The sequence below is a fragment of the Haemaphysalis longicornis genome, unplaced genomic scaffold, assembly GCF_048455015.1.
Source record: "Haemaphysalis longicornis isolate Haplotype H1 unplaced genomic scaffold, Haemaphysalis longicornis Haplotype H1 scaffold_61, whole genome shotgun sequence".
Lineage (NCBI taxonomy): Eukaryota > Metazoa > Arthropoda > Arachnida > Ixodida > Ixodidae > Haemaphysalis > Haemaphysalis longicornis.
This window is the reverse complement of record NW_027526409.1, coordinates 90,324-162,412: the sequence shown is the minus strand read 5'-3', so window position 1 is coordinate 162,412 and position 72,089 is coordinate 90,324. Positions and strand designations below refer to the sequence as shown.

Genomic DNA, 72,089 nt, shown 5'->3' with positions numbered 1-72,089 from the left:
GACTCAACAGGCGACGTTCCACCGACGTTCCACACGTTCCATCGACGTCATCCCGCCCAGCGTCGAATAGACTGGAACGTGAGCGTGTCCCCGCGTTTTCCCTTCCGCTAGAACTTTGGTTCGGACTTGAGCGTTAGCCATTCCTCCGCGTTGAGCGTGTGCTGCATTTTACTGACATTAGATCCCTAGTTTTCCCCCGAGTGTTTGTGTGTCCTCCAAAGAATATATGTTTTTTTAGTTGTGCTGAACCCATGGCATCACTTGTCGTTGATTCTCCTCCGAGAGCCACACGCCCGCCTGCTTAACACATGGCCTCACAATTTCTGGCGTCGGCGACAGGACTGCGTGCTCTAATTCTATCTTGAGACTAAGGGCAGGTGGGCGTGACAAGCGAGGATGGATCTAGAAAAGTTGATGTGCATCGGGAAAGAGTTGGGACTGTCCGGGCCAGCTCTAAAAGAATGGATCGATGAGGAACACACGAAAGAAAGGGACCGGCGCGCAACTGCACGCGAGGCGGCTAAGGAAGCGGCAATACTAGCCCAGAAGAGAGAGTCCGAAACCAGAGCTCGCATTGACGCTGAACGGGCTCTGATAGAACTTCAGCTGCGGCTTCAAGAAGGGTCGCAGAGTTGTAACGATGTGGGGGGCGACCCCGCGCCTAATGCAGCACAACGCGTCCACAGCACTCACAAGTTCATTCCTGCCTTCAACAAGGTTTGGGATGAGCTTGACGCATACATCCAGCGTTTAGAGAGGGTGGCAACCAGTCAAGGGTGGCCCTGAGACAAGTGGGCGCTGTCTCTACACTTGTGCGTGACTGGTGAAGCGCTCATTCCGTTGATCGCATGTCTTCCGATGATGCCATGAATTACCCTAAACTAAAGCAGACCCTGCTACAGAGGTTCAGATACACCGAGGAGGGATACAGGTGCAAGTTTAGGGAGTCTAAGCCACAGAACTCGGAGACAGGACGTCAATTTGCGGGCCGCCTACTGGGCTACTTCGACAATTGGCAGGAGCTGGCCAAAATGGAGAAGACGTACGTAGCGCTCCGAGACAAAATGAGGGCTGAGCAATTCCTCAATAGCTGTCATGACAAGCTAGCCATTTTTCGCAAAGAGACGGGCTACAAAAACCTGGATCAGCTAGTCGAAACCGCCGACCACTACCTTGAAGCGCAAGGTCTCACCAACTTGGCAAGAAGCCGAGAAGACGATAGGGGCAGGCAGCCTGAAGTCGACCGGCCTTCTGGCCAGAAGTATCCTAAGACGAGGCCTTACTGCTTGTTATGTAATAAGCAGGGCCATCGGCCAGCAGACTGTTGGATGAAGTCGACGTCTCCGGGTTCCAGCCAGCCCAGGGAGAAGAATGCCTTCTGCTTGAGGGGCCGCAACCTCAGACACCAGGCTGAAGCTGGCGCAGACCTGCTCGAGGACGAGGGTCAAGCAGCAAGTTCAATTCCTGGACCCAATTCCTTTCAGATGGAAGCACCGACCAAGTTTCAACGACGCCAGGCTCCGCCAGAGTATGACTGCAAAATCAGACGCAAGGTGTCTCACGAAAGGAAGCCGGTAATAGCCAGCACGCTTCTTGGAGAAGGCAGCGTCCGCGTCCCTGAAGACCTGCGCGGTCGGAACCTGCCGTCGTCTTCGCCAGCTGCAGCAGGGTTGAAGACGCACATGCACACCAACGCGGCAAAAAGCGAGGCTCCCAGAACAATGCCCCAGGTACCTGCCGTTGCTGACAGCCCCTGCACTATCACCTCTGTTGACTTATGTGTGCTACAGCAGCAAGACCCTTCTCTCCGAAAGTTTTTCGGCAAGGTCGGCAGAAAGGTGACATTCAACGCAGCGGTGATCGAGTTCGTGAAGACTGCTGCTATTGTTTATCGACGGCATCAGTTGCCCTCTGGAAAAGGAAGAAAGCAACTCGTCGGCCCTTGGGAACTACGAGGCATCGTCTTTGACAAGGCCCATGAAGGAACCCTCGGAAATCGTAGGGGTATCAAGCGAACCATGGAGCGAGTCTGCAAGGACTTCTACTGGCCTGGGATGCAAGCTGACACTGGACGCTTCGTAAAGTTGTGTCGCATCTGTCAGAGGGCTGCGCCTAAACACCGAGTAGCAACGGGAGACCGTGGCGGAGATCGAGGCATTTCGGCGTGTTGCCATCGATCTGGTCGTCCACCTCTCGCCCAGCGCCTACAAGGGAAACCCCTCCACAGGGTTCAAGATGCCACACGCACCCAACGAGGAATTTGCGGGTGTGTCATTTCCTCCAACTCCTGCACTATTACCGACTGCTCGTGCCGATTAACCTGTACATTTCCCAGCCACTGACAGAGTAGGCACAGAAGAGGGCACCTTTAGTTTAGTCTACAGAGTGGTTTTAAAACAGTGGCAAAGGCTGTTTCTTTTGTTGGTTTCCCTACCATTAGGTTAGAGACTGTTTTGGACTGTTTTGGATAGTACTCTAATCGTGGTGCTAGTGGTGCTAGAATGTCTGACACGACAGAACGTGCTTAAGTGCCATACGTCGCGTCGCGGCCGTGCTAACATTCTGTGCCGAGATTTGTTTACCCCAAACAAACCTCTCGGGCAGGGGGGTGAATGTGATGATTGACATCCCCGGGCCGCGAGAGCGTGCCAACAGACGACGGAAACTAGCCGGTAGTGGAAGGGAAGACGACGACGAGCGGGTCCACGCTGAGCGGGGAGCACGAGAGTGGAGTGTGCCGGCGGAGGCGAGCTACAAGACAGCGCTAAAGGAACGGGCGCAAGGACTCCTCGGGAGGCGGTTCGAGGTCAAGCCAGGAGCGTGCTTGCGCCGTGCTCCGAGCATCGTCCCGGGAGCTGTTCCGGAGCTCCTCTGCTGCAACGCGGGGTGCCTGTTCCCGCTGGCGAGATCCCGAGGCGTGTTCCGGGCGAAGTTTCGGGGCGATGCCTAGAGTTGCCAAGCAAGAACGAGCGCGGGCATCGGCGTTCTGACCTTCGACCACTGAGACTCAACAGGCGACGTTTCACCGACGTTCCACATGTTCCATCGACGTCATCCCGCGCAGCGTCGAATAGACTGGAACGTGAGCGTGTCCCCTCGTTTTCCCTTCCGCTCGAACTTTGGTGCGGACTTGAGTGTTCGTCATTCCTGAGCGTTGCGCGTGTGCTGCTTTTTATTACCATTCGATCCCTAGTTTTTCCCCCGACTGTTTGTGTGTCCTCCAAAGAATATGTTTTTTAGTTGTGCTGAACCTATGGCATCACTTGTCGTTGATTCTCCTCCGCGAGCCACACGCCCGCCTGCGTAACACGTGGCCTCACAATTGGATATATCCAATAGATCGATATAGCCGAACCCATCTATAACTAACTATTGTGTTACGAGTTCGCAATACGCGGACATCGCGTGGCATTCGCACGTAGAGAAAGAAACGCATAAATTATGCCATTACATTACGCAAAAAATTATTTTATTGCATGCAATACAGCTGCTTTCAGCCTTAACTCTCTAGTTCACAAAAGAGCGGTGATTTTTGTTTTCACTTTCGTTTGCGTGGAGACGTCGTTTGCGCCAGTTCAAGGCCGTGTCCTTGAATATTGAAGTAATATTGGCAGAGCGCATCGACTGGCGAAAGCGCTTCACTAACCTTCATTAAAACAGCGAAGACACTGAGGATGTCCCTTGTGACATTTTCAGTCTCTCCGGTACTTTCAGCATCACCAGCTGCTGTGACATACGTGACGCTGTCTGTGCCGGAGGGCCTCACGGTTTACGGAAAAGTCGTCGTTGACACTCAGGAAATCCTCAAAGGACACTCCTTTTGTGACAGCATGTCGCTGATGTCAGCAGCATGTCACTGGCATGTCACAGCTCTTCGTCGCTGATGATGCCGTTTTGTTCCCGACTCGCTCATGGATGTGCTTCGTCGTGAATCCCGTGCGTCGGAAACAGTTAGGGAAGGTGTCAGGCGTCAAGACGCTCGATGCGAGGCTCAACATCTCCATCGTGGGCAATCAGCATCTGAATCGCCGCTCCAAGACCATGCATTTTGGTGGCAATTGTAGGCGCGCCGAGTTCGATATATCCGATGTGAACTTTGTTATAAGAAATTTGCTTCGCATGAATTTTCGAAACGGATTTGCTTTTGTTCGATATATAGCATAATTGGCTCTATCCGGGTTTGTTATAATCGGGTTTGACTGTATACGCATGTGCGTCTGTGCATGTGCATTTGCGCAGGGTAAAATGACGCGCCTAGAAATATTTTTATTTTCCCAGCATGTCGGCCGTGGTCTGGCCTTGGGATATAATATCTATACATTAAAACATTGAATAAATTTAATTTGAGTGCTCAGTGCCGTAAGTGCTAACACCACAATGGATGTAAAGAATTGCGTTGTAGGTGGCCTCAAGTTTTATTATGAGCACTTTCGGATATTTACTGTACACCCAGATCAAAACACGTATTCGAATGCGTGCGGCTCTGTGTGTCCAACGGCTGCTCTGGGCAACTCTCCTAGTCGTTTCGGTATCATCCGGCGTCCGTTGCTGATTATGAAAGCGCTTTCCTAGTTCATGAAATGAAGACGAGACAGATGGCGCAGCTAGCACTAGCTTTGCAAGGCTGGAGAAGCAGCGGAGATAGGGGTCTGCACACATTCTTCTGTTCTTGCGATGTTTCGCTATGCTCTGCTAGGTGTTGTTAGCTTTTTTGATTTTCTTGCTAGGCTAGGCGGTGTCAAGTCGCAAGGCCATTCCCATTTTTTTTCTAATTAGGTTGCTTCTTTGAGTGAGGTGTCCGTTAAAAGTGGGGTAAGTTTCATTCTTACGACGCAATCTTTCGAATGAACGAAACTTGTATTATATCTTCATGGCCTTTTTAAACAGTTAAAAGCTGCTATCTTTCATCTCTGAAGTCAACACAATGCTTGTAACTGACCAATTTTAAAGTTTAAGGTACAACAGTTATAATCAAAATAGTTCTTTAAACCATATTTGGCTGATACCAACACATTTCTGAGGGCTTAATAAATACTGGGAAGCATCCGCTTCAACCAAATACTCCATCACAAGACTTATGAAACGAATAATTTCAGGACATTTCTTCGTTTCTTAAATTTCCGGTGAGTTCTTAGCCGGAGCACAGTCGGCAAACTCTTTTAACCTCGAATGGAACTCTTCATGTTGGCGGTTTTAAATCAACTAGTAGTAGCTGCAGGTAGTAGCTGGTACTAGTCCAATTTCTCACGCTAAGGCCGGCGGCCTATTTTCAGAGGACATCTATTCGAACCAGATAACTACATTGCATACGTCATGCTACCCGTGAACGTAGTCCTCATGTTTGTGCACAAGCTGGAAAGATTGGTAAAAATTCGCTGGCGATTACGACAGTCCGTATTGCGATATTTGGGCGCAGCAACAGTGTACTGAGGCAGCACTCGCGGGTTCTCTCGACGGCAGCTATGACCAGCCTCTGCGTCGGCGGCGGCAAGTCTGTTCTATGAAGGGACGGCGACCCGCTTCTTAGGCAGGGAACGCCCACCGTCGTCACACGCACGCCCCCACCCCCCTCTCGTTTTCGTCAGCGTCGCGCAGAAGAGTGTCCCGTGCGGGTACAGCATACTGCCCCGCCCCTCCCACCACCGCACATTTTCGGAGAGCGCTGGCGCTGCCAAGGCGAACCACCCTCCCTTCACAATTTGACGACACTCTCCTCCTTTGCTTTCTTTCACGATTCAGTTTTCCGACACGACAGCTCCTACTTTGCTTTCTTTCACTTTTCGGCCTTGCCATCGTTCACTTGGCTCCGACGATGACGCGGCTGAGCCGAGGGACGGCCGCGTAAGGGCTGCGCCCTAAAAGCAATGATACAGCAAGTTCTGTGACGCTTCCACCTCTGCAAAAAGAAAGATACCCTGTTTAAGGCACCGGCTTTCCTATAACTTAAAAAACGAGGCAAGAAGGTATTCGGGCAAAAGGGTTTTCTCATTTCCTTTCCAAATTTCCAAATTTCCCATATGAATTAGGAAAATTATGCCGGTAGGTTCGGACGAAGATGAGTGTCCCACTCTAAGAGGCCAAAAAGTGCGTGCTTGATAAACTGTTCCGAGTCATTTGTCACATGCGCGACGGGTATCCTGTGGCCGTGACAAATGTCGTGTCGCAGCTTCGACCGTCCCGTTCGAAACTGCGGCCCGGTGAGCATGGGGATAAAGAAAAGCCAAGCGATAAAATACGCGAGAAACAACATCTTGCAGCCAGGGGTATAGGTGATGGGTTTGTTGAACACCGGCCCGTCACCGTGATGTGCGCAAGGCAACGACGAACCGGTGAGGGCTTGTAACCACGTCAAACCACACGGCTGGCGACACGTCACCGTCGGCTGGTCACATGTCGTCGGGTTTTGCGGCTCTAAATTGGCTTGTCACGGGATGTGGACAAGGGGAAGGGGATGTCGTCGAGTGCACATAGCGACGGGGCTGGGGCCGCCTAACTGGGTTCACGACCCCTCGATGATTGCGCCGATCCCAATGAGGCGCGAAGCTGGGGCCAGGACGGGGATGGACCGTACACTCAACCATGTAAACTGGGGACAGCGCAGAAGACGTGAACAATGCGGAAGGCGAACAATTTATGTACATTGGATATCACGGGACATATAGGCGGGCAATACCACACAGCTCCAATACGAAAGACCCGAGACGACAACGACAAAGAAGGTGCGGGAGTGAACAAGCCAGCTGACGTGTCTCTCAGTATGGTCGCTTGCTTTTAAGATGCCTGGTTGATCGCTGTCCTGATCCAGGTCATCGGCCAACCATCAGGCGGATTAGCGTTTGTTTCTCGTCATTCTTTCAGTCTTTTCTTTTCTTCCAGGTTGCTGGTTTCTGCACCTGTATGTTTTTTGAGTTCCCTGTCCGTAGAATTATCACCTGGGTGGCCTCCATTCGTCGACAGGACGTGCAATTGGAAGCCATAATGCGCAGTGGCGTCAGCAGAATCCCCGTGGTCCTGGTACCAGTGAGTGGCGGATTCGTTCGGCTGAAGGACCCCTGCTCTGTACGGGCGGCACGCCGAGCAGCTACTGAGAGTTTCGAGCACATCACGGAGGTTCGCCCGTTTGGCAAAGGTGGCAACTTGTGCTGATCGTCAGACGAGACCTATGTTGCTGACCGGTTGAAATGCACAATTTTTGCCTCTCTTCAGGTGAGCGTATTTATCCCTTTCACCTTGCTTGCATGAAGGGCATCGTTCCAAGTGTTGATGTCCCGATGACACCTAAGGAGTGACTTGAGCAGTTTTCGGTAGCAGGGAGCCATCTCAGTTTACCGTTGCAGCCATGTTGTAGAGAAAAACAGGGCGCCAACAAAATCTGCAATCGCTAAATTTGCTGGGATCACATGTCCATCTAAGATTAAAGTATGGCCACTCATTTACCGTGTGGAACCTCTCTCTCCCTGGCCCCTTCAGCGCCACAGCTGTTGGCGTTTTGGCCACATATCCAACGCATGCAAATTCTCTCCCCGTTGTGGTGCATTCGCTGAGAGTCATCCCGTTTACTAATGCTCTGCCCAAGATACCAAATGTTTACGTGGAGTGGGACACCCAGCTGACTAGACGAATCGTCCTGCTAGAGCACAAGAAGACCAAGTTGTTGACGTCATGGGTAAGCGTCGCTTCGCGCGGGGATGCTTTTGCCACTGTCAAAGAAATGACACGTGGTTACGCTGGAGTTACGGCCAAATATTCTTCATCACTCGCTCATGCAGCCGTAGTGAGTACCATTTTTGCGGCGGTGGAAAAAGCGGTAGCCAAGCTCCAACAGCCTTCCCTCACTGACCGATCTTTTGCTTCCGTTGTTGCAGCGGCTGTAGAGAAGGATGTCTATCACAGAAATCACTCAGTTAATATCTGGCATAAGTGAGTGCGTATCTCTCACAGCGGTGACTCAGCTGGCGCCATATTTGCAGCCCGCTCAGATTTCGTGTACGTCTGCACCCCAAGTGGTCGTCGCTTCGGTCCGCTGCTGTCAGCAGCAACTATTGCCTCGGATTCTGTTAAGTTTCGCCTGCTCTCACTACTTCTGTGCGTAGATTGGAACGGAACGCCTTACTTGCGCTGAGGCTGGTACCGCGTCTGTTCGTGGTCCTGCGGTCTACACAGAGTATTTGCCTCCCCTCTTCCGCCCTCTTTAGATTCGGACGTGGAACTTCAGGCTTCCCTACAGAGTGTCTTCCTCAGCCTAGTAAACTTTCCGGATCACCTTGTGCTGAAGCCCTGGAAGCGCAGCCAAAAGCAAAATTCAAGAAATGTCAATCTGTTTCAAAGCCCAATGATCAGATATTAGAGGCTGCAGTTGCTGCAGTGGGTCTCTCCGAATCGTAGGGCTTCTAAGCGTTCTTCAGCGGAATAGTCGCTCGGTTTCAGCTAGCTTTGCGGATTTACTTTGTTTGTGCATCCAATTCCCCACCGACGTAGTTTTGCTACGGAAAACCTGGCTGAGTAGTAATCAAGAATTCGGTCTTTATAATTACCGCACATTCAGACTACACAGACCTACCCGAGGTCGCTGTCTGTTAAGTTTGATTTCAAGAAAGTTTGCCCACAACGCGAAAGTGTCCTTCCAAATTTAACGCGCAGACTGTAAAATGTTAGTGCTGGAGTTAAAGCTACCTGGTTGCCACCCCTTCTCATTGGTCAGCGTTTTTTTCTTAGTGGTGTTGTTGATTCCGAACAAATTGATTTGGCTATTGGTTCAGTTGTACTTCCCATTACCTTTGCGGGCGATTATTGTCGTAAGCGCTTGTTGAATTGGATTACAGATAACAACTTCACATGCATAAATTGGGGTTCTGGAACCTACCTCTAAGAACAAACGCAATCTGTTTTGGCTTTAACTATATCTTCTCGAGGCGTTTCAGTGTCTTCTTGTTCGACTGTTGACGGCAGGTCTAGCGCTGACCACACCCCCTTAGTTTTTGACATTGTGTGTCCAATCCGCTTAATTATTAGCAAGAGCTGATCTTCTGTTAACTATAGGATGTTTCAAATCTCTCAGACGGAGTCCCTATCCTCTCTGGTCACACAAAACGAAACTGAATGCGGGACAGGTCTTTGTTCCGCCCTTTCTACTTCAGCTCAGTCGTCAATATTTGAAGACATGTCGAAGAAGTCAGTATCCCCTAGTCCCTGCTGGGACGAAGAATGTTCGCGCAGCTTTAGACGTAGAAAGGCGGCCTGAAAGAAACTTTGCAAGAACCTAACCCCGCTTAACTGGTGCAACTACATATTTTTCAGCGGTATTCAAACGCGCTGTTTCCAATGCTCAACAGACTTATGACACAGATTCGTGTTCGTGTCTCTCTAAGCCTAACAATAGAAATGCGCTTTTTCGATTTCTTCGATCGCGGAAAGCACTACCCTCCCCAGATTATACATACTCTATGGGGCTAACTCCAGGTGAACTCTCAGTGTCTCTAGAGTCGATTTCAGATCCATTGGCTTCAAGCTCCTTTACTCCGCCAGGCGCGGTAGACGACTTCGTAGAGGAGACACTGTCAGAGCTCGCTGACGTCATGACTAAATTGACTGCTGCAGCGCCTGGCCCAGATGACATCACTACTGAAATGATGCCCAGATGACATCACTACTGTATATTTGATGAGGCTCCCAATCACTTATTTAACATGATTGATTATGCTATTAGAAATGCATGGATCCCCGATATGTGGCGTCTCCCGAAAATACTTCCTGTACTTAAAAATGCTGGTCAACGCCTCGTGACTGAAAATGTCAGGCCTATCGCATTGACATCGAGCGTGGTTAAGGTATTAGAGCGTATTTTGCAGAAGCGTATAATGCAACTGGCACCCAGTTCTAGAATATTTACCCTGAGACAAATTGCTTTCCGCCACGGTTGTTCGATTAGGAGTGCGCATATGGACTTTTAATGCGATTTAAGCTAGCCGGTTGCACTAACCAGTTTGCGGATGTTGGGACCCTAGGTGCAGCAAAAGCTTTTGATAGCGTTGAATACCCTGTGTTGTTGTCCCGATCTCAAATTTCCCAAGGTACGTTATAGCTTGGATTTGCGAATTTCTGAGACAGCCAGTTCAGTTGTGCAAAATTTAATATTACTTTCTCATAGCACGCCACCGTCTAGGTGGGTACCGTAAGGGACCGGTATTTGCCCTGTTCTTTTTAACATCCTTAAAAGCGCTATTCCGGTGGTTTCTGGTGTCTATATTTCTATGCGGACGATATTTCGTTTTTTTTGCACCAGCATCTGACATTAAATCACTTTACGCAATAATGCAGTCATATTTGAATAGTATTGCCTCCTTGTTGTAGAGTATTTGTCTTTTTATCAATGTCAACAAATGTTCCTTACTGGTTTTTCCGATGTCAACCCTTCTTAATATTACTCTCAGTTACCGACAGGGCGCAATCCTTTAGGTTGTTTCTTTAAAGTACCTTGGGATAATATACACCAGTGAGCTTGACTAGACCCCACAAGTAGCCCTCACAGAGGCCAAAGGTGCACGTGCTGTTGATATGTTGAGGCGTCTCACTCATAGAAACAAGGGTACGCGCAGAGAGACCCTCCTTATGATATACAGAATGTACGTTCGCCCCATTTTAGAGTTTGGGTGTGTGTTATTCGCAGGGTCCGCGGAGTATAAGCCACATCGTCTGGTATTTGTGTAGCGCCAGGCTCTTGGCTGCTGCTTCGGTTTACCTAAGAATGCAGATAATGCAGTACTTTATTTGAACGCGCGCGTTCCTCCTCTCCCAAATAGTTCTCGGATACTTATTGGGGAAACCCTTCTGAGAGGTTATAGCTGTGGGGTTAACAGGGAGCAACTTATCTTTACTCCTGAACCAGCGGTGTTCTTGGCACACCAATGGCCCAGAACATTATGTGCGCAAAGCACTTTGGTACAAAGCTTTCCTTCTCCATTGGGTGTACCGATAAATCGGGTTATTCCATTACTAGACAGTAGTTCTCATCTTTCTATCAATTTCCGGAACATTTTTCCCAAAAGTGCTAAATTGTTACCAGCCCGACTCCTCAATTGTGTCCTGCAAGATCACTTCGCCTCCATGCAGCGAGGTGCTATAATAATTCAGATGCCTCTGAACAAGAAAGAAAATCCGGGGTAGGTGTATTTTCCTTTTCCTTAAGTGGTCCTTTGCGGTTCGTCTGGTTGACTTTATCCCAATTTTCCACGTGGAATTCCTGGAAATTGTCTCGGCACTAGGAAAGCTGGATGCATCAATTATATCTCCAATCATAATTTCAGATTCTTTATCGGTATGTTAATCCCTTTCCTGCCCCAAATACACTCCCTTTCTGCGGGCGTTTCGGTCACTCCTGCCACCTCATCTCTCTGAAATTCACCTTCTTTGGGTTCCTGGTCACGCTTGGATCGCACTCATTGCGACCGCCGACTATGTGCAAGGATCGCACTCTCTGGGCCTGTTGTAGACGTCGTTGAACGGACACCTCTAATAACCGCTGCTAGGTACCGTAGGTTGTTGAAACTTCAAGAACAGCAAGAATCGGTTATATTGTCTTTAAGAGATTTTATTCATCTAAAATTCTCATATAAATCTCAATGGTGCCTTTAGCGCAACTTAGAGGTGATTATTACAGCCCTACTTTATCGGGTATCCCAGTTAAATAGGTACTTACACAGGTCTCGTCTGGCGCCAACAGCTCTGTGCAGCAATTGTAACGAACACTAGTCTGAAGAACACTACCTCTTGACACGTCAACGTCTTTCACGACTCAGATGTGAGCTCCTGGAGGTGCCGCCTTGCAGTCTGGAGATTTCCCTATCGGTGCCGGGTCAACTATCATTCGGTGCCTCCGAAACGGGGTTCTGCCGCCGGGATGTATTCTTTGCCTTTCTGCGCTTCATTGATAATTCCAATCGATTTAATTTATGATTGCGTTTGGTCACTCTCGCTTTGATTTTTCAGTCTTTTTTCGGTCGTTTATGTAACCAGAACTCCTTCCAACAAGGCTTAAGTTATCCTTTCCAAGCATTTTTTAATAAATAATAATTCTATTTTTTTTTCCTGTCTTCTGTTAACTGGCCGATCCCCTCATTAGCTATGTGCCCGATCTAAAGGCGCAACAACAACAAGTGCCTTGCTCTGGCTATCTGATTCCCACCATGTAAGTAATGTACAGAGATAATTCGCCATCCTCATGGTTCATTTCTTCTGCTCGGTCGCCACGTTACAACATGTTGCCACTCCGGTGTGGACACATATAGGTTAATCTAAACAGGAAATGCTTAAACGCCAGGATGTCAGAGCACAAGTGTTCACTGAATCGGAATCCGCAAAGAAATTTGGCAAAACGCCGATGCCCGCACAGCTGAATACCGGTTTCTGAAGAAGTCACGTTATTCTCAATCCACAGAGATAAAACAACAAGGTAGTTAACGAGACGTAACAAATAATACGATTTTCCGACCGCCGTATCAGTGTGACCTCCGTTGTGCTGTGCTACATGGCAGAGAATACGCCTCTCTGATTGACAGCCCAGCGTACCCACGTGGGAAAATATGTTACGCTATGGCAGAACTATGAGTGATGGTGCTTCGTTGCTGTTGGTTTGTTGTGTGAATTACCGAATCGTTGGCGCCTGATGTGTGTCAATTAGCAGAGTTTCTTAACAAAATAACCTAATTGTGAGTGCACCGCTGTCCTGTCTACTTCACGTTCCTTTTACAGCAAAGCTGTATACCTCAACCTCATTCGCCCAGCACTTTCATCGGCGTTGGCAAAAACGCGAAAAAGCCAAAGTTTAAGACGCTGAGCGCATACGTCACGCTAATTGGAAGCACAGCATACAGCTCAGGATTCGTTTAGGGACACCCCGAAAAAAAACAACGAAACTGCATTATGGACGATAAAACACCTGTAAACAATAAGACCCCCTCCTACCTGCGTTCCTGGTGAAGATTCTCTTCGCCGCTTGCCTTTGAAGCCTAAGCATGACTAGTGTAACTAAAGGGAGAAGTTCTTACCCAAGATGCCGAGCGCATGCGTCAGTCTAAGGACCAGCATTTACCCCAAAAGCCAAGCGTAGTGTCAGTACATAATGCATTAGAGCATTGCTACGAAGCCAAGCAAGTCAGCAACTACGGCCATCTTAGCGTTTAACAGTGTTCGGAGATTTCCGTATCTACGGCTTCGGTGTTAACTTCGACCAGGTCGTTGGACAACAACACTATTGAAGATGTAGCAAAACGAAATCTTTGGACCCTCTTCTACTGCCTAATTGCTCTTACGCGCGTTATCTTTGATTCGCATTCGGAACGACATCAGTGCCGCGCACCCACACAACAGGCAGAACAAGTTAAGCCTACCAGAGATGGCCGACTAAAACGTATAAACCACAAAATGGCGGTGCCTATGGACTGTTGCACTGTAAACAAATGTCACGTAATGAGAACTCACAATGATCATGATAGCGGCGCAGAATAATAGGAGAAAAGACTGCCGATACTCTGTACACTTATCTAGTGGCCCTAGCCGAGCGCAAGCGACAAGCCCGCCAAACAACGAGAAACAATACATACCCTCCTGCATCGCCATTTGTAGTGGTGTACAGCAGCTTTACTGGACATTTACTTTTTCGGGGTGGTATGGCTACCAATTGTTTGTGCCGTGTCTTTCCCGCACTGATCTTTAGTCATGAACCTTCACCAACTCGCCCAAACCACATTTCTATAGAACTATATTTTGCGGTAGACCAATCTATGTCGTCTATCATGTCGTACGTTTCTTGCTGTGTGATTGCGCGAAGGCTGCCCCAGTTACTGTCTGTATTTTTGGTCCTTTTTCGAAGCGCCTGCGCGAACAGTCGCCCTTACATATAGTAATCGCTGCCAAAATGTCTACAGTCTGTGGCCGTGTACGCTCCCCAATATTTATAGTGAAAGTGAGGTCAGCTGTGGTTTCCTTACACACGTGGATTTCGTTATTAGGATCCTGCAGCTCCCTGCACAACACCTTCCACACGCCCGTAACAGTACGCTGGATCCCTGGCCATGGAGGGCATCCAGGTAATGAAAGCGCCCACAGGCTGGCGAGCGAGGCATCTTCGTCGTGCCGCCGTCAGCCCGGGGAGACTGTTGCCAGCGGAGCCCACTTCGATCCTGACGAGGAGCGCCAGCGTCGCCGATATGCCCGGCGCCTTCACCTTTAGTCATCAGTACCCCAGAACCCGCATTCTCTGCATCCGGGCTTATCTCGCGGCGCCCAGGTTTTTCTCGACCTGCCCAATTCCGGCTTCGCCTTAACCGCCGACATCGTCGAACAGTGGTGGGGACGGCACATTCACTTTGAGCCCCCGGGCAACGAATCCCAACAAGGCAACAACATACCGCCGGCAGACTCACCGATGCCAACCTCGGCGGGAAACTCCCCTTCTGTACACCTCACAGGACTTCAACAGACCGGATCTGCTCCCAGATCCTCCCCTTCTCTCTTGGACCCCCATGCGCTCAGCTACGCATGCCATGACACATCGAAACTTGACCTTCCGCACCTCGTCTGTTCTTGCCCGGGCCTTGCCGTACTTCGCGCCGAACACCGCCCGGCGTGGGTTCACTCATACGAACAGTGGATTCAGGCCTCTTGACGCGTCAAGGACACCTTGACTGCAGTTTGGAGCTTCGTCTGTGCGGCCTCGATGGCTGGACATTACTAGCGTCCTTCCTGCCCTCCCCCTTCCCCTGCGGCTTCAGGCCATCCTTTCCTAATAAAGTTTTCTTCCTTACTTTCTTCTGTTACTAGGGTAATCATTCCGGTTGCGTGTCTAATCATAGATTAAGGCCTTTCGTTGTTGAATAATTGTAACCTCAGGCGGGATGAAGTTCGTTAGAGTCCCCGACCCCTATAACTGACTTTCTTTTGGCCCCGCCTAAGGTTTTGCGAAGAGCACTCCCAAAGTGTGCATATTTACGTTTACGGATGCTATATACTTAAGAAACCTACCTCTGGCTTTGTGTTTTTGAGTTGGAATGATTTCTACCCGAACGTGATCAACGTTCGTGATGCCAGTGTTTTGTTGAATGACGGAACGATTTCTTTCAACAAGCGTTGCAACGGGCATTCCCTCCTCTCATATATCGTAGAAAAACTTGTACCCTATAAAATAGCCATTCCGCCTGTTTCTTGTAGAGTGTCACAACCGGAGCCTCCTTCATATCTATGAATTGCCGCAGGTTTCCAGTTTCCGGCAGTATCCTTGGCAAATCATTCGTCAAATTTTGTACTCATTAAGTGGAGGCGTGTTTGGTAATGTAGCTCTCTTCCAATGGTTGATGTCCACCTCGGCGCTCCTGTCATATTGTTTGGCTGTTGCTTTGGTCGGACCAATTGCCGCAGCTGTCGTGTTCCTTGGAGCCCTCCCTAGTACAATTTCTCGACTGTTTCTATCTGCAAGCTGTGCGTGTATGCAAGAGAACAGATGTTGCATTGTGCTAGATAGATCTGGAAAGATTCTTGGGACTTTGTTTTCTATTTGAGCGGATATTGTGCTCTCTATATCCGGCGTCTCTCCAGCTTTTTCTTTTTTGAGGCGGTGCTGTGAATTCTTACGGGGCTTGGAGAGGCTTCTGAAGAGGCTTGAAGAGAGCTTGAAGAGGCTTCTGCGACTTAGCCTGCTTAATCTTTGTGATTTCTTCTTTGAGTTTCTTGTTTCCTTCGTTGTGCTTAGCGTTTTCGCGAGTAGTTTGTTCTGAGTGTTTCATAATCTCGATGTAGCAGTGCCGGAGACGGTGTATGCCCCGCTCACCTTTGATGTGTTGTCTTCGGGCTGAACTCAGTGGCTGAGGAGTTCCGCTGCTGAGCACAAGGTCGCGGGTTTCCGTTCCGGCTGCGGCGGCTGCTTTACTTATGGAGGCGAAAAGCAAAAACGCCCGTGTGTAGGAGATTTAGGCGCACGTTAAAGGTCACCAGGTGGCCAAAACTAATCCGGAGCTCTCCACTACGGCACGCCTAATCGCCTTCGTTGCGTCGGCGCTTTCATCCATACAATCAATCAAATCAATCATGGCGAACGAGGCTCTTCGGCGGGTGGCTGTCGATTATTGCGTCTTTGCTCCTTGAGTCCGAGCGAGATCTAAACGGGGATGGGCACTTTTATGTTGTTTGGGGCCTTGCCTTGAATTCCAGCCGCGACTTGGATTTGGATCTTGATCGGTGTCTTTTCTTATTTAGAGGAGTCTTGCAAGGAGGAGGAGGTGAACCTGATGTTGTGGTTGAGTTTTGACGACCCTTGTTTTTCGGACTTCTCAGCGAATTCTCAGAGTTGAATTTTGTGGATAGTTTTCTAACTCCGCGTTGCTCATGTTTTAGCTTTTTGTTGTAGGCGTTCCAACTGACGTTGCGTTAGTATATACGAAGTCTTGAAATGATCGGGACATTTTTTGTCCCCGTGACGTACCGCTTACCAGAAGAATTAGCACTTCTGTTAACAGTGATGATCTATTGGTGCGCTTTGAGTTCCGCAGCCGCGGCACTTGTCCTTCGGTGTCAAACAGATGTCGGTTTGATGACCCAGGCGCCTGTAGGTGCTGCACGTCTCCTGCATGTTCTGGCAGAGGAGGCACCGATATTAGGTACCTCGGCAGCTGACGTGGTGGGGAACTTTCCTGGCTTCGAAAAATCCCCACCAATTCGGTACGGCCCGTGCGCCACGCTTGAAGGATCGTTGGATTTTGTCTATTCACTGTGCTCTTTTCGATGTCTTGGGGAGCGTCATATTCTGGTATTCCGTAGATGACCCCTTCGGATGTGTCTTCAGGCACGGTAATGTATAGGCGGCTGGGCTGCAGTTTGGCGAACCAAGCTGAATCGCCTGTATCTGACTGTAGCGCAAGGTATTTTTCTTCTTTGTAGTGGCCATAAACACTGTGTTCTCTCTTTGGTTTAGTCGGAGGATGTCTTCCGCTTCTTCCGCAGTATATGCTGCGTCTCTCAGAACACCGTCCTTCCTGTACGCCATGCCCAGCTGCGCCATGTCGAGCCTGCCGCGCGGTCGGGACACGACCTTGTAATTCTCCTCGGGCCGCCAGGCATACCTCGGGAAACTGGGCGCCACTCACACTCACACAAAAAAATATATTTTTCCGCACGCATTCACTCACACTCCCGCTCACTACACGCCCTCCATCACTCGCACCCACTCGCGCTCAGGCTCACGACTCGCCATGACCACTCGCGCTCACTTGCGCTCACGCTCACTGCTCGTTGTCACCACTCCCACTCACTCGCACTTACTTTCACCACTCGCCATAGCCAGTCGCACAAACTCATGCTCACCAGTCGCCCTTACCAACGCACTCGCGCTCGCGCTTATCAACCGTCGTCTTCCCTCGCACGAAAATGTGCAGCAGACCCTCTATGAGTCATGAAACCAAACAGTATTAGTGAATTGCGGCGTCAGGCGTCAATCAAAACCATATTCTTAAATCAACACGCCACCATAGAATTAATTCTAGTGTGCCCCGTAGCAGGAGCTCAGTGACAACATACCCGCCGCGGTGGCTCAGTGGCTAAGGCGTTGGGCTGCTGAGCACAAGGTCGCGGGTTCGATTCCCGGCCGCGGCGGCCGCTTTTCTGATGGAGGCGAAAAGCAAAAACGCCCGTGTGTTCGAGATTTCGGCGCACGTTAAAGGGACACTGAAGTGATTTGTAAACAATGCGGGATTACGAGCACAAACTGTAGTCCGGAGTCCCTGGGCCCTGTTTCGACCACTCTGTGCGCGTTTACGCGAATTTATTTAGTAGAAAAATCAATTCGAAAATGCTGTCCTCCTCTCTACGCTCGCCCATTTTCTGTGGCGTTTTCGTGTGACGTCAGCAGGAGAGGAGCTGACAATTGGCTGCGCTACTGCACGGCTCGCTGACCTTCCGCGACCGAGTCAGACGGCCCACCGTTTAGTCCGCCGGCCGCCAACGGGTCGTCGCAATTCGCTCGATCAATTGAAACTAAGCAACAACACGTTTGGGAATGGAAGAATGCGCCTTTATTTACTTCGTTAGTTTGTACACTGTATCTAGCTCCAAGTCAAGGTCGCTTCACACAAGCGCTGCACAAGCGCACATGCGACGCTTCGCTGACTGGTACGCCAGTAGGAAAATATAAGGCTTCTTGAAGGGGGAGAAGAGTCAGCGAAGTCAATATAGGTACTAAGGAAATAACATCAACTGATATTTTTACCGTACAGCGTAAAACTAGGGTGCGGGAAGCACTTTTTTGCGCTGGGCGAACAAGCAGAGCGGTCAGCGGCACGACTACGTATCTGCGAACGCTTTCCCGTCTACGAAATGCAATTGCTGGACGTGAGCTTTTGTGGAAACTCGGGGGACGCTTACTGCACGAGCGCAATACAACAAATAGTCACCTAAGCTGCTTGAAAAACTAAAACTAAATAAAAGTGTAAACTGGTTATACATTATATACCTTATCTTTTCCATCGCCACCAGCGGCCCTCTGTGGCCTAGACGTCTGGGTTGCTAGGTATGTCATCGCAAGTGTTTTGTCAGTCACAAGTTCGAATCGCCGCGGGTACATTCTTTTTATTTTATGAGTTAACTTTTTTGTTTTTCGCCGATGTTTTCTATACTGAGTTACCTTTTTTTGGGCCGCAACGTTCATTGCTCCACGAACAAGTCCACAGAACTCGCGCAGGCTGGCACTGCCGCGCTAGCGAGTTCTCGTTGGCGTGCTGTTGCCATAAGCACCGACTGCTTGCGGGCAGTGGGCACAGGCCAGAATCAACAGACCCTTGGCCTGGTGCGAACACGCTTTTTACGATACAGGCATGAGCGAGGCAAGCTCCAAATATGGGGGAAACGCGCATGCACTTGAGCGTCTGCGGGGACGCGGAGGGCGTTCATGCACTGCGTAGGCCTCAGATAGTGAATGCTACGATTCCAAGCCGTCCCGGGAGACTTATCCTATGCATTTTACAGCCGACAACATGTCAGAAGCGCGGTACTACGATAACTGGGATATTGAGAATGCCCATCCAACGACGCCATCGAATGTCAAACATGTTGTTTTACAGACCGAAACCGAAACCGAAACTTGTTTGATTGCTAACCTTGGGCATCGTCCAATCACGGTGCCCCCTCCTCCCAACGTCACAGCTTAGTTTGTGCGGCCGCCGCAAACCGCGCATGGTAGTTTTTCTTCTTTCGCGCTTTGTAAAATAATTACCGATTTGTCAACGGGATAAACGATGAAAAGTGTGCTAATTTGAGCCAGTCTACACAGTGCAAGCAAAAACGGGAGCTTGACAAATTCACTTCAGTGTCCCTTTAAAGATCCCCAGGTGGACAAAATTAACCCGGAGCCCTCCACTACGGCGCGTCTCATCGCCTGCGTTGCGTCAGCGCGTTAAAACCACAATCAATCAATCAATCAATCAATCAATCAATCAATCAGTGACAACATACTATTTCTGAAGCTAAAAGTAATCCCGCCATTATTAACCATAACAGCGAGCGCCTCCTGCGAAGAATAGCCAACAGCGCGTACAAGCGCAACAGTGGCGCTCTCTGCGGTAAGCCCCGCAAATGGCGCGGGAAGCGCGAGTGCACTCGCGAGTGTTGGGAAGGGCTCCCCGCGAGTTGCTCTCACACTCGCGAGTGGTGAGTGGGGCTTGCTGGAGTCGCGCTCGCCCTCGCAGGGGGTGAGCGGGGCTCACTGCGCGTGCGGTTCGCACTCACTCGCACTCGCCAGCCCTCACTCATGAGTGGGAAGTGGGGGCCGTGTGAGTGCACTCACCAGTGAGCCTGCTGACCTATCAGGTGGCTGCCACGGCGCCGTTCGCTGGCGCAGACACGTATCTCTGTGCGTCTTCAGGTTCGGTCTGTCTTCGCTGTCCTTCGTTCGCCGTGGCTCGAGCTTTCAGTCACCTGCTTCGAGGCTCATGGGATTCCATCCCACCTGAGTCATTGTATTCTTCTGGGGAAATCGTCTCCCCCTCGACCGTTTATATCGTTACTAAAAAGTGGACAATTCCCGATGTCCCACCGTGGACGACGACGAGGCAGTGGCTGACGCGCAGTCGGTGTGAGCTCGGCGATAGCCACATGTAAATAGTGTAAAATACAACATCCGCATCTCATGGTTCATGTCCTGTGCAACGTAACGTGTTTGGTGGAGTGTGCGGGTTTCTCCCCATCCAGGCCCCGGCATCGCTCCGTCTAGGCACCGGCGCAAACATCGAGGGTACGCGGGCCGTGTCGGGGAGCCCCAGCCCCGCCGCGACCAGCACATGACGATTCCCCCGCCACGTGTCCCGAGCCCGTGAGAAGCCGATCAAGAACCAACACGCGACGAGATGTGACCAGTGAAGACGCGTCGCCTATGCCGTGTCCCCAGCCTTTTCGTCGGGCGTGGATCCCAGAACCCTCATCGGTTCGTCGTGGCCTAGTGGGTGTCGATGTTCGGGACCAGTCGTCATCGTAGAGTGCCATCGTCATTCGCCGTGGAAAGGACGTCACTGTTGATACACATCGCATCTCATCCTCACCGCACCCATCCACTCACGGTGACCGAGCGCGACTGGGACGGTCGTCTTAGGCCGGGGGGTGATATTACTAACAAGCGGACAATTCCCGATGTCCCACGATCGACCACGACGAGGCAGCGGCTGAAGCGCATCCGGTGTGAGCTCGGCGATAGCCCCCATGTAAATAGTGTAATATACATCATCCGCATCTCATGCTCCATGCCCTGTGCCACGTAACAATATTGCGGTCCATATGTTACATCCCGGTTTCAGCTTCAGAGCGGCAGCACGCGTCACACCCGATACGTGAGGGACCAGTCTCTGCTGCGGGGAGCGGCAGAGGGGGTAGTAGTATGCTGGTTCATTCTAGCCGGTTCGCCGGCAAGACTAGGTTAACGGTGTTGTGAAGGTACAATTGATCGCCTACTTGGCAAAATTTCGTTGACCACGGACCTTCCGATGCAGTTTGCGATAGTCCAACAGGACGGGTCTTTTGTTTTTTCGTTATAATCACCGGAAATTTAGAGAACGCAACTGTGACTCGCTCACACAGCTCATTTCCCTAACAGCGATCTCTCCGCGAATGCGATGATGCGGAAGAGGGACCGAGACTCGGTTTCAACCATTGGAAGAGTTTTTTTCTCCAATACCTGCTCGTAGGCTCTTTGATTCCTGGCCCCTTTCCCTCGTACCTATTGTCCTAGCATTCCTCCATCGTCCTTAGACAGCTTTCTTAGGCACAGTGCTGGGCCTAAGATCTAGCAATTAGCTCGTGTCGATACATAATTCAGGTCATTATGTACATACTGTAGGAGACAGCACAATCCTCCGACGGCCAGGAGCTCCAACAATCGCCTGCATTTTTTAACGTATTGTGACTGAACAATCAAGCAAAGTAAGCTGGTGATGACGCACGAGTAATGCCTATAACGGGTATGTGAGGTTAAATATGTTTGCCACAAATAGACGTCGAATTTGCACAGTCTATCGTAGCCACACGATGCATAACTAGTTTCCTACTACAACGTAACGCTCATATAGTCACCCCGAGCGCAGGCGCTTATTCGGCTTGGTAGCTGGAGCTTTTAGCGAATAATATTGCGTGTGGTAGCTCCCAACATCATCGTCAGGAGTAAGACGAGCAGGTAATAGCAATAGCAGGTGGATTGATTGTTGTCCGTCAAAAAGCTGCCATGCAATTCGTATGTGATTTACACTTGATGGATTTGGTGCGGTGAGGGCATTCAACACAAATTCTTTGGTGTCATTGAGGATATGACGTTCTTTGTCTACTTCCAACATATCTTGGATATCCCAAAGACGAAGCGTGATAACTTCGAGTATATACGACGGGTACGTCTCGTCGCGATGCTAACAACGGGCTTCAAGTTTATGCGTGTGAGCCAGGGAAAGATGCGCCAATGATATGACGAGGCTCTTCAGTGAAGTACCAATACCTTTTCTAAACACGTGGTAAATACACCATGTTTTGGGAACACCAGACCACTAGCATACGGCGTCTTGAAGTTTGGAGCTATCGTTCAACCATTTATTGTTACCTACCCTGTTATACGGTTCCAGCCCCACTGTCGAAGTCGTCGCCTTGTAGGCCAACAAATACCGGAAGGTCGCGCTGCTGGCTAGTCACCATCTACCCTCGACGAGGCAGCATTCAGCGGGCTTTCGCACTCATTCGATGGTTTCACGCAGTTACAACGCAGTTGGAATCAAGCTGCAATAGTGCTGTTAGATCCGACACAGGCGGGGTTTTTCTGTCGGATGAAAAAGTTGTCACACTGTGTGTAATTTTGACGTAAAATATGTCATTATATAATATTGTTGAATATTACTGTGGGGTGAGGCTCTCGATGTGGCTATGACGACAAGCATATGCGGGCTGCGGCTATGGCCCCTTAGTGTGGTGACGCCTACACAGAAGCAGCAGCAAGACACACTAGAAAATGACGTGGGCCAATAGGAAGTGGCCACAAGCAATAAGCTGGGGAACCCGGGTTGGAACGGAGGAGAACGCTAAGAAAAGTGAGCGGAGCAGGTTGGAGGAGCGCGACGTCCAGGTGAAAGACTTCATGCTAATCGAGAAGGGTCTACCTGGTGCCTTGTCATCCTGGAGCAGAGGCACGACTCCTGACTAGTGGAGGCCCGAAACGGTGGCAAGCTCCCCCGTTGGACGACCCGCTCTGCCTGCTGCGCTTCGTCGACGGGCAGTGGCTGGTTGCCAACTGCCCGCTGCTACAGGGCGCACGATCGTGAGCGGATGCCGAGCAGACCGCTGTCTACGAGCAAAACAGTGCGTGCTCCCAGTCGACGTTCCGGCGTACGCGACGCCGTCATCGTAACCCCACGACGCCTCGTCTCTTCACCCGAACCAACGACGCCCGGCGGGTAACACCTCATCGCCATGCACAATTGGTGGGGACTTTGTTTTTTTTAAAGTAATATTTCTTTATACTATGTATATTTTCCTGAACTTCGAGGTGTTATGTGCTTGTCGATTGTGTTTTCTTTAGATTATATGTTTTATTGTGTCATCGCCAAGCCCCTCGCCTAGTTATAGGCACTGTGGCAAGTCGCAGTCGCACTGAATACTTCAAAAAAGAATCTGCTGGGGTTTCTTTTTCATCCCAATTACCTTAACTAGGACTGTCATTTTGATTCAGAAGTTTGAATGTTTTTGTAAAATATATTAGTTCAAATTTTTTGATTGAGAGATTTCAGCGGTATACGGACTTGTCATATACCCATTGAAGAAAATTTGTCAATAAATACCGCTGGTGTCTTAGGAAGGACAGAAATCGAACCCCGAGGCGTATTTGACTAACTTGGCCATCTAGCAGTTGCTCAGGAGAATAGAAGGTGCGTTCCAAGTAAAACCGTAGAGGGCGTAATGGGTACGGACTTAGGGGGCCAGTTTCTTCAATCACACAACCCGGAGCCGCAAGGAAATGGGCAAGTACCTTAACCTGTGAAACACCAGTTCCGATTTTCCCGAGTTAGCTTACAATGGCTGTATACGAGAAACACTAACGCAGCTTGCACTAGTGGGGAAACACTGAATAGCAGAGCTGGCGGCCTCTCTCCCCGTCGTTAAAGGTCCAATTGCTGCAACTCACACGGATTTGCGAACTTGCCTCTGAAAGTTCTCTATGACGGGCAGGCACAGATCGTTTTGTCCGCAGAACACCTCTCCCAACGTACACCACGTTAGCACGTGCAAGAAGCCGCGGGAACTGTCTTCGTGAACTGGGCGTCTGTGCTCCCCACTTGTGGCGCTTGCGCACATGAACTGGCGAGTAGAAGAGCATTCGAGAGATTACACCACGAACGCTGGGCATAGCGTCCTCGATGGTTGAGCAGACCGACCCCGAACGCTCCTTACAAGGCGCACGCTTGAGCGCTTGATACTTTTCTGTGTACTTTTTGGCTCCGCACGTGGCGCAAGCGTGTGCGACGCCGCACGCTGCTCACAAGGCGCACGCTGTCGTGCGCTCGGTCTGTTTCTTCGATGTTTTTTTTTCTGGTAACGCTTTACAGCTGATTTAAAAGCCTAAACAACTGTGCTGTTAATATTTGTAATGGACCTCGAGGTCATCCGGCTGCCAAGCCGCCGTGAAAGCAAAGAGCAAACGTCTAGTTAGGATTAGCGTTCTAATCGAACTGGCTGCGGGTGCAGCGCGAGCGCGTGCCACAGCTCGGTCGGTGCTGATGAGACTGATGATGATGCATGTCATCTGCTATAGCGCTGAAGAGAAAGAAGTTCCAACACTCTCCGGCGCCGACAGATGACGTAAGTGGGCATGAGTTGAACGGTGTTTGCTGAGCAGAGGTATTTCTTGACTGAAGACTACGCAGAAAAAGCGTCGTCGAATGTCCGTGTTACTAGTCGACGAGTGGTATCCCGAACCTCTTGTGAACTTGGTTTTTGGTGTCCTCTACTCCTGCATGGAGGACCTGTGCGGGGGCTGGCTGGATCCCGGGTGATGTTAAGTTCTTCCTTTGTTCCCTCTTTCAGCTGCGCTCCAGTCTTTGCGTCATATATTCTCACAGGCTTGACACCTTTTTTCTGTTTTTTTTTGTTAAGCTATTGATCCAAGTCGTCGCAATAGCAAGTGAGTTTGTGTGTTTGAGTATTCATGTTTAAGTGAGAGTTTTCATTAATCTTCATCACACCTTCACCCCCATTTGGTGTAGCAAGTCGGGCGCCCCGCCTGGCTGACCTCACTTGTTCATTAAAGATGTTTCTCTCTCTCTCTCTATCCCCTAGGTCAACGCTTGGTTTCCACGGTACCACAACCTCTTGTCGCTCGTTCGTCGCATCGACGGCCTTTTTAACTCGTGTCATAACCAGTTTGGTGGTTTTCGAGCTTTGTTTGTCCTTGCATTTGACGCCTATGCCTTCAACTTGCTACGAACGGTTCCAAACTTTCGACACTGCCTTGGCTCCCACGCACGCACGGTGCATGAGAACGTTGGCACAGTGCGTAACATTTGCTCCTACTGCCAGCGGGCCCTGTACAGTGCAGCCTAGCAATGTTTTCACTGCTTTGAGCGTCGTGGTCAGTGGTCTTACATTGCCGGTTACTAGATCCCAGTAGTGGTCTGCACCTATCAGGATCGGTATTTTGATTTCAATGAATCGCTGTTCCCTGAGTGCCCTTGTATCCAAGTCCATTTCTCTCATCTTCGTGATGATTGGCCGTCCTGTATGGGAAAATGCTCGTTGCATAGTATGTCAATTTAGAGCGCGCCAATCTGAACCGTCCTCTCTGCCTTTTCGGTAGCGATGAACACACGTACTTTTTGCATGGTTTTCGTCTTCTTTTTACCTCCAAAGACACCAACAGTCAAGGTCTCCTCTTCTAACAATTTGCATCCTAGTCTCTTGGACACATCTGCAGTGATAAAACTGCGTTGGCTTCCGCCGTTGAAAAGAATTAGGTGGCGTCCCAGGGATGCGGCGCCTCCGACTGTCGCGGTCAAAGTTTGAAGCAGTACCGTATGGCCGGTTTGTCAGGAAAGCAGGCTGACTGGTATGGAGGTCAGTGTTGTATATTTGGGCGTGTAACGTGCACATAGTCATTGCGTGATTTGGTGCACACTTGTCGCACCGCAGTTTACATCGGCATTCCTTCGCTAAATGACCTTTCTTGAGACATGTAAAACATTGGCCTGCCCTGACGAGCAGCTGCTTCTTGTTTGTAGGGCTCCATTCTTCGCAGTTGCAGGCCTCTGAACGATGCGCCCTGGCCTCGGAGAACAAGCACCGTTGAGGTTTGGTCGCTGAGTTTTGCTGAGACGACACAGTATGTGCGTTCCGAGGTAGTTGTCTAGGTGGCTCTTCTTGGTAGATACCGACGATCGCAGTTCTTTCTCCTGTATATTGCTCCACGGCTTCTCGGCACTGTACCTGTCGGTCGATGAACTGGAGAAGCTGCTGAAGATCTTGTTCGGGATGTCCGTCCGGTGCTGCGGATCACCTACACCTTGAGTCGTGCCAGGTGATATTGCTGAAGGCGTGGATTGGTACATGCGTTCGCAAAACTTCAACACCATGTCGGGTGCAGCACCCTGAACAGGATCTCCCATAACATGGAGCACTAACTGGTTGGATTAGTGCCAAGTGCATTCAGGCTTCGCACATCCACCTGGATCTTATCGTAAAGTCGTCGAATCTAGTGTACGTTCGCAGATAACGAAAGGAGTTTTAAGTCCAGAAGGCTTCTGAGGTGATCGTAAACGATGAGCCTTTCATCACCGAAGCGCATTCTTAAAATATCGATGGCGTCTTTGTTGCACTCCTCGCTCGCGTGGAGTCCATAGATGGCCGATGCAGCAGCTTCAGTCAGGAGGGTTTTCAAATAGTTAAGTTTGTCTGCAGTGCTCAGGTCATCATTATTGTGCACGGCCGACGCGAACTGCATCCAGAAGCGCTGCCAGTTCTTCTGGTTCCTGTCGAACTTTACAAGGTCAGACTGAGGCAACTTAGCCTTGCTCGTGGTAGGAGTCTGGGAACTCGGCGGTCGTGTAGGTCTTCATGCGAGCGCGTCTTGCAACCGGAAACGCAGAGCCGCGGTCATGTTCGCGACCTTATCCCCACATTTGCCCGAGTCTGAGGTCTAATTGTGAAGCTGGTCGTTTGGCGTCTCATCAAATATTCTGTCGTCAAGAGTCTATCTGCAGGTAAAGCGCCTCGATTCTTTCAAGCAGTACGCTCACCTCGGACGCCGAAAGTCCTGGTTTTCCTTGCAATGCCCCTTCCACTTAGCTTATTATGCCGTCCAGTTGTGAGCGGAGGCCCTGGTGACGTCGGAGTAGCCGTCCCATGGCGGTCAGCTGGCGGCCGGGGATTCTGGGGCCAAGGTCGCAGGTGTCGCGTCGGTTTATAGGCTTACGCGGTGCCGTGCATCGATAAGGTTTACCTTGTTTTGATAACCCGGGTTTCGGCACCATGTTATGGACCTCGAGGTCCTCCGACTGCCCAGCCGTCGTGAAAGCAGAGAAAAAACGTCTAGTTAAGACGAGCGTTTTAATCGAACTGGCTGCGGGTGCAGCGCTATCGCGTGCCACCGCTCGCTCGGTGCTGATGAGACTGAAGATGATGACTGTCATCTGCTACGGCGCAGAAGAGAAAAAAGTTGCAACAATAATAATATGCTTTCTTTCGGAAGTGCGTTACTGTTAAACCGCGTGCGCCCTGTTTGTTCTTTTAAGCTACCAAGAGCGATTTCTTAGCTTCTTAGTAGGAAGTTCCGAATCGTTTTATGAACTGCACGTAGGCAGTATAGAAAATTCGGCAATGACGATGGTCACTGCCCCTAAAATCTCACAACTGATTTCCGCATTCCAATAGTGCTTTCACAATAAATCCACGTAAGCACTTATGTGTCCACCCAAAAAATATTTTGATATCCCTATCGACCAGTTAATAGTTCTAGTTAATAGTTCTAGTTAATAATGCACAATCGCCATGTCTCTTACTGGGGCTTACACGTGCAGATGGGGCCAACTTGTAAATAACTTTAACTGTAGTCCGCTTTGTCAGGTGTTTCTGTTTCCTTTGCCTGTTTCTTTTTCCCTTCCCTTTTGTTTATTTGGCAGAAGATTATACCTTCCTTCATCAGAAGTAAATGTACATATCAACACAGTCACCCCAAATCTATTGGACCTGATTTTCTGTAGAAAGCGATGCAGTCACCAGCCATGGTGCTTACTTCTCGGAACAATGTCGGGCCCGGAGCTTGCTTGTTGCTGTGGCCCGTATTGTGTATAAATACCTGCGCCACTCCTTTTGGTCGCGTTCAGTAACGGGGAGGGGGGTTCGACAGGGATGAGGTGTTGCTGCAGCAAATCAAGCAGCCAATCCACCGAACTCTTCGGACGTAGCCTGCGGAAGACCCAAGTTCGGAGGCAGAGGAGTTGGAGAGCTGTTGTTCGGCGTTCGAGACATCAATACAGTACCCGTCGTGGACTAGGCCCGACGGCCGTCACCGACGCTGCCATCCGAACCACCACCCTCCTGTCAACGAGAAACGGCAATCCGTCGCTGTATAGGGCGGAGGAGTGTCTCCGACGCGGCCAGGAGAAACCGGTGCGCCTTACCAGCGAGCCATGTTACGGTGGCGTAGGATGCATGACAGCGAGGCCTCTCAGCCGTGCAGACCTAAGCTCTCCCCTCCCGCCGCTAGTGTTGGTCTACCACCACGTTCCCGGCCAGCAAGACAACCCTTCTCACCTCAGAGAACCTTTCTGTTCAGAGAGAAGCTCATCTGTAATTCGACCCTTCCGGGCCGTCTCGTATCTGCGATCATCAAAAACAATCGTATGGCTCGTCATTTCCAACTTCGTCCGCTCTCCTCTATTCCTGAGGGTGTTTAAGCATCTGGTTAGTTGTGTGCTGAAGCGTTCCTTCCCGCTTTGGACATCTGTCTGGGTAATATATTTGGTACATGTGTGTTTTCGCGAATGTAGTTCTGGTTCGTGACTGTCTACGCGGTCCGACCAAACTTCCATTAAACCAGCTACGCTATGCCGCGCACACAGTTTAGATTTCTGGTTATGCCTGTTTACCTATCTTGCTTTACCACCGGGGGTTATCATACAAACTTTGGTCGTAGTTGGTGTCGCAAGTTGCGACAAGTTTTAGTCTTGGAAAGGTACTCTATAGATAGACTTAGGGACCGAAGGCCTTTTAGTAGGCAGCACCGCAGCAGCGGGAACACCCGAAGATGTGCCCCGTGTTCGCTAATGAGTGCTCTTAGAAGCGCCAGTTTTTTTCTAACCCTCTAAAACTTTCGGGTGACGCCACGTCACGGTTTTAACCACATCCGTCAGTGTCGCCACGACTCAATGGCATTTCTCCCTTACTCTGTCTGGAGTGGGCTGAAGTTTACCTCTACGATAATGATTGATTTTGGGGTCTAACGCGCCGAAACTACATAGGTTGTGAGGCACGCTGAAGAGACGGCTTCGGAATATTTTTGTTCACCTCGAGGGGTCTTTTATGTTCGCCGTAATCTGAAACACACTGGCGTTTTTCCTTTCTGCCTCCGTCAGAAAAGCGGGCGCCGCGGCCGGAAATCGAGCCCGCCTTTTTGGGCTTACCATATGATAAAGACTAATTAAAGCTAATGATATGCGTTCATCACTGATGTCAATCTCCACGCTACAGGCCAAGCAGCGCCCTTCTATTTCAAATCTATTTCCGATGAACGTTCAGAGTACTGGTACCACAGTCCCAAAGGGCCAGAATATTTATATATTTTGTCACCAATAGTATCGGCAAAATTCATAATTTGCATTTCATTACTCGGCGAGAAAATGTAAGAGTTCTGAACACTCCTTCCCCTCAGTCTGTATACACATCTCTAAAAGGCCGTGAAATGCTTTTCTATCTTTGAAAATCTGAAAGGCTTCGAGAACAAAATGAGCCCAAGGTTGTCGGTTCGATTCTCAGCCATGCACGCAGAAAGCAAAAAAAATTCACGGATCTCCACGAAGGGAATCATGACGAGTGGGCGAAGCACTGGGGATCGTTCTTATCGTAAATCACCCGTGGAAGTTCTTACTGCTGCTAAAACATTTTCCAATCCAATCCAATACACTTGAATTCAATTTATTCCCATCCAATTCATTTCAATCCAATCCGATGCTCGTCACTCATGCGCAGCACGGCTCTCAAGTAGCACACTCTCTCTCTCTCTCTCTCTCTCTCTCTCTAACGCCTTATGAACCTTTTGTTCACAGACATTTCGATTTATATAGTGCTGTGCGTCTGTCTCTCTCCCTCTCTCTCTCTCTATCAAAAATTTTGTGAACCTTTTTTTGGTTCTTGTTAAGCTTTTGTGAACCTTTTGTTCACAAATGTTTCGATTTACATGGTACATGGTTCGATTTACATGGTTTTGATTAACATAGCACGTATACCGTACACCGAACAAGCCTCGTCCTTAACGTCCTTCCCCCTAAAATACCAGTGTGTCGAGATTTTGGCGCCCGTTAAACATCCTATGGTTGTCTAATTATTCCGGAGATTTCCACTACGGCAGTCCTCGTAGCCGGAATCACCATGTAATTGCGGTGCATGAATAACCGGAAGTTTATATTTTCCGGTCTTCTGGTGGGAACACATTTTAATATGATGGCGTCAGTGGAGGCCACGGCCAACCACCAAGTCTGCCGACCATTTTGCCACCGACTGGGCGTAGAACAAACTTCACAGTGCAGGCGCGGCACCTGCTGAAAATGCGTGTCGTTTCTTTCGTATCGGCTGTGGTATTATTGTCCTCGTTTCCATACTTCAGTTACCTCTGCTTGTTCGAGATTCAGGCCAGCCCTTCAATCTTGATGCCTCAGTCGTAGCTTCGGGGGGGGGGCAGCGATCGCGCATTTCCGTCGACGCCTGATGAACACGGCTGATAGCCGAGGGATAGGAGTCACGGGGAAATGAATATAGAGCCTAATTACGCTATCGTGGCAAAACATACTGGTTAATTGAAACCACTTTGTAATCGCTACATATTGGTGCTCTTCATCCATTACTAGTGCTGAAATGGTGGGTTGTAACACGATAGCATTATTAGGATCATTTTTCGATTCTTCTTCCACCGCATTTCTTTGACAAGAACGGGCATGAAGGAGGACAGCCTCGTAAGACTCGTCCAGTCGATCGTCATCAGCCACATTACGTACGTGGCCGCGTAACATAACAGGAGGGTCATAGAACGGGCCAAGATCAATACACTTATACGTAAGGCTTACAAATCGGCACTGGGCCTTACGGAAACCGTGACCATAGCATGTGTGCTACAGCTAGGAGTGCACAATATACTTCAAGAACTCGTAGAGGCGTAGTTGGCGGCAAAGCTGGAACGTCTCTCAATGACAAGGACAGGACACCAAATCCTCGAGAACCTTGGCTACAACGCACACACACCGGACCGGCAACAACGACACATCAATGAGGAGGCGATGGCGCACATATGCGTTGACCCAATACCTAGGAACGTGTACACGGAACACAGCAAGGGGAGACGTGCCGCGCGTGCCAAAGCCCTCATCGAGATGTACGCCCAAGATGGGCACGTGCGTTGCATCGACGCAGCAGAGTACTAGCATGAACGATACGTCGTGGTCGCCGTTAAGGCCTCCACGGGCACCAAGACCACAACTGCAAGTGTATGGTGCACCGACGCCACAGACGTCGAGGACGTCGCCATCGCCCTGGCCATCTCCGACGGTGGGTGCCGCACAGTGCTCTGTGACTCGAGAATGGCCGTACGTAGCTACACTAAAGGTCACGTTTGCGCCAAGGAGGCGACCGCCGTCATCGGCGAGGCCAGGCTCCAGCCAGAGAATTTCGTGACGAAGTGGTTTCCGGCGCACATGGGCGAGTGCGCAACTGCAGCCACAACGAGACGGCACACTCGCAGGCGCCAGCACTTGCCATCCACTCCTTCGAGACCAACCCTGCGTGCTCGTTCACGAGCAAAGATCGCTCCGTGCGCTACAACAAAATCACCGCGGCCTACCACCTGGCTCGACAAATCATGCCACCGCACCACCAGGGCCTAAGTCGGGAGGTGGCAGTTCTACTACGGCAGCTCAAGACCGGGTCCATCGTCGCTCCGGCTACACTGCATAGGTGTCATCTAGAACTTTATTCGACGGGTATGGGCCAAGTGTTTGGTGTGGTTCTGGCAGACCAGTGGTACATTTTCTGTGACTGTGCCCGATTTACAAACGAAGCTCAATCAAGGACTTATCCGCAGCAGCTGCAGAACGCTGCACGCAGTAACGACACGGATACTCAAGCTTGGGCCGTACAGCAAATCCGGGGTGCGCTCAAAAAGCACAGACCAGGCGACCCAACAAAGCGAAGCGTTGGCGCTGCGCGTAGTAACGCCGAACCCTAGAACGACGCCGAGCCCGCGTCGCGGCAATTAAAAACCATCATTTTGCAGGTACAAATAAACGTTTTCCTAATCCTAATTTTAGACAACCTTAAGATGTTTACCGTGCGCCGAAATCTCGACACACTGGTGTTTTTGCTTCCTGCTTCCATGGCCGGGAATCCAACCCTCAACCTTGGGCTCAGTAGCGCGACGCCTTACCGACTGAGCTACTCCGGAGTATTGCCCACCGGAACCGGAACTACGGCCAACGCGGACATTGAATAAAGAAACGAAAACAGGTAGCAATAGATTAGCGCCACTCTCCCAGAATTCAAGGAAACCATGAATTATACACATAAAGAAATCAACATAAAAACCACTGTATGGCCTCTAATCATATCTTTTCAGAACACTATTCAATATTTCACGGTTCTGTCTCCGCAGAAAGCTCGGTTTGCGAACGATAGAAGGCGCCCCACGGCCCACTTAAAGATCTCCCTAAAAAGGTGTACGCATGTTCTCTCACAGAACAATCATGCAAAAATATTACGCGTGGCTCTAGAGACAAGCGGTGGCGCCAAACTCACAAAAAACATATTTAACAAATTTCCCACAAAATATACAGCAAACCAATAAAAAGGCTGGAAAGAGAGAGTAAGAAATGATAAGACATATGAAGCCACCCATCATGAGCCAAGTATTTCAGAGCTCATCGTACCACAAATTTAGCCGACCGAAGAAAGTAAAGGAACACCATCACCAGGACAGCATATACGATAGTTCTCAACTTCGCAAGTTTAAGCGTGAGAGAAGCTAACAATGGGTGTAACACCAAGGCAACAGAATGGACATGCCGAGACGGGTGTTGAAGAAGAGAAGGCCATTAAGCCGATGGAAAAATGAATTAACAATATTAGGAGCAAAGAATGGACTCGGTAAACGCAGAACAGAAGTGGGTTGAGGTCAATGGAATAAGCCTTCAACGTGCAGTCGTCCTAAACGGGATGTTGGTTATAATGACGATGGATATGTCCTCAACAGGTGTGTTCTTAACACGTTTCAGGAAAGCAGAAAACCACTATCCCAGCACTAAGGGTGAGGTGGAAGTACAATATTGGGAGGGGCCATCGTATAAAAGACCGGCACACTCTTTCGTAAGGAACTACTGCACGCCATGAATAACACGGCACCGATCCAACTACATCTGTAACAAACTTATGGACACAATAATGCACAAGAAGAGGCGACTTGGCAGGATAACGATCATTCGATGAAACTTACGAAATCATGCGACCATCGTATACACCGACTCCGGTATGCACGACAGAAGGAGGCCGCAATTGTAGTAGTTGACTACTCCTGCAATATTTCCCACTGCACGCCCCTCCTACCAACAGAAACAGTGGAGCAGAAGTTAGAGACATCCTCTTGAGAATTCGACTAGCGAAAGTATCAGTGAGAAGCGTAAACATCATTACAAGTATACTAAAATTGCTATATACTGTTTTCTGCAGGAAGAATATTTAAGCGTTTCGGTAGGCTATTCCCATAATACAAAAGTTCACAACGTCACCTAGACATCCGGACACAATTGTCTGGAAGAGAACCAGGCACTGTCCAAGAGGCACATTAACTCACACACCGAGATTTTTCCGACCATGGCTACCACGGTGTCCTGATCGTAAAACCTTAGGAACAAACTTTGATCCTATTCCCAGGAACCCGATCTTTCACCTTGCTACAAATAGGGCTCAGTGCCGAAGAATCACAATCTCTGTGGAGGACAAAGCAACGCAAGTACTTGCAAATCTGCGTGCGTTTAAAGTGTTCGGTGCGAACATCAGATACTACCTTAAAGCGCTTCTAAATTTTGGGAAACATCCACCCTATTTCACGCAACATTGCCATGACCAGAGTACTTTTAAGGGAGAACAACTGCAACATTAAATATTCCACATCTTCGAGACATGGCAGGCACTTTGGAGCAGCATGTTACATCAAAACCAGTGCGATCTCATTGAGAGTGCAAGAGAAGTAGCGGCTGGATCTGGTGCCCTACACTTCAATCTCAACCCATTCTTCTAAACATGAGCTATTTTTTTTCCAAAACAAAGACCTTCTATACCTCTTTTTATCTTTCCCTCTGTGTCTGAAACAGCAAAAGTTTTCAGCCCGGCCTAGACGTCACCCAATAAACATGCCAAAACACTGACACTGACAGCTCGTCCTTAAAACTGACCGACACCTTGGATTTGCAGCCTTTCACGCTCACGTTTGAAGCTACAGAAGCGCTGAGAGCTGTTGTCTTTCGTGGGCAATGGAGATAATAAACAGTCCTTGCTGATCTTTAGTGCTCGTGAAGCATACATCAGAGATGCAGCAACTGCTCCAAAAATGCTCCATGGCAGTAGAAGTATCGCTATCGCGCCTTACGTCTTGGAATACAAAAGTAGATCACTCTTCAACTTTTTTTTGTCCTGTGCTTCTCAAATGAAGTTCTCGCGGGTTTTGAAAAATATATTGTAGCCTTAGCTGGCTACTGCGTTCTTTGCCATCAAATTGCTGACCTGAATGATTTCGCGAACTGCAAGCCGAAATTATAAAGCTTCTTTATAGTGAAACAAGTGGTACATGAAATTTAACTGAGCAAATGTTAGCGCATGATCACACCACAGGGTACAAGAATTAGTTTTATATAGAAAGAAATATTTTAGAATAAAATCTCGACAAAACGTTCTCGACCACACATGTCAATTATTATTTCATCAATGACACACGCATGGTAAGCTAATTTTGTAGAATGTGCCAATGTGCGGCTTCTTTGGGGAAACTAATTGCAGAAACATTAGCTCTGCCGAAACAAGAATACGCATAGGCGAATAGGGACCCTGCTAACATCACACTCCCCAACAGCATTGAAACCATTCCAAATCGTGCAGCGCGCTTCCTTTTGTTCAACTGCTCCCGGTACGCTAGCCTTACTTTAGTGGAAATTACCCTTTCGTCTAGCGTTTTTTTCACAAAAGCTACCACCAATAACCATTTCAAGGAACGGCTTTTCGGGCAACCGTTTTTTATATGTTGTAGTGACCACAGTTCCGAAGTTGGTGTAACTTATTCGCTTATTACCCTTGTAGCACTGCAATAGCCTTACACAAGCAAAAACTGAATCCACCTTCCCTCCATCATCGCAGCTTTCCTGGATACCAAACATATCAAAACCGCCATTGGTAAAACGCTATGTTGAATATGTCAATGCATGTCGCAGAATGTTGTATTACGCCACTCACCTCCTTACTGTCTGCAAGATATTAAATGCTGGTAAACGAATCAATCAACACATATAGTTGTCTAAGTGTAGGTCATAGATTCATAGGTTATTTAAAAACCTATAGGGGTGCAGCTTGCACTTACAACCATCTTCCTAACATATGGTGCCAATCTCTATTACCCATGGTACCGATCTTTCTGGTACCATCAATAAATATTTACATGCAAGGTTGACGTGATGGCTTGTTTTGTCGCTACCTTCGGCGGATTAACCAGTTGTGTCGTCTTAAATATAGAGTGTGTGTTTATTAGTGTAGTAATGAGCTAGAACATAGGCAATAAGTTCGAATTTTTTCGAAAAGCAGGTATAGCGGGTAGTATGAATATTGTCGCTTCACACTACATGTGTATTTGCTGCTCAAAAGCTCATCCAATTTCGAGCACGTGCTATCAGCCACACTCGCAGTGAAAAATCGCATTTATCCTTATTCTATCATCCTTGAGCACACCACGGCTATTCCACAGCAGTTCGGATATGGACCATCTCCTGGGAACGACTGCTGACACCTTTTGTCGTTCGCTCGGAAGCACCTGCATAAAAACAGAAAATTGCATAGCCTTCAATACAAGGCAAAGTAGTTTTCAATAATAAAAATATTTTTCCTATAACAAGTAGCTTTCTGCCGTCCCTTCTCGATTTAGGTTTTTAATCTTCTACTACATCTAAAACCGAATACCTTTGCGAAAAGCAATCCTCGTATTCAAAACAACAGGAATACAAAGCATATATACACTAGAGCCCTCCAAACAAGTGATACAACACGGCTTTCTAATTCCAATAAAGAACTTTCTTTCTCTCGCTCTCTTTTATTGCATGGTTCACAACTGTACACGTGTTTTAGCTCAAATAAAGCTTAGGCGTATTAGAAACGAAACGCTTGAGTGCAACTGAGAATACCAGCGTTCATCTCATTTACAGTACACGTGCGACTACCTTTTACAAAAGCTAATTGAAAAGCTGATTCAATACGGTGTCGTAACGAGGCAAAATAAAAGTCTAACAACAGAACACTACAAATCAGAAAAGATACCGTCGGGATGTCACCAACAACCACTTGCGGTGGTTTAAACCACACCGAGTCGCAATGAGCACAAAGATGACGGGTACGTTCAGACTCCTGGATCATCGTTCCTGTGGCCATCTCAGCAATCCGCGACCCGACTTTCTTTCAATGGACCATGCATGTGAAAATACTAAAAAATTGGTCCAGGATTGGCATGAAAGTCCTGAGTCAGTGACTAGTATGTGCGAGTGTATACATTGCGTTATGTAGGATGGGCGAAAAGAAAACGGAGACCTGTAACGGAAACAGGCGAGAAGCTGTGATGAAATCTAGAAGTGTTGAAGGTGGCAAAAGGCTAACAGAAAAACACTCGCAAAAACTAGTAGAGACATCTACGTTTAGATCCTACGATGCAAGGCGCGATAGCAATACTTCTACTCCCATGGACCGTTTTTGCAGCGGTTGCTGCATTTCCGATCGATGCTTCACGAGCAGTAAAGGTTACCAAGGAGGTTTATTATCACCGTGAACCAGGAAAGACAACGGCTCTCAGCGCTTCTGTGGCTCAAACGTGAGCATGAAAGGTTCATTATCAAAGGTATTGGTTAGTTTAAACGACGAGGTGTCAGTACTAGTGTTTCAAGATGTTTACTCGGTGATGTCTAGGCCGGGCTGAATAATTTTGCTTTTTGAGAGACACAGAGAGAAAGCGAAAGAGAGAGAGAGAGAAGATCTTTGTTTGGGAAAAATAGTTCGGGTTTAGGAACATGGAGTTAAAAGATTAGTGTTTAGGGCACCAGGTGCAGCAGCTTGTTCTCTTGCACTCTAAATCAGCTAACGTGCTGCTGGTAACGTTCTGTAACGTGATGCTCAAAGCTTCTTCACATGTCTAGAAGAAGTGGGATGTGTAATGTTTCAATTGTTCTCCCCATAACGCAACCTACACCCGGAAGGTTTTGTGCACGACGGTGGATATTTCCCAGAATTTAGAAGCGCTTTAAAATAACATCTGCTGTTTTCACCTAAAACCTAAAACGGACGCAGATTTGCAAGTACTTGGGTTGTTTTCTCTTCCACAGATTTTGTAATTCTTCGGCATTGACACCTCTTTGTAGAACGTTGAAATATAGTGTTCCATGGCATAGCATGACGATTCTTTCTTAAGGTTTTTCTAGGAGGGCGGTGTGGTAGTCGTGTTCGCAAAAAGCTGAGTCTGTGAGTTAGTGTGCCTCTTGGTCAGTGCCTTGTTCTCTTATACACAATTCTGTCCGGGTGTCCAGTCCAGGTGTCGTTGTCAACTTTGGAACTGCGGATGGGAATATCTCTCCCGAACGCTTAAGTATTCGGCATGCAGAAAAAAGTATAATGCGTTTTCAGTATGCATGTATAACGTTTACGCTACTCTTTGTTACTTTCACTAGAAGGATTGTCAGAAGGATGTCTCCAACTTCTGCTTCTTTGTTTCTGTATGAAGGAGGGACGTGCAGTGACAAAGATTGCTGGAATAGTCAACTACGACAATTGTCGCCTCGTGCTGTCGTACATGTCGAAGTCAGTGTATACTGTGGTTGCATGATTTTGTAACTTTCGTCCAATGAACGGGATCCTGCCAGGTCGCCTCTTGTTGTGTATTGTTGTGTCCATGAGTTTGTTAGATAAGTAGTTGGATCGGTGCTGTGTTCATCATGGCGTGCATTAGCTCCTTCCAAAAAGGGAGGGCGGCGGTGTGCCGGTCTTTTATACGATGGCCCCTCCAAATATTGTTCTTCCTGCCGCACTCTTAGTGCTAGGAGAGTGGTTCTCCGATTTCCTGAAAGGCGTATGAAGACACAAGTTGAGAACATATCCATCGTCATTATAAACAACATCTTATTTATGACGACTGCAGGGTGAAACCTTATCCTATTGACGTTATCCCACTTCTGTTCTGCGTTTCCCGATTCCATTCTTTGCTCCTGATATTGTTAATTCATTCTTCCATCGGGTCAATGGCCTTCTCTTCTTCAACACCCGTCTCGGCATGTCCATTCTGTTGCCTCGGTGTCACACCCATTGTTAGCTTCTCTCACGGTTAAACTTGCGAAGTTGAGAACTATTTTCTATGCTGTCCTGGTGATGGTGTTTTTTTTACTTTCTTTGGTGCAGCTAAATTTGTGGTACGGCAACCTCTGCAATACTCGGTATATGTTGCGCGGCTGCATGAGTCTTAACGTTTCTTCCTCTATTTTCCTGCCCTTCTATTGGCCTGTGGTACGGTTTGTGGGCAATTGGTTAAAGATTAGTTTTTGGCGATTGTGCGTTTGGCACCCCCGCTTGTGTATTGATCAATGCTGAACACTTTTACGTGATTGTTCCATGGGAGGACATTCGTATACATCTTTAACTGGCCCGTGTGGCGCTATCGGTAGTTCGCCAAACCGATCTTGCGGCGGAGACAGAACGCTGGGAATATTGAAAAGCATTTTGAAAACGTGTGGTAGGAGGCCATACAGTGGTCTTTATTTTAGTTATATAATGCTGGTAATCTACGCTTCACTTGAATTCGGAAGACAAGCATTAATTCATTGCCACCTGTTTTGGTTCCGTCACCCGATGTTCGTGCCGGCATTAGTTCTTGTGGGCAATACAACGGGGTTCCTCAGTTAGTAAGGCGTGGCGCTACTGATCCCAAGGTTGTGGGTTCGATTCCTGCCAATACAAGCGGAAAGCAATAAATTGGCTCCAATCCCCGCTTTCAACGTGGTTGGAAAGCAAAGCTTTGAATGACGCCCACAACAATTACACATGTGGCGTCACTTCAATTCGCACACGTGGCTCTAGAAAGAGTGAAACAAGAGATTCTGCCAGCCGTTATTTGGGATTCCTGGCGGCGCTGTCCCGAACGGAGCAATGTCGGCCACGGCCAGGCTGCGTATTCCCAAACCGTATCCCGTAGGGGCCCAGGCCGACCACCCTCCCTTCAAATGGCGACGTCACAGCGTGACGTCACTTGATCTTCCTGCGCGACTTCATGCGACGTGTTGTTTTTTTCTCTTTTTGGGTGGCGGCCGATGGTTTCGCTCCGTGCGCGAGGCTGGGGTTGCGGCGCTGGGGAGCTGACGCACATTTAGTAGAAGTTAAAGGCCCAACCACATGCAGCGTACTTTCCGCGTTTTCTCGCTTGGCGACGCGAGCTGACGCGCGAGCAACGCCGATCTATACGCTCGCCAGATATCGGCGTCGACGCAGCTCGAGAGCAGGGGAAAGCTGGCAGGAGCGGTCGGGTTTCGCGTCCTTCTCGTGCTTTGGCGTCGTTCCTTTAAGCAGAAGAGAATCAATTTCTTTTTAACTTGTGGTTATCGGCTGCCTTGATACAAATTGCAAGCTGTTTCTGTTCAAAAGCGCTAATTCATTTGTGGCTTTTTGTTTGGTTTTCATCGGGAAGATCGGGTATTTGCGATTGCTTTTTGTGAGTTGAATAAGGGAGCTCTAGCTACGTCGCTTGTAGTATTAGCATGATGGGGCTTGGCTGCAAGATTGGTGCGTGGTGACCAAGCCTTATCAACGCCAGAATGCTAGCCGCGCATGCCATTTCATTCGTTGCTACTGTGGCTTGCGTAGGGAAGACCGAGGTTTTGCGATAGCTTTTCTTGACTCAAGTAAGGGGGTTGTGGTTACATCGCTTTTAGTAATGGCAGAACAGCCCTCGGATACAGGATGTGTGCGTAAGAAACAAGCGTTACCACGGCTCAAATCTCAAACATGACCAAAGCAAATCACTCTACAATATTCGTTGGCAGCCTCTGTTAGGGTACCTAATTCTTGGCACCAACGTCTTCTCCCGTCGTGGTCGAGCGGTTGCGCGCTTGTGTGCTGGCGTTTTGTTTTGAAAGTCTATGGTTCGAATCTTGGCAAAACCTCGTTTTTTTGCAATGAGGGTTTCACCGGCTTTTCTTTTTTTCATGGCAAAAAAAGGGGCCCAGAGTGCCTTGCCGTTTAATTTACAAGATACCAAAGTTTACAAGTTACCCAATTTTAACCTACAAGTTTACCCAGGAGGCGCTGTCGAACAATTTAACCAAGCCGTGCTAAGTAAGCGCACAATCGACGCGAAGCTGCGGCAGGTCAGGCAGGTCATCGCTGCTAAAGCAGACCACAAAGCCGACAAAAGGATGCCGCCGACTCTCCCGCCGGGGTGAGCACGGGGAACGCTGGGTGATTGCGCCCTATCACAGCGTTATCTACACTGTGCTCGGTGAGTGAAAAGCGCCCTCTGCCTCCTCAGACGGGTCGGGGTTTCTTGTCCAGCCCACCACGAAAGAGCAGTTGTCTGGTAGAGGTAGAGAGCTTTGCTTTAAAACACCAGTGTGTCGTGATTTAGGCGCACGTTAAACGTCTTAAGGTGGTCTAGTTATTCCGGAGACTTCACTACGGCACACCCCACGTGTAGCTATAACGAATGAATTACCAGAAATTTATATTTTTCGGTCTTATGGTGGGAACACATTTTGATGTGGTGGCGTAAGTTGCGTGCATGGCCGCAGACATTGTTGCCACCGACTTGGCGTAGAACAAACTTCACCACGAAAGCGCAGCACCTGCTGAAAACACGTGTCCTTTCTCTCGTCTCTGCTGTGGTATCATTGGCCTCCTTTCCATACTTCAGTTGCCTCTGCTTATTCCAAATTCAGGCCAGCCCTTCAATCTTTATGCCTCAGTCATAGCTTCCCTGTGGCAGCGATGACGCGTTTCTGTCGACGCCTGATGAGCACGGCTGATAGCGGATGGCTAGGAGCCACGGGGAAATAGAAAAATGAGCCTAATAACGCTATCACATTAAAATGTTGCTGAAGGAAAGGGCCTGTAATACTGATGTAAAATTAAGTGTTTGAAGGATATGTGGATATGTTCTCATGAAGAGACAAGTTCAGAACATTTAAAAATAAAAGACATTGCGTAAGTGCTATGTACTTGTGTAATTGTTGAAACCTAATGCGTGTGGATTACTCTGTGTGTACACTTTGATCCCACTGTGCATTTGCCTACCTATATTTTGTATAATACATAGGAAATATATTATTGACTGTTCTTTTCTGCCAATGTGCAAATAAGAGTGTGCTGTTATGTTTAAATTTGTTTACTTCGTCAACATCACATTTCTTGCTCGCATTGAATCGGGTGGTTGAGGCCTCTGTCAGGCCACATGCGCGTTTAGTCTCAGCCCCCCCCCCCTTGGTTTCGCCAAGAAATAAAAAATCAGATGAAATTAAATTTACTTTATTGCAAAGAATAAACAATAAGAAAACTAAAACGCGATAACAAACCAACGTCTTTCGCTACTCATTACCAGATCGAGCTGCAAATAACTCCCTATGTTTATAAGCAGAGTAAGAATGCTATGCATTAGTAGACAAATCTCTAAATTACAGGTGTTTTTTAATTAAAAGAACACAGCAAATACCAGTTGTACTGTAATTATTCGTCAATAATATGACTTATGTTGTCCTTTTTCTCAATAACGTTGACAACTATGAACTTTTTCCAGATTTACTGGATCACAAAGGTTGTGCCTGTATAAACTTCTCATTCAAGAATTCTTGCACGTTTTGGCCCAATGGCTCAATTGAGGGACAACGAAAATACAGACCGTCCAGAATATGTGGGTTTACGTAGCCTAACAAAGACTATCACGTGTTTAAATATCACGGGTCTTGAAAAAATACCGAGCTTGCTGAGGCTCGAAGCCACGGCGTTCCGTACAAAACCTATTATTCTACTGGTAGGCTATAAGGCTGAAAATGGAGCTGTGTTTAGCGTTGCATAAAGAAACGGGAGGAGTGTTCTAAGCGAATTCATAGATAGAGCTGGGTGCCCACAAGAAATGCCGGGGTCGAACCCACAGTGGAACGGAACCTCTCAGCAGACGCTCATTGTGCCCTGCTGAATTTTAACCGGTGAATTGTGACCCGGTGAATTGTGGGCTTGTGCGGAAGGCGCCATATGCCGGGCGAAACCCCAAACGAAGCACTGGGTCCAGCATTTTGATGGAAGGTTTACTTGCTGACCCATAGGAAACGCTACAATAGTCCAATTTTGAACATACGAAGCTAGTAAAACCAAAAAAAATCTTTGTCAGCACCGTATAATGTGTGTAAGAGAACTTTTAATATTTGCATTGCCTTTAGGCAATTCTGTAAAAGTTTTTTTTTGCATTCGGGATCAATTTGTGTTTTCTGTAAAAGCCTACACCTAGAAATGTGTGTGGGGTTTTTAGTGGAATTGAGACACCATTGAGGTTGATGTCTCGATACGCCCGAATGCAACGCCTCTTGGAAAACAACACATACGTACACTTTCCTGGATTAAGCTTAAAACCGTTTCTACCTGCCCAGCCAGCTAGCTCGTTAACAGCAAGCTTGACTAGGTTCTCGAAGATATAGCGGTTACAAGGATTAAAGGATACTTGTACGTTATCTACATATGTTGAACATGAAATTTATGATGAATTCTTAGTGAATTCATCTTCACAATAAATAGAATGCAACTCAAAGCGCCACTCTGCAGCACGCCCTTTTCCTGCGCATGGACCCTAGAGACTGCACTTCGAACTCTTACACGAAAGGTATTTTCAGACATGTAACTGCTAAACGTGTTTATCATGTTACCTGATATGCCAGAGGGCTTCAGGTTGCTGAGGATGCCGTACCACCACGCGGTATCGCACGCTTTTTCAATACCAAAGAATACCATCATACAATACCGCTTACGCAGGAAAGCGTCATTGTTATAAGACTCTAATGCAACGAGATGATAGCTGGTTGATCGCACAGCCATCAAGCCTGCGTGGCAGCTCTCCCGCCAGGAGTCGAACCCGGGCTTTTGCAGTGGCATGAACTGCATGTCGCCGCTTTTGTACTTCGGGAATTGACATCGCGTTGCCGTCATACACATTTCATCCTCTTTAGCGCTTACTTGGCCTTCACTCTCGTCACATCACAGTTCACGCTGGGACATCGGGCGTGTGACGTGGTGAGGAGACGCAGTCATGCGCTCTCGAGCGCACTTGGCCTTCAGCTGCGCGAACGCTGCGGCGCCGAAGCCAACCTGGCTTGGCGTCACATATCTCCGCAAACGACAGGTCGTCCTGCCTCTTGTTTTGCTACTTCGTGCTATGAAATGCTACACTTTAGCCACTGAAATATCACAGAGGGTTGATGAGAGGCATGGTTAAGGCAGCTGCTAATGGTTGGCCAATTTCTTTTGGTAGAAAGCAATGCCTCTGCACTTAAAACCGAAATACTGTACCAACTGAAAGCGCGTGTCCCCGATGAACGAAGTAATATAACCTAGATACCTGCGGGGAAACAACATATCCCGTACATTCAGAATATAAAAAGTTGCTGTGCTGATGTAAAATAGAGGATTCTAAAATTGATTATATACGTGGATTACATTGACGTCACTGTAGTTGTGATGTTTGTGATGCACGCGTGCGTGATATATTTCTGTGAACTTATTTGTCGCTGTTATACCGAACACTGCTGGGAAGTCTGAGAGCAGTGTAAACACGGTTGTGGTTACATTATGTGCAAGCCATGCATAAATTCTAATAAATTAGCTATTCAAAATACCGTACTTGTTGGTTGTTTTGGTCCCATTCTTGCACTTCCTTCTCACACATGGTATTTTAAGGTTTTCAGTATCTCCATCCTTTAGAAACATGCCATCTTTGAAGCGACAATCCACTGCAAGAGGCAAGACACACAGGTGACGGAGCGTTTTTGCACAAACATGACGATATGCAGAGCATCACAGTTTCCAGATAAAATGACTCGGTTTGGAAAATTGTTTAGGGCACTGGAAATTAAACGTCTAACAACTGACATGTATTTTCATTCGGTGCATTGGGCTGGTTCGTCAAGCAGTAGCCAAGCTTCGGAGCTGCACCCACGAGAAAAAATGTTGCAATCCTGCTTTTACATCGAAGTATTTAAACCTAGCATTACTCACGACAGACACGCAAGTGTTGAGTTCACTGTTGAAGTCACTTTCTGGTCAATAGCTGTTGAAAAATTGTGTTCCTTAGCGAATAGAAGGCCCAAATATTGAACGTGAATCAACTGCGGGTTTCTGTAGAATTTGTATACAGTTTACCCACCAGCATTTTTCCGCCACTAATACAGTGTACATGGCAACAATGCAGTCTAACGCGCTTTTAAAAACCGTAGTTTGAAAAGAGAAGCAGGCTTTCAGCACGTTTTCACTCACTGTTTTGAACAAAGACCGGTAACGCTACAAAACTGAAAGTTTCAGCGCATTCAACAAGGTGTGCCATACCACTACTCACGAGACATCTTTATTTTATATCCACAATAAATACTGCTACACCAGCAACATTGCCCTTATAACTCTATGCGCCACTGTTGCGGCTCAAGCTGACAAACATAACTTGGGGTCCTGCAGTCACAACTAATGCCTATGGTCTCACATGCGCCCTTTGTGTCCCTTCATGCGAATAAGCTATGATTCGGTGTGTCTGAATGTACTGCTGCCACTAGTTAACCGATGTTGAAGCTTCGAAACTTCCAACAGCCAGGTGTCAAGCCATTACTAGAATGTAGTTGCGTTTGTGTCATTCAATCACTGATACAATGAAAACAACCTGGGAGTATTGAGGTATGTAGCTTTTAGTGGGGAAAAACGTAGGTTTTTCTTTACGTAGGAGTGCAAGAGCTGCCACATTGCTCATAGCTTCGGGTGCTCACATGTTACTGTCCCGAACGAGCACGAGCGAGGCACCGCACCCCCAAGAGCTAACGATCCATATCGGCGTCCTTCTCGGACAGCTCGAGACCTCCTTCTCCTCCCCCACTAAACGTCCTCTATCCTGGCTGGATGTCTTTCTCACCTAGCACTTCCGCTTCCCTCAGAAGACGTGACTCCTTGTAACGCCAAGCGAGACGGCTGCGCGTGCGAATAGCCGACGAAAAACACCCCAGGGATACTGCAGCCATTCTGGTAGTACATGCTGCGGAAGGCCGCGACCGCTACCCAGTAAGTAAATCTAGTTGCCGTTGCCAGCATGAGCCGTGAGCACCGCGCACAGGATCTGTGCATGATCACTACCCCCCACTGCGCCAAACTCGTAGAGCACAGATTTGTTTTTTTATCTCCTTTAAATCGAGCACACTATCCTTGCCTACAACTTTTACAAGGGAAGAAGAAAGCTTTGGCACTAGCCAAGTCACGTTCAGGGACTCCGACGACTTGCAGGTTCGCTAAGAGTCCTTTAAGCGCGCACCACATCAAGAATCACGCAGGCTATAGCATTAGTCTTTTGATGCTGCCAGAGTTTGATCACTGAGGCGCTACCCACCGCTGCGAAAACTGCGCTATGCATATGACGGTACAAGCGCACCCTGCGCCGATGCAAACCGCCTCGTCGGCCAACAAGGCAGAAAAAACATCTTATACACTCCTCCAACTGGTATCTGGCAACCAAATAATTGGCTTTCACTGGCGGCCGAAGTATTTTTTAAGGGGCCCATCGGGATACACAATCGCGTACTGCATTGCTGCTTTACAGCAACGCCAGCGGCAGGCACGCGCACTGCGACAGAATGTTTTAGCTGACGGTTTTCGAAAGCCAGCTGTTGCATACGGGAAGGCGCACCCGAGGTGAGCTCCGACGGCTCCTTCATGCGGGAGGTAGCGTGGTGAAGCGAGCGGCCAGCCAATGTCGCTGCCTTGAAGAAGAGCAGAAGCCTAAGGCAAACTTAACTTGCTTACTGCATGGCGAGAGATTAGCCGAAGCCAGGCAAGAACAATGCCCCGTGGGGCGAGGTAACAGTACATGACTACAGCAGAGTGACAGCATTGATTTACTGCTGAAACAGGAATGAACTATAGCGCTTGGGGGGTCTTATTTATACCCAAAGCGCTAACGGTCAAACAAGCGTTCCCGTGGGGCGAGGTAACAGTACATGACTACAGCAGAGTGACAGCATTGATTTACTGCTGAAACAGGAATGAACTATAGCGCTTGGGGGGTCTTATTTATACCCAAAGCGCTAACGGTCAAACAAGCGTTCCCTCTAGATTGTGCACACGAAACGAACGGTACAGACACACGCAACAATCTTTTCAGAGTTCGTGTGCGGTCGGTAGTAGCGGCGCACGCTGCTTCCCAGAGAGGGGAGAGAGGAGGTCTCCGCAAAGGCTTCCACGTCCTTAGGACAAGTCTCTGCATGTCTCGTCTTCCACCGCCGGAGTTCGAATCACGCAGAGAGAGAGGCGACATCGATCCCGACTTTCCCAGAGATCTAGCGGCGTGTTTGGATCCGTCGGCTGCAACCGTGAGTCACCGACAGGGAGGCCTGCTTGAAAGGCGAACGTAGTGGAAGCTTCGCCACACAACAAAGCACTGCAGCCTGCTGATTCGTAACACCGCTCTGTTACCGGCGGCACGCTCAGCGCTACTGGAGCCAAAGGCGTTCGCGCCCAAGCGCGGCACGCACGCCCATTGGCGATCTCGCTTGCTATCGGAGCGGAGCGTATCGCCAAAACGGTTAGCTAAAATTCGCTAATATCCAGGTTGGATACTCCGCACCCGGAAAAGAAGTTAGCGAGACAATTTTCTGCATTTCAAATTTCAAAAATGAACTGCCTTTTCATTAGGTACTACCGTCGCGAAACCGGAGACATGTGAACTGGTTGAGCCCAACGGACCCATCTAGTAGAATTTAGGCATCGAATAGACTTTAGCCCTACTGGAGAAGAGGAAGAAGTCGGTTCGACTGCTGGTTGCTGTAGCTGCTCTGCAATTTCTTCACTTTTCCTGCTTCCCTGTGTTCAGCACCTGTTCACCGCCGCGCTGCCTCCACCTCATCAATGGCGACGCCCCGGAGAAGAAAACCCCGGGTAAAATGCCTTGCTGAGACCTGCGAGCGCACCCTGCTGCTCGGCAGGGTGCCGCGGTTGCCTGCGCTCTATGCCGCCGTGATGGACTCTCTAGGCCAGATCACGGTCGCTCCCCCGACCGAACGAGCCACCTTCAGCCGTGTCGTGCGACGCACCTGCTTCAGCAACAACCGTGCGATCGACCCAACTCCAGATGATGCTGATGCTCCTGATGCCAACGTGGAGGAAATGGATCAGGCCTCCCTCTTGTATCGTATCAGAAGAAGCGACCCACGGGAATTCCGGTCGTGATCCAACCAGCAGAAGCAGGATGCAGTCTCTGGAGAGCCAACCCTAACGTCGTCGCAGCGGAGGTTGTGGCCGCGGCACAGGAAAAACTTCTGACTCATCGGTTGAACAAGAATGGCAGCCTTGTTGTCAACGTGCCTTCTCTCTCTGCGGCCAATCGTCTCCTCCAGGTGTCAACCCTTGCTGGGATTGCGGTTGGCGCTCGGGTTCCCCAATCCTACATGGCTACCTACGGAAGGATTCAAGCGCTCCCGCTAGAATACACGGATGAGGAACTTGGGAACTACATACGTGACCAAGGTGTCCTTTCTGCTCGCAGGCAAGTCTCTTACTCGCGTAACGAGAACAGTGTCGTTGCTGAAACCCGCCGGCGATCCGTCATCCTAGAATTCAAGGCGGGCACCCCACTTCCTGCACGAGTATTTCTTGGCTTCTGTAGCTTTCCCGTTACAGAATACATGGGTGCAGCCACGCAGTGCTTCAAATGCCAGAGGCATGGCCATATCGCTAAAAATTACAGAGTGCCAATACGATGTAAAGTTTGCTCTGGGTCTCACTCATACAAACACTGCACCTCATGTGCTCAACCACGATGCGCCAAGTGTGGCGGCCCACATCCTGCGTCTTTTGAAGCTTGCCCAAAGAAAAAAGCCGAAACTCTTGCTCGCAATGTAGAACAAATTCAGGGCAAAGTTACTAGTCGACGCGAACCATCGCCAAACCCAGACCTTTTCTTTACAACTGCGTTGCAATCGTCGCATGATCCACCAGCTCAGAGTATCGCGCCTACGAACAAGTCTTATGCAGGAGTAGTCTTAGAACAGTCATCGAAAAAAAATTGAAAAGTTCCTTCTGATGCTCGTTCTAAAGACGCATCCTCCCCCTCAAAACGGCGCTCTCACAAAGATCATGATGAAACAGCAAATCAGACCGGCGAGACAGATATTGTGAATATGCTTATTCCGATGCTATCTGCGGCCATCAAGGTACTGCTACGTGCCAACTCCTCCTCTCAGCGCTTCCCCGAAGTCGAGGCTGTTCTAGCTTTAGAGCCCCTCATAGCATCTACCTTCACGGCGCAACGACATGCCGGCCGATCACAACAATGACGACTCAACCACTATTGACTTCTCCGAAAGTGTATTTAAACGCCTATCTAAGGGACTGTATCATTTTTCAATGGAACGCCCGTGGCTTGCGTTCGAAACTTGCAGACTTCCGTGAATTTGTACATTTATATCAGTTCCCATTCATAGTGATATCTGAATCACGTGTTGGGGATCTCTTTGGTTTAAAAAACTATCACAGCTATCATTCGGAACGTTTAAACGGCGTAAGCCGGCGGTTTATATGTTTCCGCAACGACGTCTCGGCTGCAATAGTGGCCGTGCCGCCTCATCACACAGAAGAATACGTCTGCGCAAAGGCCCCTATTGGAACACAACCATTTACACTCATTGGTGCTTACCTGGAGCCAGGGACTGCTATTGATGCTTCCAGACTCGAAAGTATCATCGTCAGCACACCAGCGCCCCACATAATCTGCGGGGATTTTAACGCGCACAACGAACTTTGGGGGAGTGCTTCTACGAATTCTCGCGGGGCAAGACTCGCCGAGCTGATGGTAAAACATTCTATTGAACCGCTCAATGACGGCAGTGTGACGTTCCTAAAAACCCAAAAATCACCAGCTGCATTGATGTTTCGTTCATGTCAACTGATTTCATCCGAAATTTTGCTTGGTGCACACACTTCGGAACAAGAAGGAGTGATCACTACCCCATTCTTATATCCTCTTCCAGTGCAGATATGTTTCGACGTGAAATGTGGGTCAAATGCACAGACTGGGAAGGCTACAGGGCGTCTGCAGACATCCGAATCACAGCAGCAACTCCGGACGAAGACCTCATACCAACTTTAACCAACTGCCTTCAGGAATCCTCCCGAACCATGACCACACGTCTCAGTGTGAAGACCGACCAAGACTACGAAAGATTAAGAGCCATTCGCCGACGGGCTGAACGAAAGGCACAAAGCACTAATGCATTAGAAGACGTACGAGAGGCGCGAAGAGCACAGAGGCCGGTGAGACGTCACTTGAAAAAGTTCAGGAGGCAGCGGTGGCGGAATTTCTGCTCAAACCAAGACATCCGCAAACCTCTGTCGCGCATGTGGCGCGTTGTTAAGGGAATGCGCAACAATGTTCGGCAACTATACCCATTCAGAGCGCTATCGTTGCACGCCGGTATTTCCCTCAAAGGGGCAGCTGAAGAGTAGCGTATGCTCCTGTCCACAAGATCAGTCCCTCCGACATGCCCTACAAGTGGCTCCTCCGAAGTACCGCCAGCTGCTTGCACCACCATGGACCTCCCCTTCTCCGTGCAAGAACTCAACGCAGCCATTTTCCGCGCCAATAAACGTTCTGCGCCTGGTCAAGACGAAATCACCTATGAGGCCATTTCGCACCTGTCCCCCCACTCTCGATTAAGTCTGCTAGAATACTACAATTCAATTTGGCTAACTGGCACCGTACCTTCTGAATAGAAACTTGCAAACCTCGTGGCCATCCTGAAGCCTGGAAAATCACCCACGAGGTATGATTCCTTTCGACCGGTAGCTTTGCTAAGCTGTGTCGGTAAAATTATGGAAAAAATGATATTCAGAAGAATTACCTGGTACCTTCAAAGCAAAAAACTTTATCCACAACAGATGAACGGTTTTCGCGAGAATAGAGCAGCCCTCGACAACGTAATTTCGCTGGTTTCGTCTCTAGAAGACGAATTGCATAACGGAAACATCCCTACTGCAATATTCTTGGACATCAAATCGGCATTCGATTCAGTTTTCCATGATGCAATCCTGGCAGCCCTTACTGCTCTTGGTTTCGGGGGGAAACTTTACTCGTGGATATCAAGCTACCTACAGGGGCGAGAACTGTTCATGTGCACTCCGGAAGGCCCAACGTCCTACTACGCCATACAAAAAGGGGTGCCTCAAGGGGCCGTCTTGAGCCCTCTCCTGTTCAACCTGACGCTCATCCACCTAAAGCGAGTGCTCCCGCATGGCGTACATTTCACACTCCATGCGGACGACATCTGCATTTGGAGTGCAGCGAGGTCACGTCGCACCACACAACAAAGTAGGCGAACATATCAGCCTACCTTTCACTCATAGGACTGCATCTATTCCCCGAAAAAAGTGTTTCGATGGCTTTTACTCGCAAGAACATGAAACACTATCCATTAGCCCTCGGAGGCCGTACCCTACGGTATGTACCTACTCAAAGATTCCTCGGAATCTTAATAGACCGCAATCTTTCTTGGGCTCCGGAGGTTAAAAGGCAGTGTACGCGAGCTTCGGCGATGTCAAAGATCGTCGGGTATCTTGCCTGTAGTCGCTGAGGCAGTGACTGTCCCTCCATGATACTGCTCAGTAAAGCCTATATCGACGGCGTACTATGCTACAGTCTCCCTGTCCTCCAAAATCTGTCACTCACAAGCAGAAAACAGCTAGATGCAGCAAGAAACAATGGCCTTAGCATCTGCCTCGGACTGTCCAGAGGGTCGTCGTGCTTGGGTACTGTCGCGGAAGCTGCCTGTCTGCCCTTGGACGTGATTAGCCTCCAAGAAACCGTACGGATACATCTGCGACATCGGATGCACGCCAAAACCGATACAACAGCGCGCATGATAAAAAATGGCAACTCAAGCTTTGGTCGAACATTGAACACATTGCATCTCTCTATTCCCTCCCAGGCATCAAATGCAATGACGTCTTATTTCCCACCCTGGACCCTTTCGCCATTGCATATTAGATGCACCATCCCAGGAATTGGCTCTAAAAAGAATATGCCTCAAACCGGCTTGTTGCAGTTAGCACTCGGCCACATTAGCCGGCTATACTGAGGCACAAACCAAATTTTTACAGACGGCTCATGTACGCTTGATCGCCGTTCCTCTGGGATCTTTAGGTCGTCCACTGGACAGATGTTCTCTCATCGCCTTGAGCGGGCAACATCATCAATGTCAGCCGAGCTTCACGCCATCAAGGAAGCCATCCGGTACATTCTCCGCCAACCGCCGGAGAACTGGACCATCTTCACCGATTCTAAGGCAGCCCTCCAAAGTCTACTGCGCAACGACTGCTTCAGCATTCACGAACACGCCTCTCGTGAAATAACCTACTTGCACCACCTAGCCAAAGACATTGAGCACCAAGTGACATTTCAGTGGATTCCAGGTCACTGTGGTGTTCCAGGGAACGAGAAGGCAGATGAAGCAGCTCGCAGGCGCCTTGAAATGCATAACAAGAGGAAGGTCTTCTTCATCAAGCATGATGCCTCAGCTCGCCAACTCACCCACATCAAGCTTTTGTTACTAGCTATGACGAAGACACTTGTCTTAATGGAGCGGAACCGTCTCTGGTCTCTTCCAGAGTACCATTATGCCTTCTTGCACTACGTAGACCCCAAGCTCAGGATTAAGCTGCCAGAGCGACTTCCGCGCCGACAAGAAACTTTATACCACTGATGACGCCTCAATGCAGCGCTCACGAAAACATACCTGTTTCGACTCGGTGCAACCTCGAATCCGTACGGTGATGACTGCGGATCGCCGGAAACTGTAGAACACCTGCTGTTAGAGTGCCCCGCTTACATAGCCGCAAGGTTCCGTTTGGAGCAGGAGATCGAGCACCTACGCCCTGAACCGCTCAGCTTAAAAGTACTCCTCGGTCCATGGCCCTCCCCTTCGGCTCAACGCAAAGCACTAGTGGCGTTATTTGAATACCTAGACGAGATCAGTATCCCTGAACTGATTTGACATACTACGCAGATTATGGCGTTCATCGAACTGGTCCCACAAACTCCACAATGTGTGCTTTTTTTTCTTACTTCTTTCATACTACGGAGATTGTGACATTCATCGAACTGTTCCCACAAACTCCAGAAAGTGTGGTTCTTTTTTTTTCTTGCTTCTTTTCCCCTCGTTCTTCCGCCCTGTTATCTATAGGGCATTTTCTACCATCCCCTACCCATTCCTCCGCCGAGCAGCATGTCAGTGCAGAGATTCTGGCAAACCTTTCGGATTTATTCTTTAATAAAGAGCTTTCTCTCTCTCTCTCTCTCTTTAGGCCTACTGAATATCTGGAATTGAGACAGTGATAAGAAAGACCACACCAGCGCTTGCAATCATGTCTACGCTTTATTTACTAAGAAAGCAGACATATATACAGCCAAGTTTTCCAATCGTCGGTCAAGACGTTGACGACTCAGAACACCAGAAGGAAAAAGACACATCCCGAACTCGCAACTACTGGTTTAATGAAAAGATACAAATGCACATTGAACAGGCCTCACGAGATATGTTCTTCTCGCCCAAGATATAACCATAAAAGAAATTTTTAAGTTGAATGCAGAGAGTCAAAGCCACTTCCAACAAACAGAAGGAGATGTGCGTTTAAAAAACTCAAAACACCATAACACCTCGAAAATCCCTAAACTACATCTACAACGTGTGGGACATATATAACTATCCTTTGTCTGTTATGATAATGAAGAGGGTTTGCACAACGACCTACATAAAAAGGTTCACCGATGTTTGTGTTACCGCCCATTCTATTATCGGGTTGCGACACATAATAAAACCCAGTCCATCTCCACTAATGGGAGACCTGAGGAAGAGCGAAGCATGCAATGCACACGTGTATTCTTGGCGCCCTGGCGTTTTGGCCCCTGGAGATGAAACCACTGGCAGGTAGAGGTATACAGCTTTGCTGTAAATGTCTCGTGTCTTTGAAGCGCAAAACTTTATAGTGCGAGGCGTTGGAAAACGAGTGTTCCGGTGTGTACTTTAGTGCACGTTTTTGCCCACGGAGATGAAACGTTTTAGCGCGAGACATCGGAAAATGAGTGTACCAGTGTCTAATTACCACGACCACATGAGACGACGACGACAGCAGAGGCTGACAGCCCGAGCCCCTAAGGGGCTTCGCCCCTAAAAATATTCAGTGCCATTCCACTCTTTGAGGAATGATGACCACCGGAGCTTTGCGTACTCCAAATTGTGCACGAAATAGAGCTTGTTAGCCATTGGCAATCTAGCACGCTTCCTCGCCCATTAGCTAAATTAAAGCTGGGAAGGCAAGAGTTTTATTCTAGGGGGCGTACAGCGGGCTGCTAGTTGACCGCCTCCGCCACCAACGCCGTGCAGGCACGGCCGGCAGCCGTTGGCGTACCCGTGCTTACAATGAAAAGGGCCGCCCTAAATTTCACTCACAAAGGCCTTGAAAATCAACGAGAAACCACCCTCCGAAACGTCACACCGCGAGCTCTTAAAGGAGCACTGACACAAAATTATGAACGAACGCGAGATAGTTGGGAGGTACATTGATGTGAACATAATACATCATCTGCGAAGCATCACCAGCAAATACAGCCTAGAGAATATTTAAAACCAATTTTAAAGTGTGCCTAACGCAACCGAGACGCAAGCGGAGGGCCTCGAGAGATGAACATCTACATGTATGGGGGGTAAATAAACGACATCCAAACACGTAACGAGTTTGTGTTGGCCGCTTCCGCACGGCCGGCATTTCTCGCCTGCTCTCCACTCGCCCCTCGGATCGGAGGCAGGTGCTCTTGGTCTGGAGCTACAAACGATCCGATCGTTGGCGACAGAGGGGTCGGGATTTCGTTGGCTCATCGGTCAGCTGGCCGCCAGCGAAGTCCTACAGTATTTCCAGGCACTCTATTTCCTTTGCTTTTTGTTACACTGCATGCGAAAACTCACCGGGTACACATCAGGTGCACTGAGGGAGCTCCGTAACCAGCAGGACGATCGCTCGGCAGCGGCCGCGGCCGCGAACTGGCGCAGGTAGGCGCAGATAGCTCGAGCGACAGCTTGTTACCGCTGTCGTATATGTGACTCAAGCCTCAAAGCAGTGTTGTACACGTTCCTCTAAAATAGGAACAAAAGTTTGTACCTCGTTCCTTTCTATTTTTAAAACGAGTTCCCTTTACAAGTTCCTATATTGAGAAAAGAACGCGTTCCAGTTACACTTCGAACGTTGTAACGTGTCGTTACATTAACGTTACATTTCATTTTTTTAATTGAAATCAGGTGTCAGATCATTTGATGCGAAATGTAGTCAGCAATTTAACACCCACATCCAACTATGTATGTTATGCGAATATGTACACCACCGGCAGCCGGCTATCCGGAGATAAAAAGAATTCAACGAAACGCTCCCACACGAATTGTTTCATGGAGCACTGGACATATTGCAGGCATGTTCAACTGCAAGTGTCGCGCTCGTCTATTACAAGTGCAATACATACGGAGCTTTCACTTGGACTACATATGCGCAGTCAGGATACTGCGCTTCAGATGTGCAAAAAGAAAACTACGCACCTGCCCAAACATAAGTGCATTGCCCAAGAAACCGCATCGAAAGGAACAATACATATGCGTTTTATGAATGCTGATTCAATATTACAGCACGAGTGAAAAAAGAATGTGCACAATACATACTCAGAACTTAGTAGAGTCCCATATCTGAAATCAGCAACAGTTGCATCTCGATGGTGGTGTCATACAGGCGAACCCGTTTCTTTCGTCAACACTTTGTTGGAAATGTTGAAGAGCCGCACCACCAAAGCTCTTAAGGGTACTACCCTGTTATGCTTGACGATAATTTCGCACAGTCCCTCAGGCTCAGGAGACTGCCTCCGCATGCGCTCATAAGCATATGCTAGGAACAATCCGTGCTCGCCATGGACAGCGCTTGTTTTGGGCATGTTTTGATTGACGGCCGTTGAAACACTGTATGGTGCCGTGTGCATAACTTTGGCAATTCTGGATTGCTGCCTACATTCTGTCACGCACGAAAATCGGATCCACAACGTCAAAAACATAGCTTCAGAGTGTTACTCAGCCGGATTGAAAGTTCATTGTCAACTTTTTGCCGCAGCCTTGTCTGCTGTAACTTTGTGCTACAGTTTTTAAGTTTGGACTCCGGCTTCTTGTTGTCGGAACGGAGGAACTCTGCGCACGACAGCGGCCACCAGCTTAGGTTGCAAACTCTTCAATGAAGGAAGTCGGTCTTTTTTATGGCGGTGTCTTCTAGAAGAATTCATTGTTCCTTTATGGTTGCGGCCTCCTAATGTGGTACTTCATCTGGCAACAGGTGGGTCACAATAATTGCTCTTGCTAGAGAATGTACTCGTAATTGTTGTTGCGCTTCACGCGGAAGTTTACCTTTACCTGACAAGTGTGGACCTTTACCGGACAAGTGTGAAAACTTTGTCGACAAGTTCGTGCTAACTGTGTTCCGGAGTGTGACGCGCCTTGTTGAGCGTGCTTTGAATCTTAAATAAGGTTCTAAGTGAGCGATCCGTAACGAAGCTAGGACATATAGCTGTCTGGACAGGGACGTTATGGAACTCGGGACGTTCTATGAAGAGTCGGGACAGTCCCGCAAAATCCGGGACGGTTAGTAACCCTACTTGAATATATACTACTCGGCTGGCCATCGGTGCCCGGCTGAAGCACTGGTCGGAACCGGTCCGTAACCATACACCACAGTCGTCGCCCTGCTATGATGTGAAGGAAAGGTGGCGCAACATTTCCCAGTGAAATTCCAAAACGAATCGCAATATTGAACCGGGCAGTGGGCACAGCACAAAATCGATGGTCGTCTCGGTACTTGAAAAAGTTTGCGGGGGCGCGTTCGAGTGACATGGCCATGTCGTAGGGCAGTAGAACGTCTTAGGTCAGATTCGGTTTCCAGCTCTGAGGAATGGTTGCTGTTTCGCATAAGATAAGATGGCTCTCGCATCGCTTTGGATGGCCGCCGCAATATTTCAAGAATGTGAGGCTTAGAACTGGACGCCTTGTTTTCACACTCGGTTAGAGCAACGACGGTGACCCTGACGTCCATTTACCGACAGGAGACAAGTATCGTACGGCCCCTCGGCTGGAACGGCTGCCGTTACTACAGATAACTCGTTTTCTATGAACACGGTACAGTCCCGTCTTCTTCTGCTCGGCTTTCGCGTTCCACTATTATGCACAAAAAAAGAGGTCGAGGCAGAAGACGAATCAAAGGGGCGCCGAAGCCCCTGTCTTATGCGGATGTGCAGCCGGCGTAGCGACAAGGCCGTGCGCACCCGGTGCAGCCTGACCTACAGGCTGCGGTGGTGCTGCGTGGTTATTCTGCCTTTCTCCTTCAAGGAACAACGTTCTGCGGTAGGAAGGGCAAATTGGGCAGCTTGGGCAAATTGGGCAAATTGGGCAAATGACCACTACGCTACCGGCGTGACTGTTCTCCCGTCCCCTTTCTCGGTTACTTATGTTAAGGTATTTGTTTCCTGCACTTGGTTGGGATAGCCAGCTCCACTCGGGCTACTCGGGACGGAGGGGCCTTCTTTTTACGCCCCCGGGGCAGTGACTCGAGCGTCTACGACATGTCGAGAGCGGTCGACCAAAGTTGAACCCTCTTAAGCTACCCATGGCCCCATAACTGCGAGAACATGGACCTTCGCTATGCATGTAGCGAATGAGAATGGGAAAGCAGGGGCTCGCTAAATTGAGACAATAATAAGGGTTGACGATCAAAAATGCCAAGTAAAGCACACGGGAGAATGCGGTAGGTAATTGAAAAGATGAACAATTTGGAAAGACAGAAGTAGAGAAAAATGCCGGCCGGGTGAGATGCGAACCCACGACCTCCAGAATACGCGTCTGATACGATGACCACTGCACTACCCACGGGTCTGTTTCCCGTCCACTTGCTCGGGTGTTTATGTTAACGTATTTATTTCCGGTGCTTGGGTGCGGTATTCAGCGCCACTCGAACTACTCGGGGGGAAGGGGAGCTTCTTTTTACCCCCCGAGCCGTGACTCGAGCGTCTACGACATGTCGTGAGTGGTCGACCAGAGTTGAACCCTCTGACAGAAATAAGGGTTGGCAGTCAAGAATGCCAAAGAAAGAGAAAGGGAGAATGCGGTAGGTTATTGACACAGATAAAGATTTTTGAAAAACAGTAGTAGAGAAAGAATTCCGGCCGGGTGAGATGCAAACCCATGACTTCCAGAATACGCATTGAAACGATGACCACTCCGCTACCGCCGTGGCTGTTTGCCGTCCACTTTCTCGGGTGCTTATGTTAAGCTATTTGTTTCCTGCACTTGGGGGTGGTAGCCAGTGCCACTCAGACATCTCGGGGTGAAGGGGACCTTCTTTTTAACTCTGGGGCCGTGACTCGAGTGTCTACGTCGTGCCGAGAGTGGTCGACCAGCGTTTAACCCTCTTAAGCTCCCTACGGCTAGGTTTTGGTATTTGGAAGGTCAGTCTTTCGGAGAATGGGGCTCGCTGTGATAGACACCCACCCTTTTCTGTACTTCCTGTATGCTGTGTCGGAGTCCGTGATGATGGTCTTGTAGCCGGGTTGAGTAAGGGCTATCGCTATGGCGACTTCCTCGAACTCTTCGGGGGAGGGCGTGACGAGGGAAACGCAGCAGATGGGCTGGTCAATTGTCTTGACGGCTATCGTTGCCGATGTAGAGCCGATGGGGAGTGAGGCGTCTGTGTAGAAGATTCCGTCAGTTTTAGGGGCGAAGCTCCTCTTACTCGGGCCCTGTCCCTTCCCTCGTTGCTGCTGTACACGGCACCACGGTGATGATTGTGGCAGGATCCCCCTAGGGATTGGCCAACCAAAGATTGGCTGGAGAGGTCAAAACGTTCAACGTGTTCGTTGGTACCCAACAAGGAGGACAGGAAAAAGAAGAGGTTGTCGTTCGTCACCTACGAGCTCAAGACACGTACCGGGGGTACGCGACACAAGAAGCTCTGCAGAAGGCGACGGCCAAGGTGGCTAAAATGTCACACACCGAATTCGCCAACTTATCCATGGAGATTCTCATCGTCCCAAACAAACCCTCCATAATCACCACAAACATCGACGTCGTCGACGGGCTTGTCAACCGAGCGGTGGGAAGTCTCAAGCTTTGCGAGCGAGGAGTGGTGGTCTTGACGCGGGGGCGCCCGGTTTCGATCCCACGATTCTCTGGCCGCGACTGGAGGTACGTGGCGCCATTCCCACTGCGCTACAAACCGAGACGCGAGCATGGCTACGAACGCGCCTGATGTCCTCCACTCATTCAGATGGTGTGCGCCGTGAAGAAGACCTATAACAATGTTTCACGGTTTCACCGATAAGCATTTAACTTCGCCCCTCTCATTATCATTCACTTTGTGAAGATGGCGGGATTTTTTTGTCCAGGCGTTTGGCTAGGGCTTTCACTCTGGCCTTTCGGCGACCTTTGCTGCGATTGGAGTTCATGTATTTGGGGATTGGTTTACTTTCTATGATGGTAGTCCAGATAGTGGGTATGGGTCCTATGTCTTGGTGGTAGGCTACCTGCCATCCCATTTTGGCTTGTACGGCTTGTCCCGCTGGGGTCTGGCTGAGTCTGATTCATTGGTTTGAGAGATGGGCCTCTGTTAGTTCGGTGACGGTGTTGTGCCTGGCTATGCTCAGGAGGCGTTCGCTGGAGGAGTGGACGGGGATGCCAAGGGAGAGTTTGGTAGCTTTTCTTATTATTGCATCGAGTTGGTCGATATCTTTTTTGAGGAGTTGGAGTTATGGGGCGGAGTATACTATTCGGGATATTACAAAGGCTTGAACCAGCCGAAGTGCGTCTTCCTCCTTGAGTCCCCTTTGACGATTGGTCACTCGCCGAATCATGTGGATGATCTGATCCGATGTCCTTTTGAGTTTGGCGATCACCGCCCCGGCCTTGTCGTTTTCTTGAGTGAGTAAACCTAGGATCCGCACTTGATTTGTAGGTTTGATGTCGGTTCCGTCGAAGGTAGGTGTTATAGAAGGTCTTTCGCTCTTTTTCTGCTTGGTGTTATATCGAGGAGTTCAGATTTTTGGGGAGAGAAGCTGAGGCCACATGATTGTGCGTATTCTTGGACAGTGATGGCTGCGTGTTGGAGGGCCTGTACCATCCATCCATCCGATCTCGCCTTGGAGGTCCATATGGTGGCGTCATCTGCGTAGAGAGCGTGGTCTATTCCTTTTGTAGTGCCGAGGATGGCCGGAAATGGGAGGAGGGTCAAGTTAAAGAGCATGGGCAAAAGGACGGACCCTTGTGGGGTGCCCCTGTCACCCAGCTGGATCGGCTGCGACGTTTCCTCTCTGATCTTGATGACTGCTCTGCGGTTGCTGAGGAAGTCTTTGGTGTATTTGTATATTTTCTCGCCGCATCCCGTCTTGTTGAGGTTGCGGAGTATGCTGGCGTGAGTGACATTGTAAAAAGCCCATTTAAGATCGAGGGCCCTGATTGCTCTTGGCGTTTGGTTTTCACTCTCTTGATGACAATTTCGTGAAGTTGTAGCATGACGTCGTGGGTACTGAGATGTTCGCGGAAACCGTACATGGTTATCGGCATCTGTCCAGTGGAGTCCAAGTGTTGTTGGAGGCGACTGAGAACCATTCGTTCTACGACCTTTCCCACGCAGGAGGTGAGTGAGATAGGTCGCAGGTTGTCGATGTGTGGTGTTTTCCCCGTTTGGGTATGAACCGGACCTCGGCTTATTTCCACTCTTTGGGTAGTACCCCTTGTTCCGAGGCGATGTTGATGTTGTCTAGGAGCTCTAGGCAGTTCTTGTCACTGAGGTTGCTGAATAACCGGTAGGTGATGGTGTCTGTGCCGGGTTCGCTGCCTTGGTTGGATTTGTCAATTGCAGCAATGAGCTCTTGGTCTGAAAACGGGAGGTCGAGGTCTTGGTTGGCTGTTCCCTTGTAGTCGGGAAAGGCGTGTTGGTCTTTTCTGTTTCTGCAAACGTTTTTGAGGTGATGGATCAGTTGGTCATTACCCCCCGTGTAGTTGTTGAGCGTGCGGGTGAAGTTACGGTGGCTTGCACGTTTTCCATTTAGTGGATCGATCATATGCCAGAGGAGGTTTCATGTTTTTCTGGTTGATAGGGTTCCTTGTAAGCCGTCGCAGAGCTTCATCCAGTTCTCCCTGCAGAGTTGGGAGGCATATTCCATTGCCTGCCTGTTGAGGTTGTGGATGCGTCTGCGGAGCTTCTTATTGTGTCTTTGTCTCTTCAATCATTTGGTCAGCGCGCGTCGAGCCTCCGATATGTGTGCGAGTTTAGTGTCAACGTAAGGGGTTAAGATACTGGGGGCTATCTTTTGGGTATGTTTGTCGACCAACTCGAGGTGCTCCTTGTCCCAGGCTTGATAGGTCCGTGGTACCGTTTCGGATGTTGGCTCGGGATTCTCGTCGTCCGTAGTGTTTTTGCGGAGCCAGACCCAGTCTGTTATTCGGGCCTGACACACCTGTTCTGTGAAGTTTGGCCCCCTAATCATTAGGCTGATGATGTCATGATCAGACCCGAGGTTTGTGCCTTTGTTCTGCCATGTCACGTCTAGGTGCCCTTTTGGCAGGGAGAGATCCGGGGTGCTGTCCCTTGACGTAGTCGTGCCCTGGCGGGTGGGGGTGCCCGGTTCGTAGATGATTGTAAGGACCTGTTGTTCTAGTGCTTAAGTTAGTTGTTTGCCTCTCTTGGATTGGTAGCGGTATCCCGATTGTGTGGGGGGCGTTAAAATCGCCTAAGATTAATATTGGTCTCGTCGTCGCCGCTTGTAGGCAGTCATAGGAGGTGTTCTCGAAATCGAGATTCTTTTTCGATGGGCGGCAGTAGGCGTTGAGGAAGAAAATGTTTTGCTGGCTGCCTATGCTTGGGCTTCGCTGAGAACGTGTTCATAACCACGTAGGGGAGTGTCCTTTTGTGTCGCAGCAATATTGCTGCGGACTAAGAGTGATGTATTCTTTTTGGTGGAGTCTGTGTACGTAATCTACCCGGAAAACTTGGGTCTGCCGCTAGTTTCCTGAAGGGCAATGACGGAAGGTTTTGGGTCAAGGTTGTCGATGTGGAGGTGAAGCTCTCCGAGTTCGTTTTTGATTCCTCTGCAGTTCCATTCGTAAATAAGAGTTGTACACTTTTTCGTTTGGTTAGTCGTGGTTGGGGAAGGCTCATTGTGGGGAAGTCGCTCACCTTGGCGGCGCTTGGCCGGGCCCATCGGAGTTCTTTTGCCCGCTGTTTCCTTGTCCGGCGTTGATCCCTGCCCTGTCGCGGGCCTTCCGGCGCGTCTCGTTGGTCCTTCCTGGGGAGCTGGCTGGTGGTCCTCTGTTACGGGACCCTTTGGGGGAGGGGATGGTATGTGTGCCGTCGGGTCCACGCTCGGAGAAGGGTCTTCCAGAGGTTGTTTCTGTTGTTCCCGGGCTGGCTGCTCCTTGCCACCGCTGTCCTCTCCCTCCCAGACTTTGCTGGTTTCCTCTACTGCGGGAGAGGGAGGTTGTTTCTGTTGTTCCCGGGCTGGCTGCTCCTCCTTGCCACCGTTGTCCTTTCTCTCCCGGGCTTTGCTGGTTTCTTCTACTGCGGGAGGTGGAGGATGTTTCTGTTGTTCCCGGGCTGGCTGCTCCTTCTTGCCACCGCTGTCCTCTCCCTCTCGGACTTTGCTGGTTTCCTCAACGGCGGGAGGGGGAGGTTGTTTCTGTTGTTCCCGGGCTGGCTGCTCCTCCTTGCCACCGCTGTCCTCTCCCTCTCGGACTTTGCTGGTTTCCTCAACTGCGGGAGGGGGAGGTTGTTTCTGTTGTTCCCGGGCTGGCTGCTCCTTCTTGCCACCGCTGTCCTCTCCCTCCCGGGCTTTGCTGGTTTCCTCTACTGCGGGAGGGGGAGGTTGTTCCTGTTGTTCCCGGGCTGGCTGCTCCTTCTTGCCACCGCTGTCCTCTCCTTCCCGGGCTTTGCTGGTTTCCTCTACTGCGGGAGGGAGTGGTTGTTTGTTGTTCCCGGGCTGGCTGCTCCTCCTTGCTACCGCTGTCCTCTCCCTCCGGGGCTTTGCTGGTTTCCTCTACTGCGGGAGGTGGAGGATGTTTCTGTTGTTCCCGGGCTGGCTGCTCCTTCTTGCCACCGCTGTCCTCTCCCTCTCGGACTTTGCTGGTTTCCTCAACTGCGAGAGGGGGAGGTTGTTTCTGTTGTTCCCGGGCTGGCTGCTCCTTCTTGCCACCGCTGTCCTCTCCCTCTCGGACTTTGCTGGTTTCCTCAACTGCGGGAGGGGGAGGTTGTTTCTGTTGTTCCCGGGCTGGCTGCTCCTCCTTGCCACCGCTGTCCTCTCCCTCTCGGACTTTGCTGGTTTCCTCAACTGCGGGAGGGGGAGGTTGTTTCTGTTGTTCCCGGGCTGGCTGCTCCTTCTTGCCACCGCTGTCCTCTCCCTCCCGGGCTTTGCTGGTTTCCTCTACTGCGGGAGGGGGAGGTTGTTCCTGTTGTTCCCGGGCTGGCTGCTCCTTCTTGCCACCGCTGTCCTCTCCTTCCCGGGCTTTGCTGGTTTCCTCTACTGCGGGAGGGAGTGGTTGTTTGTTGTTCCCGGGCTGGCTGCTCCTCCTTGCTACCGCTGTCCTCTCCCTCCGGGGCTTTGCTGGTTTCCTCTACTGCGGGAGGTGGAGGATGTTTCTGTTGTTCCCGGGCTGGCTGCTCCTTCTTGCCACCGCTGTCCTCTCCCTCTCGGACTTTGCTGGTTTCCTCAACTGCGGGAGGGGGAGGTTGTTTCTGTTGTTCCCGGGCTGGCTGCTCCTCCTTGCCACCGCTGTCCTCTCCCTCTCGGACTTTGCTGGTTTCCTCAACTGCGGGAGGGGGAGGTTGTTTCTGTTGTTCCCGGGCTGGCTGCTCCTTCTTGCCACCGCTGTCCTCTCCCTCCCGGGCTTTGCTGGTTTCCTCTACTGCGGGAGGGGGAGGTTGTTCCTGTTGTTCCCGGGCTGGCTGCTCCTTCTTGCCACCGCTGTCCTCTCCTTCCCGGGCTTTGCTGGTTTCCTCTACTGCGGGAGGGGGAGGTTGTTCCTGTTGTTCCCGGGCTGGCTGCTCCTTCTTGCCACCGATGTCCTCTCCTTCCCGGGCTTTGCTGGTTTCCTCTACTGCGGGAGGGAGTGGTTGTTTGTTGTTCCCGGGCTGGCTGCTCCTCCTTGCTACCGCTGTCCTCTCCCTCCGGGGCTTTGCTGGTTTCTTCTACTGCGGGAGGTGGAGGATGTTTCTGTTGTTCCCGGGCTGGCTGCTCCTTCTTGCCACCGCTGTCCTCTCCCTCTCGGACTTTGCTGGTTTCCTCAACTGCGGGAGGGGGAGGTTGTTTCTGTTGTTCCCGGGCTGGCTGCTCCTCCTTGCCACCGCTGTCCTCTCCCTCTAGGACTTTGCTGGTTTCCTCAACTGCGGGAGGGGGAGGTTGTTTCTGTTGTTCCCGGGCTGGCTGCTCCTTCTTGCCACCGCTGTCCTCTCCCTCCCGGGCTTTGCTGGTTTCCTCTACTGCGGGAGGGGGAGGTTGTTCCTGTTGTTCCCGGGCTGGCTGCTCCTTCTTGCCACCGCTGTCCTCTCCTTCCCGGGCTTTGCTGGTTTCCTCTACTGCGGGAGGGAGTGGTTGTTTGTTGTTCCCGGGCTGGCTGCTCCTCCTTGCTACCGCTGTCCTCTCCCTCCGGGGCTTTGCTGGTTTCCTCTACTGCGGGAGGTGGAGGATGTTTCTGTTGTTCCCGGGCTGGCTGCTCCTTCTTGCCCCCGCTGTCCTCTCCCTCTCGGACTTTGCTGGTTTCCTCAACTGCGGGAGGGGGAGGTTGTTTCTGTTGTTCCCGGGCTGGCTGCTCCTCCTTGCCACCGCTGTCCTTTCCCTCCCGGGCTTTGCTGGTTTCCTCTACTGCGGGAGGGGGAGGTTGTTTCTGTTGTTCCTGGGCTGGCTGCTCCTTCTTGCCACCGCTGTCCTCTCCCTCCCGGGCTTTGCTGGTTTCCTCTACTGCGGGAGCGGGAGGTTGTTTCTGTTGTTCGCAGGCTGGCTGCTCCTCCTTGCTACCGCTGTCCTCTCCCTCCCTGGATTTGCTGGTTTTCTCTACTGCGGGAGGGGCAGGTTGTTTCGGTTGTTCCCGGGCTGGCTGCTTCCCCGTGCCACCGCTTTCCTCTCTCTCCTGGGCTTTGCTGGTTTCCTCTACTGCGGGAGGGGGAGGTTGTTTCTGTTGTTCCCGGGCTGGTTGCTCCTCCTTGCCACCACTTTCCTCTCCCTCCCGGGCTCTGCTGGTTTCCTCTACTGCGGGAGGGAGAGGTTGTTTGTTGTTCCCGGGCTGGCTGCTCCTCCTTGTCACCGCTGTCCTCTCCCTCCAGGGCTTTGGTGGTTTTCTCTACTGTGGGAGGTGGTGGGAGAGGACAAGGTCCGGGTGGACTGGGTGGGTTAGATGAAGGTTCATGGTGAAAAACAGCTGGATTAGATGACCTTTCAGCTGATTTGCTTTCCTCCGGATCCGTACGGCTCATCATGGCCGCCATGTCGTCCGCGTCCATAAATTCCTCCAGCTGGGGCCGCGCGGGTGGTCGCTGCTTCGCCCTGGTCGCGTATGTCATCGTGCACTCGGTCTGCTCGTGTCCGAAGCAGCATCCACCGCGGCATCAGGCCGTTGTGCAGCTCCTGCTGTAGTGCCCGGTGTTGTAGCACCGCAGGCAAAGTGCCACCCGCCCGCCACCTCGATGAGTATCGGGCATCCTTAAACTGTGGCCTAGTGGGGAACGCCTTCCAGTGCTGTTGGGATTTTCGGGATCACATGGTAAACCCTGCTTGTTCCGGTCGTATGCGACAACCCCAGCTTTCGCCAGCCGTCACGTACCATACGTTGCACTTTGCCGAAGCGTTCCAGCTGTCGTACGATCACTTCGTCTTGAACATTTGGAGCAAGCCAGTGTACTTTGACTGCGACCTCGCGTTGGTTTGGGTTTATGACCAAGCAACGTTTCCCTTTCACAGTTATCTCCGTCCGGGCAGCCAGTGCGTCCATGTCGTTCTTCGAAGAAAAATTCACCATCCAGACATGGTTGTACTGAAATGGTCCGACGAATTCGATCGTTCTCAGGTCGGTTATTTTCTCCAAGGCTGAAGCGAAGTCTTCTACGCAATACGGTCGCGCTGAGCGGTCTTCGTGGAGAAAAACGGAGCTTTCACAAAGTTTGCCTCTGGGAAGCGTGGGTATAAGGGCCCTGTAGGCAGCCGTGGCGGACGGTGCGGGCGGGTTGCGGGAAAATCGGTCCGGCTCGGCTGCGCCGGTCGCCTGCGAGGAGCTCTCCCTCGACATGACCGGCTCCAACGAGAGCTGGGGAGGCGAGCCGATGACAGCGGCGCCAGGACTAATGCCAGAAGTCGGCCGGACAAGTTATGCTCCCCCGACGGCGACCGTTGAAGAGAGCAGGCAATGACCCCCGAAGTAAGCAGCGGCGCCGTCGCCAATACCCGTCTTCCACAAAGGCGCACTGTCGTCAAGACGGCGGCAGACGGGAGAGAAAGGAAAAGCCCCGTCTCGCGGGCGCCGCTTGCGCTGGGGTGCCGAGCGGCTTCCGCTACACTAAATAAAGGTCACTGATTTTGTTCATTTCCGGGGATAACTTCATAATAAGTCTTCATAGGCGGAGGACACCAGCATTTTTCTCTATTCCTGCGACACACAAGATTTACTGCTAGCGCTAATGAACTTTGGTGCTTGCTGTGACTATGTTCATCCGCAAACGCGCTAATAAATAAAAAGACAACACCTGCATGTTTTCACCGAAAATGAAAACCTGTCGCCCATTAATATGGTTGCTCTTGACTGATTCAGTGACTGGACATTCGGAAGCTTCGACCTATCCTGAAAGTTTCTTTTTAATACTTCGGACGCCAAGGATAACCAAGCATTGCGGAAACTCTCCCGAATTATGGGCACCGTTTCGCGCGAAAAGAATGTTGTACCCGTGAATGCTGAAGTGACCCTATATTATACGTTTTTATATTATTACACGTGCTGCTGCTTTCTTGTTTGAGGCAACACGATATGGCAAAACATAAAAACAGCTTTCAAAATCATAAACAATATTGCGCCGTAATGAGCGTTTGCTTTGACTAATCTTGAAAGCATATTTGTCTTCCAATTAAGAAATTTATCTGCCCCCCCTCAAATATTTCAATAAAGGCGCGGATGCTTTTATAAAAAAATGACAACAACAAGTGGCAAATTTCTTTCGCATATTGTGCCGCTATCACATTGTAGCAAACGCTAAACAGTTAGAAAGCTCGATGAGTTTTAGCTGCCCCGGTGGAGGACGAATTACGGTTCGCAATGGTAAGATACATACATTTCTCAGTTATAATACTGCTCATTTTTGTCCTGAACTATGCACTACGTCATTTTCTGCCATACAGGACGATTTCGTTTTACTGCCTGTTAAGGTTAGAATGACGCCATCGCCTTCGTGAAATTTCGTTTTATTGTAAATGCTATATCTTGCATAAAACCTTGTATCTTCTTGTCGGCGAACCACTTCCGACATGTACGGTTGGTGAGGCCAGTTAAGCGGTTGTATAAGTAAGCTTTTCTCTCGCCACCGTCAATTTTTATGCGAACAAAGCTGGCGTGAAAACATTAATCCATGAAATATTTTATGGTTCACTGGTTGACTAATTTATGCATTGATTGATTGATTGATTGATTGATTGATTGATTGATTGATTGATTGATTGATTGATTGATTGATTGATTGATTGGTTGATTGATTGATTGATTGATTGATTGATTGATTGATTGATTGATTGATTGATTGATTGATTGATTGATTGATTGATTGATTGATTGATTGATTGATTGATTGATTGATTGAATTCCGATCCCTTACATAAGGGTCAGTGCAGGAATGAATATAAAACAAAAAGATATAGACAAACAAGAAAGACATTTGGTGTCATGCTACCGGTAATGCAATTTAGGGAGGCCTGAAACGTTTTAACATTGGAAGTACCAACCGCACGCGCTCTGCAACTCTTCCGTGCTGTAAGGGAACAAGAATGCTTCAACCAATCTAGACGGCCCGACTGGTCACTATGGTCCCACCGAGGTCGCCGTTTTGGGACCGGGTGTACATATTTGCTTCTTTGTTTATTTTTATTTATCCCCTTATAATTTGAAACAGTAGTTTCAACCTCTGCTTTATATTGACGTTCATCATCAGTTCTACGTTGCATGATTTTGACATATTTCTAACAGATTCTGTCCCGTGGTAGTGAGCAAATGAAGTACACAGTTTTCATCGATGTTCTTTTTTCCACTTTATCCCTCACTGACTATTATGGGTTACACCACGAAGCTCACTATTATGGGTTACACCACGAAGCTGACTCCTATGTAGGGCACGCTACAGTCTTGTTTGCATGTTGTTTAACATTTCTAAGGGCATGTTTGCAGGTCTGTAGGAACAACTTTTTATAGACTTTTGAACACGCAACCTGAACCTGGGTGTGCTACCCCAAATCCGAAATAATAGTCCGTCTCACGTACGTAAAACTGTGTGCTCTAGCCGGAAGATATTTCCAGTTTTATACTGATATAAAGTGCAGTTTTCTTTTGGTTACAATAGTAAACGCCCTCTTTAACCATGTTAATTTCCTTTTCCGCTGTGACAAGCAATCATGCAGGGCCTGCCGGAATTGATAAATTTTGATTGGTTCATTTTCATTAGTTATAGAGGCATATCATCAACATAAGTTTGATCTTAACAGGGCTTTCAACTACTGTGGAAATACCATTTATAAAAGTCGTAAACAACAAAGACCCCAGAACAGATCACTGTGGACACACGAAAATATTTTTAATGAATTAGATCTGCAATCCCCACTACGTACTTTCTTTTGATGGTCTCCTGAATACGCGCCTATCCAATTTAGTTTTTCGAGCTAATGTATACTGCTTGAGGGTAAAAACAAATTTTTCGGGTATCTTAGCCAAATGATTCCACAGGATCTACACAGATGGCGTGAATTTGTTGTCCAGCTTCAAGAGTTAAATAAAAATCGGGTGCTTTTTCTATTTTTCTATCTTCTGAGTAACAGTTAAGAATGCCTTCCTGAATCCATGACGATGCGGGGAAAAACATTTTCGGTTCAAGAAAAATAAAAAGGTGGCAGCAGGTGCCTTGCTATTAGATGTTCTGTGGCTGCAACACTCAAAGGTAAGCGAAACCTGACGACAGTTGTTAAAATGCATCCGATTGTACGCTGTAAATATTGGCCTTGCATTCTCGGTGAGCTAGCCTGCGTTAATGAGGATGTTTCCGGAAATTTTTTGAAAATCTTCAATAAAAGGACACCCATTCAGCATACCTTCGTAACCGTTCACTACGGTTTCGTCCTGGTGTTCTTGCCTTTTCTTATAAAAAACTAGCAGCTTCTAGCTTAGTATCTCAAACTACTAGCCTTGACCTACTAGCGTAGTGGATCAAGCAGACGCCTCTGTTTTCCGAACTACTAGCTATGGCCTACTAGCCTAAGCGATTAAACAGGCGCCTCTTTTCGAACCACACTCCTCCCATTTTTTGCGGTAAAAATGCTTTGTAACTTGTCTTTATCATGCTTATCTTTCTAGGCTGTAAACGTGTGTTCCTCCTTGTAAAATACCAGATTTTCTGCCACTTTTGCAATGTTTGTTTTCAGATACAATGCTTAACGCTCTATTTTGCAATTGTCTTGTATACTTCATGTGCTTTTTATGGTATTCCAATGTCATTCTGGTGTGTTGATTCTTTTCTTTTTGCAATATCGTATGTTTCGCCCTTTTTCAAGTCATTGCCCCTCCCCCCTATGTAATGGCCACTTGGGCCCTTGGGGTACATAAATAAATAAAATAACTAAATAATACTTATTGAACCCCTTTCTTCTATAGCCGTAAAGGGATTCATTCCTCAAACGCGCCAAGAAGCCATTGATTGATTGATTGATTGATTGATTGATTGATTGATTGATTGATTGATTGATTGATTGATTGATTGATTGATTGATTGATTGATTGATTGATTGATTGAACTCACCTCCAGCGACGTTGTTTTCATAAGACACTAGCAACAAATACCAACTTAAAAGTGCCACGCTAACAAAAACACCGCGCATGGCGTTCCTGTTTCCTTATGCTTTCTTTCGTTCTGAAAGGTAAGGAAAAGGGTTATTACAGCTTCCGTGCTGAGACATGTGTGTTAATACACCGTGTGAATCAACAACATTATTATAATAGCCCTGTCATAGGGGCACTTTCAATCCTGACGAAAGCAAAGCGCGATAGAATTCTCTGCCGCGGTCGGATCACCGCTGCTGCCACACGGCGCGTTTCAATCACGATTGAGATAATGTACTGTCGTACGCCACATGGCGCCAAAGAAGGATTTTGAAATGCCTTCTGCGTCCAGCCCTGGGCGACCCTGCACAGCCTTAAGCAGCATCAGACGAATTAGCAGCCTTGCAAAAGACCATCCCTTGTAGCGTGGTTGTTTGTAGCAAGCTCAACGCAAGCAGTTTGTCTCCTGAGGTGTGGGAGCTCGTCCTTTGCGACGTCACCTGGCTTCCACCGTGTTATTTCCTCAAGGGCGCAGACCGCGTCAAGCCTTCTTTCTGTGCCTTTTTGTCTGTGCCCCTGGTATCTGTGCTGTTGTTATTAACAAAGAAAAATTGGATTGATTGATTGATTGATTGATTGATTGATTGATTGATTGATTGATTGATTGATTGATTGATTGATTGATTGATTGATTGATTGATGGATTTTTCGTTCCAACAGCGACAATATCGCCAAATGAAATGGTAACAGCTGCTGTACTCCATACAGCAGCTGGCACGCGTCGTGACGCAATTTTTGGTAGCATGTTGGATTGACCCACGGTATTGCAGGTGTATAAAATGCACTTAGAAAAAGTATGTATTTTAACTTTATAACTATTATGAGAGGCTTATTGACCCACGGTATTGCAGGTGTATAAAATGCACTTAGAAAAAGTATGTATTTTAACTTTATAACTATTATGAGAGGCTTATTTGAGTCAAGCGATTTGATACAATTTGTCGCGTTATTCAAAGTTGTCACCTTCTATAGCATTACTCAAAGGGGGCGAGAGGTTCCCGTCCCCTTGAGATCGCGCTTGGTAACCTCAATCGTGATTTGAGAACCCGGATTGAGCCGAAAGCGATCTAGCTCGATCGCGACCGAAACTAGCAGTGTAGGAGTGACCGATGTCGATGGACCTCAATCAGGATCGATTGAGTCGCCATATATGTGCCCGTGTGACAGGAGTATTGGGACGTGGTGCCTTGTTTTCAGTGTTCGTGTAATTCGGCGCTCCGGTAGGATATTTACGGTAAATTTTAAAGTAATTTACAAGGCAGGCAAATTCCAAGTCCTCCTGATTGCTTGTTTACAATTCCTCACTGAAGAATACTCCGGCCAAGTTCTTCAAATGGCTTCCCAAGAAGTGTACCAGCCGTTGCCAAACTTTTGTAAGACGCTTTCTGTAAAGGCATTGTCAGCGTGCTAGCGGGAGAGCCCGGCACGAGGAAACCGCATAATAAGCGAGTGTGGTGTGAGGCTTAGCGCAGCAGTTTATCGTAAAGACGACTATGCGCATCCGCGCGAAACGACTAAAAGGCGTGCCAAAGGCGCGCGTCGCGGATTGACAGCGCTAGTCATTACCCAAGCTCTGACATGCATGTGTTCTCTTCGTTGAAAGACACGGCGTGTGCTTGGCGGCATCAGTGTCCGATCTATGTATCAAGTTAGAGGTATAGAGAAGTGCAGTTAAAACTTTAGAGAAGCCAAAGTTAAAGCTATAGACAAGCCAACCTAAAGATAAAGAAAACGCAAAGCTGAAGCTATAGAAAATGCCAAGTGAAAGCTGGTGAAGACCACCAGCTCCGCAGTTTCCTTCGTCTTCGCATATAAATTCAGAGAGTGGCAAAATTTCTTCAGGATGCTACGAAAAAACTCCCCGTGGTGCTAGGAGGAGCGTTGGCAGGTTGCGTTCGTCAAGATTAAGCGCTTCCTCTCGTCTCCGGTGACGTTGGGGTACTACAACCCGTGCAAACCATTACAGCTAACATGCGACGCATCGCAATAATAACACTAAATGTATTATGGACTATCACGCAGCTGACTTTGATGCAATTAACGCCAACCTTTTGCATATCTTTTTATACCTTTATAGCTGGCCTTGCAGCACGATCTGTTCAACACAACTGGGACATGGTCAAAGAAAAGGTGGCCGAACTAACGAATAAATATATACCCCAAAGAAAAATATTTCAAAGGCAATGCCCTCTGGTACAAACAGAATACGAAAAGGTTAGCTAACCTCGAAAAACATCTTTACCGTTCCGCAAAAAATCCCCAAACAATGAACGATGGCTGGCGTATGATGATGCATCTAAATCAAACATTTTCGCTGTTAAGACAATCAAAGCTAACTTCATACAGAACACGTTGCCCTGTATGTTGTTAGAAAACCCTAAAAAGCTTTCGGTAAATCCTCGTGACAGCAAAGCGATCTCCCTTACAGATCGGAGTGGCAACAAGGTTTCAGACGATGACTGTCCTACACCCTAAAACCTAACTTTCATACACAACTTTTCTCACTGCACTTTTTCTGATTCCTATCAATTTCCAGACCTTCCCGTTTACGAATACTCTCCTATGCTGCCCCTCTTGATAGACCCAGCAGAGATTGCACACATAATCCTT

At 49.0% G+C, this 72,089-nt stretch overlaps 1 long non-coding RNA gene across 1 annotated transcript; it reads right to left on the bottom strand.

Moving 5' to 3' along the window:
- Positions 1-35,660: 35,660 nt before the first annotated feature.
- Positions 35,661-69,514, bottom strand: LOC144144096 (uncharacterized). Its single transcript, XR_013317155.1, has 3 exons — positions 69,400-69,514; positions 43,910-44,018; positions 35,661-35,821 (listed from the first exon to the last, which is right to left on the bottom strand). It is a non-coding gene; the product is annotated as an uncharacterized LOC144144096 (long non-coding RNA).
- Between the last annotated feature and the right edge of the window lie 2,575 nt (positions 69,515-72,089).